Source organism: Eretmochelys imbricata, chromosome 13 (genome assembly GCF_965152235.1).
Source record: "Eretmochelys imbricata isolate rEreImb1 chromosome 13, rEreImb1.hap1, whole genome shotgun sequence".
In the NCBI taxonomy this organism is placed as follows: Eukaryota; Metazoa; Chordata; order Testudines; family Cheloniidae; genus Eretmochelys; species Eretmochelys imbricata.
The window spans coordinates 10191110-10252057 of record NC_135584.1 but is presented as its reverse complement, the minus strand read 5'-3'; the positions used below and the strand labels follow the sequence as shown (position 1 = coordinate 10252057).

General features: G+C 45.1%; 1 protein-coding gene across 1 annotated transcript; it reads left to right on the top strand.

Moving 5' to 3' along the window:
• The first annotated feature begins 646 nt into the window (after positions 1-646).
• CDH26 (cadherin 26) lies at positions 647-30217 on the top strand. The gene is made up of 17 exons (XM_077832491.1): positions 647-769; positions 7045-7122; positions 7762-7884; positions 9201-9362; positions 11566-11713; positions 13683-13849; positions 14023-14151; positions 18046-18231; positions 18418-18686; positions 19564-19706; positions 21148-21381; positions 22054-22269; positions 25669-25799; positions 27730-27798; positions 28427-28480; positions 29201-29287; positions 30026-30217. The coding sequence occupies exons 1-17, from the start codon at positions 647-649 to the stop codon at positions 30215-30217; spliced, it is 2511 nt and encodes an 836-aa protein (XP_077688617.1).
• The last annotated feature ends 30731 nt before the right edge of the window (positions 30218-60948 follow it).

Here is a 60948-nt window from a genome sequence, read left to right as displayed (position 1 = left end):
TTGAAGTGTTCTCCGACTGGTTTATGAATGTTATAATTCTTGACATCTGATTTGTGTCCATTTAAGTGTCGGTGTAACCCCCATTTATTTTCTAATTTCATGGTGTAATTACAGCTGCTGTTTCTACTTGCTCTGAGTTGATATGGAAACTTTCCCAGACAAGGTGTCAGTATAGAGCCTTGAGTGACTGCAAAGTAGTAATTGTTATTTCATCACACTAGAGTGAGTGCAGGAAGTTAAAAGCCATGTCTGGTAGCTGTTTTGATGCTGGTGTAGAAGGCTTCATTAAGGGCAGACATTCCTGCATATACACACATCTCTCTCTCCCCCCATTAATTAGGGCAGACATTCCTGCATGTACACATACCCCCCACAGTTAGAAGCTCCTAGCCAATCCATATTGAGTTCTGTTGGGGTACAAAACTGGTGAACAGTTTGAGCACCAGACAGATCCAGTCCAGCTCTGCAGGGAGAAGATAGAGCTGCCAAGGGTAACCCAGACCGAATCTGTGGGTTGGATGTCAGTGCAACTAGAGCCCTGCTTGGATACACAATTGATATCCTTGGGTGCAGATAGCCATGGATATAAAGCAGATATCTGCAGAGCTGCAGGGTTCTAGCGACAACGAGAGAGACCAGCAGGGCCATGGCCAGCGACCAGGCCAGGAACCATAGCAGTGAAAGCAGAAGTATGTTGGGCTGCCACTTGCAGAAGCCAGTACCCAGCTCGGTCAGCTCCTCCAGTGTGCCTGTCCCTTTTAAAATTACTGTGAGTGAATGTCTATTTGCATTGTAATGGATTTTCCAGAAGAGCAATTTGCTAAACAGTATTTAAGGTTCAAATCCTCATCTTTGAAGTCAAGGAAGCCCTGTTGCATAGCCATGCAGGATCTGGGCTTGATTCTCTAGAGGGGGCAAGGTTTTTCCCTTTTTCTTCCCCTTGTAAGATTTTGTGAGAAACGATTGAATAGCTGTGTTACCTGAATATTTAAGAAATGGAGAGCTCTGCCAAATAACAGGACACAGCACTGGTGCTTACTGCAGAGCAAACTGATTGTTAAAGATGGCTCCTGCTGAGGATGGGATCTGGAAGTGCTTCTCACAGCTTATCAGAAAATGTTTGGCAAATCTGTGGTGTGAAATCTATTAAATGCCACCCTACTCTGCGAGAGTGTCTGGAGTGGGTGGTAGTGAGGAATAATAATACAGATATATTCAGCAAACAGAGCAGAATTTCTAAGTCTTCTCTCAGAAGGAGCAGATACAGTAAGTCTGAGGGAAATGTTTACAGAGAAGGAAAGGCAGAAATTAAAGACCTGAGTCAGTTAGGGCTTGGCTACACTTGCAAGTGAGAGTACGTTAAATCAGCTCCAGGAGCCATAACTCCTGAGGTGTCCACACTGGCAAGGCACTTAGAACGCCTGGATTCTGCAGCTGGAGCGCTCCTGGTAATCCACCTCCATGAGAAACAGAATGCTGTATATCTGCAAGTGTAGCCATAGCCTGAGTCTGTGTTGTAGAGTGAAAGGAAGGGTGTGGCTGGAACGATTATGGCTTTACCAGGCACAGATTGAGTTAAGGCCATATTCTGTTCCTGCTTGCTGAGCACCTGAAGCCAGCACTTCTCAGGATTTGGTCCTGTTGAAACGGCAGAGAATGACTTGCCTGCGACATACACTGGAAGAGAGAGACAAATCAGCATGGTACGAAGTGGCTGTAGCTAAAAATAATGGGATGAAATGAAGAGGAGGGTAACCAGGGGAGCACATAGCTGAGCTGAACTTTACAAGATTGTGGAATAACTTCCCATGGAAAATGGTGAAAGCCCCATCCAGTTGGCCATATTGTTCAATCAGTTAATGAACAGCAATTGATATTAATAATGCATAGCACAATCCCGCTAGCCCTGGGAGACACTTAAAATTAGCATGTGAAGCATTAGAATGTATACATTGGGGACCAATCCGGCATTCTCCCCGGGGGATAGACTAGATGACCTGATAACATGCCATGAAAGGGGGAACAATATTTCTCTGACAGGCAGTTCACACCTTTGTATGGTGTTTAAGAGTGTGGACCGTGGAGTAATTTGGTTAATTTCAGTTGCAATAAAGCAGACCTTTGTGCGGATTGTGCTTAATGCCCTTTATAATAAAAACTTGGTCTTCCATGGAAAAGCTTGTTTGTGTTTGCAGATAACTAGTTCTACAGATTCCAGAGTAGCAGCCGTGTTAGTCTGTATTCGCAAAAAGAAAAGGAGTACTTGTGGCACCTTAGAGACTAACAAATTTATTTGAGCATAAGCTTTTGTGAGCTACAGCTCACTTCATCGGATGCATAATATACTATTCTAAATAATGTACTTTCATATACTATTCTGATGTTCCCCTCTGGTGTTATCTGGACTGGTGATCTGCTAGGTCACTCCAATCCTTGACATTGGGAGCCAGCCTTACCCTGCTCTGCTGTGAGAACCCGCATTCCTGGGCTGTTCACACACAGCCTCTGGCACGTAAGCTGCTCCCAGCTACTTGCAACTGAATGACACTAGCCAATATCTCTGGTCCCAGACACAACCCTAGGAACCTCCGTCTTGCAGTGTCCAGTTATGCCAGCTGGACGCTGCAAGCTTATATGAGTTCATCAATTTAACAAAGAAATTGATACCTACCAGGCTTGTTATCCCAAGGGGAGCCTCTGACATGCTTTAAACCAAACACACTGCTTCAGGTAGAACAAACAAACGAATGTATTAACTATAAAGATTATAAGTCAAAGCATACCAAGTCAGATTTGGTCAAAAGAAATGAAGGGTTCTGTTATTTGTTCAGATGCAGAACTCTGCCGGCTACCAACTGGGACAGTTTCCTTAATCCCTGCCCCTCCTGCCCCTGCGCCTGAGGGCATGTTGCCTTCTGCTGGAAAGGAGCTAGTCTCAGCCCCTCCCATACTTGAACAGGTGCCACAAGGAAAATAGCAGAACACCACTGGCCATCACTTACAACCTCCAGCTAAAACCTCTCCAGCACATTATCAACGATCTACAACCTATCCTGGAAAACTAGCCCTCACTCTCCCAGACCTTTGGAGACAGGCCAGTCCTCGCTTACAAACAGCCCCCCAACCTGAAGCAAATACTCACCAGAAACTACCCACCACACCACAGAAACACTAACCTAGGAACCAATCCCTGTAGCAAACCTCATTGCCTACTTTATCCCCATATCTACTCTAGCGACACCATCTGAGGACCCAACCACATCAGCCACACCATCAGAGGCTCATTCACCTGCACATCTACTAATGTTATATATGCCATCATGTGCCAGCAATGCCCCTCTTCCATGTGCATTGGCCAAACCGGACAGTCCCTACGAAAAAGAATAAATACACACAAATCGGACATCAGGAATGGTAACATACAAAAGCCAGTGGGAGAACACTTCAATCTTCCTGGACATTCTATAACAGATTTGAAAGTAGCTATACTTGAACAAAAAAACCTTCAGAAACAGACTTCAAAGAGAAACAGCAGAACTAAAATTCATTTGCAAATTTAACACCATTAATTTGGGCTTGAATAGGGATTGGGAGTGGCTGGCTCATTACACAAGCAGCTTTGCCTCTCCTGGAATTGACACCTCCTCATCTATTGTTGGGAGTGGACTACATCCATCCTGATCAAATTGGCCCTGTCAACACCGGTTCTCCACTTGTGAGGTAACTCCTTTCTCTTCATGTGTCAGTATATTTATGACTGCGTCTGTAATTTTCACTCCATGCATCTGAAGAAGTGGGGTTTGTACCCACAAAAGCCTATGCTCAAATAATCTGTTAGTCTGTATCCACAAAAACAACAAGGAGTCCGGTGGCACCTTAAAGACTAACATGGCTACCCCCTGATACTTGCTTCCCTGTGTTACAGAGTCACAGGAATCCTCACTCACCTCAGTGGTTTCTGAGATCCCCTGCCCCTTCTCTGGGCTCTCCTCTGGGACACATTTCTTTATGCTCCCTAGAGCGGGGTTAATCTCTGGTTCAGCTGCAACCTGCTGGCAGCTAACAACCTGGACAGTTCTCTCCCTGGCAGGCATAACACCCCCATCCCTTCCTGATGTGGTGTTGCCTCCAGTTGCAGTGCAGAAGTTGGTCTCAACCACCCTCCCAGCTGGAAGCACACTGCTTCCCTGTGTTATAGAGTCCTAGGAATCCTCACCCACCCAAGGTTTCTGAGATTCCTTGCCCCTTCTCTGGGCTCTCCCCTGGGACACATTTCTCTCTCTCCTTTTCTTCCATAGCCCTTCTGTGTGCAGCCTCTTCTTCTTTGAGCCTCATTTCTGCCTGCCACATTTGAAACTCGCGTGCCTTTGCCGTCTCTTCTGCCTCTAGTCTGGCCAGCTCTAGTTTTGTAGCAGCCTCACTGGTAGCCATTTTTCTGCTTTCTTGTGCTTATTTCCTTCACCGGAAATAAACAGAAAATAATAAAACTGTGACCTCCTCCTGACTGTTCTTAGCCACTGCACTTAAGACTCACTTAAAATCACAAATATCAGTGCTTAAAGCATGAACTTCACTTGGAGTAACAAGCCATACATACACCCTGCTTGCTGAGCCACTGTGACTTCCCCTCTGGTGTCATCTGGATGGGTGATCTGCTAGGTCATTCCAATCCTTGACTCTGGGAGCCAGCCTTACCCTGCTCTGCTGTGAGAACCCGCATTCCTGGGCTGTTCACACACAGCCTCTGGCATGTAAGCTGCTCCCAGCTACTTGCAACCGAATGACACTAGCCAATATCTCTAGACCCAGACACAACCCTAGGAACCTCAGTCTTGAAGTGTCCAGTTATGCCAGCTGGACGCTGCAAGCTTATATGAGTTCATCAGTTTAACAAAGAAATTGATACCTACCAGGCTTGTTATCCTATGGGGAGCCTCTGACATGCTTCAAACCAAATGCACGGCTTCAGGTAGAATAAACAAACAAATTTATTAACTATAAAGATAGATTTTAAGTGATTATAAGTCAAAGCATAACAAGTCAGATTTGATCAAATGAAATACAAGCAAAACGCATTCTGAGCTGATCTTAACCCTTTCAATGCCCTTACAAACTTAGATGCTTCTCACCACAGGCTGGCTGGTTGCTCTTCAGTCAGGCTGTCCCCTTTGATCAGCACTTCAGTCGTTTGATGTGATGTCTGTAGATGTAGGTGGAAGAGACAGAGAGAGCATGGCAAATGTCTCTCCCATTTATCATGTCCTTTCTTCTCTCTTGGCTTTGCCCCCCCGCTCCCTTCAGAGTCAGGTGAGCATTACCTCATCGCAGTTCCAAACTGACCAAAGGAAGGGAGGTGACTCTCTCGAGAATCTAAGGGCTTGTCTACACCATTGTAGCTTTTGGCGTCAAGGCAGTGTTGACACAGCCTTGTAGCTAAAAGTCAGCATGGGTAAATGCTCTTTGTTGGTACTTCGTCGGCACTTTTGCCAACAAAATATTTCCAGCCCTGCGAGCTGTGTTAGCTTTGTTAGCAGGAGAGAGCTCCTGCCAACAAAGCTGCATTCACACGGTCACCTGTGTCAGCAAAACTTTTGTCTTTCGCAGGGAGGGCTTTTTTTAAGTACCTGTGAAAGACAAAAGTTTTGTCAATAACTTTGCAGTGTAGACATACCCTAACAGATTCTTTTGTTGCTGTCTAGGCCAGCATTTTTTGTTCCTGTGAGGCTGGGCTGGGTTTGCCCCATACCTGCCCAGATAAGATGTGAACTGCCTCTCTGCTCTTGGAGAGTTTTTGTCTGGGCTTGTTTTGAGCCATAAGGATACATTTTCAGCCTCATAACTATATACATGAAATTATAACCCATAACATAACTATAACATCACTGTAACGACAATGCTCAGTACATCTTGAGGCTTCTGAAGACACCCAACATGACACTTTGCATTGGATACCACTCAGTCATTTTACAAGAATGAACATGGGGGTGCTGGGCGTTCCCCCGAGGTACAGAGTGTCACAACTCTAGAGACAGAAAGCTCTCAAAAGGATGGGCTTTCTTTTCTGGTCATAAACTGCACTCACAACACTTAATCCACAATTACATTGTAGTTGCAAATCAAGTAGTTTAGTGGCCTTGACTGCCTCTGCAAATAATTTTGCAGGCACAGAATTAAAAATTCCAGTTTTGTGGGTACAGATTACATCTGGAAAATGGAGCCTAAGTCTCAGCTTTGTTGAAAACATACCCCCACTTGTGAGCTCAACATTGAAAATGCCACAGCTGTGAAACTTGTTTTGTGGAACTGCTTTCCTTTAAATTGCAAAGGAGCCCAAGGGAGTTAGAAAGCTATTGAAATTCCAGGGGAGTTGGGGTCATGACTCCCTTAGTCTCCATTGAAAATCTCAACTGCAGACCAAATAGAGTGGGATTTTCAAAATTGTTCAGGGCTGGTGTGGTTCTTCTCCCAACAATACTGACATCAGTGGGAAGAGAGTTGAACCACCCCTGAGTGCTTTTGAAAATCCCACCTAATAAGTCCTTGTTTTAGGACCTAACACTTTAAGCCATAAAAGTCAACAAGCTCACTCTTTAAGCAAAGAAATAATTGACCACTTGCTTGCGTAAGAGTACCCTGTCCTATGGCAATTATCCTTTTAGGTTAAGTACTGGTATATTGTAGGACTGCGTATCAAAATATTAGTATTTCCTAGTCTTCATTTGGATTTGAAAAAAAACACACATTTATGGGGTCAGGTGTGAAGCAACATTACTACAAGAAGATAAACAAATTTATGATACTAGCAACTTTTAGTAAGCTCTGGAGAGTAAAGAAACAGAATCCACTATAAATCAAACTCTGTTTTATACTTCACAATTTGGGAAATGCTTGATCAGAACTCCTCTTAGAGTCAGATGTCTTTTGGTTCCTTTTTCTGTCTGAAAAGGCAATGTACTTTCTGTTGGGTAAGTACAATATTACATAAGTCTCACAGACATTTTATAATTAGCCATCTTCCTAATTAAAACCATTTTGTTTTATAAGGTTACTGCTGCTGGCAACACCTCTCATGAAAAGGACAGTGTCAGTCTAATAAAGACCATCCACAAGACAAGCAGCAAGGTTTGTTAATCTACTAATTTACTTAATAAATAATGTATTTACAATTGGGAGTAGAGTGTAAATTTTTAGGATTTGCAATGCTAGTCTTGGGCTTGCAAGAAATCAACATGATGTGAAAAGACAGGGAAGAATTAGTTGCATTATTAAAAGGCCAGGTCACACTCTTTGGTGAACTCTTTATGCTTGAGAAGTTGAAGGGAAGAATGGCCTATTTGCAAAAGTTTTCCATCAGGTACCTGCCCCCTTTGTATCTAAGTGCCGAATTTGTTCTTATGGCTGCGCCTGTTAGTATGCAGTGATGCAAGTAGAAATCATTTCTTGCCAATACTGCACTTATGGGAGGGACACAAAGGGGCGCACATGACCTCCCCACGTGAGCCTCTATGTGACTCCTCCCAGCCTGGGGCCCCCACCCTCTCTCTGTCCCCTCTGACACCCCCCTTACCTGTCTAAAATTTTACAACTGCATCTGTTAAACAGTTCTGTTGAAAACTTTAATGATTTTAAAATATTAGGTTTATACTCCGACTTCTTACATTTATAAAATAGTTTAATCATAAAAACAAAATCTGCAATTCACAATCTATTGAGAGAGTCATCTCCCACTTTTGTGACCTGAATACATTGTTATACCAACAGGGGCTGGATCTTTATCCATCAGACAATCTTCGTCCTCTACGGCGTACAAAAAGGAGATGGATTATAACCACCTTTGAACTTGAAGAGGAGGACAAAGAACCATTCCCCAAACTTGTTGGAGAGGTAAAACAAAAGCTCTTAGCAAGGATATTCCTACTTTCCTCTATAGAATACATTCCATTGGAGATTGGGGCCTCCAATGTAATGGAGTGGAGAGGCTGCCACTCTTCCACTGTGGAGCATGATTGGTCCTCATTCGAGAGACTGGTACCTTCCTTCCACACCACATAAGATAGAAACATAAGAATTGCCACAGCAGGTTGGACGAGTGGTCCATCTAGGCCAGTATTCCTTCCCTGACAGTGATCATCCCCAGCTGCTTCAGAGGAAGAGAAGAAACCCATGGACAACTCAGGAAAAAGTATCCATAGGAGTTGTTTCTTATAACTTATGAGTTAGCGTTAGGTACATTAGAGTTTACATGGAGGAGAAAGTCCAATAGAAAACTAAAGTCTTTGTCTGTTCCTTATTTGATTAACATTTTGGTCTTTTTTAAAAAAAATTGTTTCTAATTCATGATAGGACATTGCCTCTCATTCCATGGCTACTTAGTCTCCTTAATAGCCTTTTGAAGGGATTTTGTCAAAGACTCTTTGAACGTCCAACTGGTTCTCCTTTATCTGCTTTTTTTTTTCTTTCTGGACACACTAAAAGAATTGTGGTAGAGAGGTTTGATATTCCTTTACAGAAGCAGTGCTGGTTTGTCCCTGTTGTATCATGTTCATCTAGGCATTTTTTATAGTATTCATCTATTTTTAATTGTATTTTCAACAAGAGTACTTGATAATGAAGTAAGGTTCACTAGTCTGTAATTCTCAGGTTCTCAGAGTGATCGTATCTTAAAGATAGGCATAACTTTTTGCTGTCCTCAGTATCTGCTTTTACAGTTGCTGCTTTTGATGAGTGATAATAGATTTTTGGTAACAGCTCATACCCTTTGTTCTTCAGTTCCTTCAGAACACTTGCGTCCAAGTTAACTGGGTCTGGGGATTTGTTGTTCTTTAATTTATGAGTTTGTCCTTGCTCTTAATATATTAGGGTCCAATCCAACTGGCTTTCTATTAATTTCAATAGGATTTGGATCAAACCCTTAATTACAAAGACTCCATAATTACTTTGAAGATCTCCCACTTCTGGTAAAAATTGCTTCTTTTCAAAAATTGGCATCACTATTTGAATTAACATAGTAGCTAGAAACATCCAATGATATTTACTCTCCCAGAGTGTAGAGTCATATAACCATGACTACAGAAATGTACCAGATCAATATGTTGTCCTGAACTTTTAGCAGTGTTTCTTTAAAACCTTTGAATCCTGGTGCTGAAACTTAATCCTTATGATACAGTTAGCATTTCACTAATACTCCATTTCTTTTATAGCTGTTCAACAATGTGTCTCATAATATGTCCATACGATATTTAATCAGTGGACCTGGTGTAAATGAATCTCCTGAGGTTGGGTTGTTTTCTATAGGAGACGATGCCAAAGGACATGTGTACGTACATCGTACCATTGACAGAGAGAACACCCCCTATTTTAAGGTAAATAGAATTTAGAAGAACACTTAAGCATATGGCAACTCTAAATTACTCTCCTAGTGCTAAATGTTTCATGTGAAGGCAAAAATCCAGGAGTAAATTCAAGTCTGTATTCGTCTGTTACTTTCTAGCTTAACTCTTATGATAATAAATATCATAAGAGTTACCATAAATATGTCAATAAATATCTGCATGGCCAATGATCTCCATAAAATTGCTTAAATTATCTAAACATTGATCAGTGTCATTGTCTAGCCTTTGTGTCATGCTTGAAGTTCTGCAAACCCAGAATTTTACTCCTTGCATAGCTACAGTGACATTGCTATGAAGCAGCATAAGCAGTTCTAAGGAAGCATGGCTGAACAAACATCCTGAAGTCTAAGGTTCTTGTTGTACACCTCATGATAAATTGCAATTCTAGCAGCAAAGTATGAGTTGTAAAACCATAAACTATTGGCCTGTAGCACAATCCTATTGCACTGTTACTGTTTCTGGAAGCAAATTTTTGCTGATGTATAAAGGAAGTCAGTGATGAGCTGCCAAAATCTTAACAACCGGTTCCCTCTTCACCCCTCAAGGGGCTCGTGGCTCAACCCCGCCCCCTGGGACTCCTGCCCCATCCAACCCCCCGAGTTCCTTGACGCCCCCCATCCCGGGACCCCTGCCCCATCTACCCCCCCTCTTGTCCCCTGACTGCCCCCAGAACTGGGCAGGAGGGTCTCGTGGGCCACCGTAGTGGGTGCCCACCCTGCCCCTAAGATCCAGGGACCTGCCGGGGGCGAGGTGGGGAGTCCCAGGAAGCATCCGTCAGGTACCTCTGGCTCCTAGGGGTGGGGTAGCATAGCTGGGGGGGAGCAGGGGGAGCAGCTGCTCCCCCGACTGATCACATCAAAAGTGGCACCTTAGGCACTGACTCTGTGGGTGCTCTGGGGCTGGAGCACCCACGGGGAAAATCTGGTGGGTGCAGAGCCCCCACTGGCAGCTCTCTGCCCCATGCCTGGCCCCTGCTAACCTCTGCTCCGCCTTCTCCACCTCCCCTGAACGCGCCGCCCTGCTCTGCTTCTTCACTCCCCCGGCTTCCTGCAAAAAAGCTGTTCGCGTGGGAAGCCGGGGAGGGCTGAGATGCCAGTGTTGCGCTCAGGTCCAGGGTGGCAGAGGTGAGCTGGGGCGGGGAGCGGTTCCCCTGTGTGCCCCCCCTTTCCTGGTTACCTGCTGCAGTGCAGGCGGCCCTCCTCGCACCCCCCGCCCCAGCTCACCTCTGCTCTGCCTCCGCCTCCCTGGGCCTGAGCGTGAAGCCGCCACTTGCTTCTCAGCCCTCCCAGGCTTCCCGCGCGAACAGCTGATTCGCGGGAAGCTGTGGGGGTGGAGAAGCGGGGCAGCGCTTTCAGGGGAGCAGGCGGAGGTGAGCTGGGGCCGGGCGTGGGGTGGGGAGCTGCTGGTGGGTGCTCTGCACCCAACAAATTTTCTCCATGGGTGCTCCAGCCCTGGACCACCCACAGAGTCGGTGCCTAAGGTGCCACTTTTGGCCGGTTGTTAAATTTAGAAGCCCTTTTAGAACTGGTTGTCCCGGGCTTCTAAATTTAACAACCAGTTCCAGGGAACTGGTGCAAACCGGCTCCAGCTCACCACTGAAGGAAGTATTGATACTGGTCAACAGAAAATTCCTTCTCCACTTGTATGCAGATGTCAGAGCTCAGTGTTTAGGTACCATAACCAAAGGATGGCCTCTGTATGCAGGGAGGCTAGGCATTGTGAACCACCCTCCAGATGTAGAGTTGGGCCCTCTTCTACCACATGAGTTATTGTCTGGAGTGCTGCCCCACAAGCACAGTGTGGAGAGGAACCCAGGCCAAGCTGGTGCATAGTTGTAGCAACTCTGAATGGGCCAGAAAGAAGCCTGCCAAGCCTGGTCCACAATCTACACCATTTCTAACATTCATAAACCAGTTGGAGAACACTTCAATCTCTCTGGTCACTCAATGTCTGATCTCAAAGTGACTATCCTTCAACAAAAAAACTTCGAAAACAGACTCCAATGAGAGACTGCTGAATTGGAATTAAATTTGCAAATTGGATACAATTAACTTAGGCTTGAATAGAGACTGGGAATGGTTGATTCATTATAAAAAGCAACCTATTTCCCCTTGTTTATTCCTGTGCAATTCTGATGGCTAACTTTGTTTCTGTATTGATATCCATTACTCAGATACGTTTTGATGTTGCACATAGAGTGACTGGGAAGATAGTGGACAGATCTTTAATTTTCATTATTAAGATTAAAGACATTAATGATAATGCACCCAAGTTTCCCAAGGAGGAATTTAACATTACTATAAAAGAAAACCACAATACAGGTAAGTGCTATCTAAAGAAGCAATTTTTAGTGGCTTGTGGGTTTTTTTCCTCATCTATAGTTTTTATTCCAATATACATTGGTTTAGGGATCGAAGGAACAATTTTCCATTTCTGTTGGAATCATAAGTAATGTACAGACAGGTCCAAATTCTGTAAGCACCTAATAACAGGTACCTACAGACTATCATTATCACATTGCCTTCAGTACCATGGTACATGCTGTTGTTTTCAGGCTTGGGCCCTATAGTAATCCCTTTGCTACTATCACCTCTGATTGCAGTATGGCAATCGGATTTAAGTCTTACCTAAAGGAAGAATTGGTCTGAAATCAGTTTCTTGTAAAGAATGCAGCAAAAAAGGGAATGCAGTTTGGGGAGTCATTTTTATCATGCAGCTTAAATGGTGTTGCAAAGCTTGAGGCTTAAAGTCAGCTATTTTCCTAGACCAGAGAAGGTTCATAATGAAAGCCCTGCATGAAGTGTCTTAGTTTCCATCTGAGAAGCTATAATGCCAAAGTTATTGTCTACATTAACTTTAAATACACAATGGTAGCACGTTATACATAAACATCAAATATCTTTAGCAAAACCTCCAGAGTCCTTGGGTCTGGTACCTTTTTATCAGTCAAAACTTGCACAAAATTGTAGAGAACTTAAAGAGATGGGAAGTAGACAGGGCCAGCTCCAACCTGGAAATAAAAATCCCAGGTCGTACACTGCTGATGTCAATGGCAAAATTCACATTGATTAGTGGGAACAGGTTTAGATCCTTTGTACATAATTCCAATATCCCTTATCTCCATATGTAACACAGTCATTTTCAGCAGTAGAGCTTTCAGTGTTCCTGGCAGGCATTTAGTGGGCTAACTTCTGCTGCAGGACTTGGAAGCTGATAGGGCCCTTCTCCTTACAGGAGGTGCTGAGCATGTTGGAGGATTGGACCCTTTCATCCTTACAGATAAGAACATAAAAGCTGCCATACTGGGTGATATGATGGTCCATCTTGCCCAGTATCATTTCTCTGATAGTGGCCTGTACCAGAGCTTCAGGGGCAATGAAGAGAACAGGATAATTATGGAGTGATCCATCCTGTCTTTCATTCTTGGATTTGGGTAGTCAGAAATTTAAGGTCATCTTGAGTATGGGGTTACATCTCTGACCATCTTGCCAAATAGCCATTGACGGACATATCCTCCATGAACTTATGCAGTTCTTTTTGAACCATGTTATACTCTTGGCTATCAGAACATCCCATGGCAATGAGTTCCACTGGTTAGTTGTGCATTATGTGAAGAAGTACTTCCTCTTGTTTGCATTAAATCTGCTGCTTATTAACTTTATCAGGTGACCCCTGGTTTTTGTGTTGTTTGAAAGGATAAATAACACTTCTCTATTCACTCCTTCCACGCCATTTCTGATTTTATAGATCTCTATCATCCTCCCTCAGTCATCTCTTTTCAAAGCTAAGCAGCCCTAATATTTGTAGTTTTTTCCTTGCATGGAAGCCATCTCTGAACCTTTTCCAGTTCCACTAATGAACCAGATGATAAACAAAAAACGGAATGGGGTGTGCTTGGAAAGAACAGTGATGTGAACACACAGTGTGAGGCTGGCTATCAGCACTGCTAGGTTAGAAACTAGTGAATGTTTTGTAAAGAAATACAGAAATTCAATAAATATCTTTATAGTATAGATCTCTCCTTCAAATTTGTGTCCCTAAATGAGCTAGAGTAATTATAACAGCGGGAGAGGAGGCAGGAGCTGCAGAGGGAGAGAAACATAAGTGGCAAACCTCAGTCCAAATGTGGAGAGAATTTGTGGAGGCACAGAGGAGTCTAGTGGATATGCAAAAGGCCTGGGGTTATGAGGGGAGAGGGGAAGTAGTAGAGAGGGATAAAGGTCATTAGGTCCAAGCACATCCCTGTCAGTAGTGAGCTCGTGTAATAAATGCTTCAATTCGTCATCCTAGATGAGCCAGTTTTCCAAGTGACAGCCCTTGACAAAGATGAAGAAGACACGGCTAATTCTCGGGTGACCTATTCCCTTACTACACAGACACCCAATCTGAAAGAGCCCAGATTTAACATCGATCCTACCAGTGGTTTGATAGTGATTTCAGGATGCTTGGATTATCAGGTGAAGTACATAATATGATATATACTTGCCATGTGTAAATTTAGGTTCATATAGGAATCTGTGGAGTAGGGAGAGATTCACAAGTATAAATAGTTTAAAGGATCAATTTTGTAGCAATGACCAGACACTTTTTCCTAACCTATATTTTGGAAGTTAATTAACTTGTTTTTCAGACTGCCAGCTCTTTCAAACTTCTGATCAAAGCCAGAGACCATGGTACCCCACAAATGTCATCTCCTGCAACAGTTAACATTGCCATTGAAGATACAAACAACCACCTGCCTGTATTTACCAAGGAAAATGTAAGGAAAAAGGGCAGCTACTTTACTGAACCATTCCAAGATGAAGAAATTTCAATCCTGCCAGGTGCCGAATACGCTTAATGGCAAATTAAGAGTGCTTGGCACCTTGCAAGATCAAGCTGAAGTATATATGGATGTGGGTTATTAACACAACAGCACTAAGATTTGGGGGTTGTGATGGATACTCAGCTGAACATGAGTTCCTAGTGCGACACTGTGGCCAAAAAAGCTAATGACATGCATAAACAGGGGAATCTCGAGTTGGAGTAGAGAGATTATTTTGCCTCTATATTTGGTAATGTGTTACTGCTGCTGGAATACTGTATCCAGTTCTGGTGCCCACAGTTCAAAAAGGATGTTGATAGATTGGAGTGGGTTCAGAGAAGAGCCATGACTATGATTAAAAGCTTAGAAAACCAGCCTTTAGTGATAGACTTAAGGAGCTCAATCTATTTGGCTTATCAAAGAGAAGGTTAAGGGGTGATTTGATTACATTCTATAAGTATCTATCTGAGGTAACACGTATATAATAATGGAGTCTTTAGTCTAGCAGAGAAAGGGATGATACGGCTGGAAGTTAAAGCTAGATAAATGCAGACTGGAAATAAGGCATACATTTTTATTGATGAGAGTAACTAAGCATTGGAACAATTCACACCATTACTGACAATTTTTAAATCAAGATCAGATGTTTTTCTAAAAGATCTGCTCTAGGAATTATTTTGGGCCTGTTATATAGGAGGTCAGATTAGATGATCAGAATGGTCCCTTCTGGCCTCGGCATCTATGAATGGCAATAGAAATCTCATAAGTGTTGACAGGAAGACAATTGACAGGATGTCATCAATTTCAGTGGATTCCCGTGTACTGATATTGGCTCCTCTAAAAGTTTTTGTGCCATTTCTGTAATTAGGTGCTATTAAAACAGCATTTACATGTTGTAGAAAAGTGGACTCACTGCTGTCACGCCCTCTTTTGGCTGGGCATGGCATAGCGGGCTCTCCTCATCTGGTACCCCTTACCAACAGCCTCTCCGACCCTGCAGCAGTCTGAGTCTTCTTGTGACTCAACCCTCTGGCCAGGCCACATTTAGTCCCATGCCTTCTGGGGTAACAGAAAGTCTGATAAACAACGGAGCGGCAGCCTCAAGCCAAGTCTCCGTCCCAAGTCCTAACAAAGTAGTCCTTCCACACGTGGTCTCCAGGACCTTTTCTGGGGGCCAGTGTGAAACCAAGACCCTCCTTCTTCTCTGGGTTCAAGTCTAGGGACCCTGAAGAAAGCAGCCAAGCTCCATCTACTCAGATTCCTTGCTGCTTCCCCAGGACCACTTCCAATCTTAGCCTGTCCACAGACTTTTCCCACCAGCCCCTTCCTGCGCTCACTGTGCACTTGCATGCCTCTCAGGCACCCGCTTCTTTCAGGGCTGTGGCTTGTAGGATTCTTCCCTGGAGTTCTTCACCAAATCCCAAACCAAAAGTACATTCTGACTCACTTCCATCCCTCCCAGGCTTGAACGTTAGTCCTTCACAGGTCTTCCCTGGTACTCTACTTTTCAGCTGAACACTGACACCCCAGCGCTGCCTCCCAGGAATCTTGCCTCCATTTTGAGATGCACCACACAAACTAACTCCCCTCCTGCAGCTTTTCCCAATTCTCCTCTCTCCTGACTTCTATCAAACCATTCTCAGAGAGCAGGAACTCCCAGCCTCCTCTCTCCTGGCTCTCTCTCTGAGTTTTCTCAGTCCTGACTCTTTTCCAGGTGGATCTGCTAATTGACCTACTTAGCACCCCTCTTGGTTCCAGCTCCCAGGCTCTTGTTAATCCACTCAGTGCCAGTGTGGGGTTTACATTCTCAAATGCATGTTATAGAGTCAATTAATTTTAATATAGCCAAGAACCGGAAATGTTGATTGTGAACTGCTTACATAAAACAATTCTGGTTGTGATCCATAATGCCTTGTACCCCTGGCTACTTATGAACCCTCTGTATATCCCATTGTGGTAGTTAAGTTTTGCCTAGTTGTTTCTACTGTCAGTTCAGAGGATAAAACTCTCTCTAGTACCAGCAGCAGGGTGCTCTCAGCTTGCTATGACAGTGGGGCCAATGAACCAAGCTTGCCTAAAGGAAAGTGACTGTTAAAAGGGCTATGGATTAATGAACAATTACCTTAGAATTCTGGAAAAGAGCTCAAACTTATGGCCAGAGTTAGTCTGAGGAAGATCTGATGTGTGATGAGAACCTTGTTTGTGAACTGGACGTGTTGATATGTATCTAGGCTGGTTTCTGAGTAAAGATTATTTTAGGTAGACGTAGTTCCTGGAAGACTCTGGAAGGACCATAGTGCACAGCCTAGCCTGAGGGCTTTATAAAAAACCCAGAGTGATTTTGAGGAGAGTGGGGCCAGTTTGGGTGCTTATTGTTTTGTTTCAGAATCAGGATCTTCCCTTTCCTTTGTTTTTTTTTTTTTCTTTCTTTCTGCTGAGTTATGAGTTTTACCAGGCTGATTACAACCTACTGGCATGCAGGCTCAATGTTATTTGTGTTTAACAATGCATCCTCCACTGTTGTGGATCTGGAAAGCATCAAATGCGTTCTCTGCTGGACCTGAGGCTGGGAGAGAGGCTACCTTGTCCAAGAACTAAGGAAGTCCAGAATTCTTCTCCTGAAGCAGGCTTCCTGCCCTCTAAGGGACCAGAAATTCTCTCTGCTTGAGAAGAAGCCATGACTTTAGTCTGAGCTGACAGTAATTATAGCCACCCACCTACCACCCAATCTCCAACCAGCACGCTCTTTCCATTTCCCCTCTGCTGTCTCCTCCTTTGTTGTTTGGTTTTGGGGAAAGAAATCTGAAAAGTTTATGAGTCAGCTGAGGATTTTAGGGTTCTAGTCCAGTTAATAAGAAAAGGTTAAAACTGGTTTTGTAACTTGCCTGTTCTAGTGAATGAAAGTGGGAGGCTTGACAGGGTATGTGTGGGTATTAAGAAGTTAAGGTGCAGACCAGGAGAAAAGGGTCTTATGTTGCTGCACTGGCCACAAAGTGCACAAAAGAAACATCTGACTAAGACTTAGCCATGGCAGACCTCTGCCTATGTAATTCACTCTCCCAGGATTGTTTGCTAGAGTTTGAAAGCTTCAGGGCATAGAGCAAAAATGCACCTGTTCCAGCAGGTTTCTGCGTGAGGTTTGGGCTTTGTGGGGGTAAAACATGCTGGTTAAGTTCTATGGTCCTTTGTAGCCATTGTGATTTGTTCACTCCAAATGGGTAACAGGGTTTGTATTTATGTGTGGTTTCAAATGGTATGAGAGGCACTGTGGGGTACATGGGGGTGGAGAAGCTGCAATGGTCTCTGGCAATGGATGGTGCTTTAGATAAGCTCCAGGATACAAGTGTAGATTCTACCACCCTTAGTCACATTGAGTAGGACCTTGTTTCATGAGTAGTTTAATTGATATAAGTGAGTCAGCTTGCAGAGTAAAATGCTATTTTGTGTGAGTAAGGGAGGCATCATTGAGCCCTAAACAAAAAATTAAAATTACCAGCAGAAGATACAGAATCTGATGGAAGTAACTATTATCATGGAGATATTTACACTGTGCAGAATTATGTCCCCACCCAGATCTTCAGAGATTACTCAACCTCAGGCCATATCCACAGAGCCGCTGCCATCCTGGGGAATGGGGTCCTGGAGGAAGCTGTAGGAGAGACCCTAGTTTTGCGTCTACACTAGAGCTGCACTGCCAGGGAGTAGGACCCTAAAGCTAGGCAGAGGAACAAGGCCTCTGTGAAGTGGATCTTCAGGGCTTGGAAGTGTGATGGGAACCTGGATTGATGGACTAGTTCAATGTGATGATTCCTGGTTAGACATTGCTGAGACAATCCTCTTTTTTTTCAGTATTGGCTGCAAATTGCAGAAGGCAAAGTAGGGACAGGAGTGTTAAGGCTCCAGGTGGAAGATCAAGATTCCCCAAACACACCTGCTTGGAGAGCAAAGTACAAAATAGTGAAAGGCAATGAAAAGGAACAGTTCATCATTGAGACTGATCCTGAAACAAATGAGGGCATTTTAAGTCTCATTAAGGTAATGTTACTGAAGCCATGGATTTGTTACAATATGGCATTTTGGAGCATGTACAGATTGATTGCAGTGTTAGTAGTTGGAGCTGCTTGTAATTTGGGATCAGTTACTGCTCTCACTTTTCGAGAGATGATCTTTCCACAGGAAAAGCCATAATTTCTAATGGAAGCTTCTCTTTGGGGTTTGCAGCCTGTGGACTATGAAGGTGACTCAGAGAAGAGACTTGTCATTTCTGTTGAAAACGAAGAACCTTTATCTTCGTGTCATAAAGGAAAACCGAGGAGCCCTCCTGTAGTCCCCATTAGTGCATCTGTGGCTGTGAAAGTCCTAGACACAAATGATGCTCCTGAATTTCACCCTCCCATGCTTGCTTTTCAAAAAGAAGAAGGCGTGAAGCCTGGGACAAGGCTTGGAGTATATTCTGCTGTAGATCCAGATGTGGTGCCAAATAAGATAAAGTGAGTGGAGACACTATAAATTCTGAGCTGGGGAAATTGTTAAGGAACATAAAGGAAAGAGCTTTTTAACTTTAACAAAGAAATCTCTACTTAGTGCAGCTGTTCTAAACTGTATATTGGATCACTAGACTGACTGGATACAGCCAACCCTCCAGACTTAGGGCTTGTCTACACGACCCACTGGATCGGCGGGCAGTGATCGATCCAGCGGGGGTAGATTTATCGCATCTAGTATAGATGCGATAAATTGATCACTGAGTGCTCTCCTGTCGACTCGGGTACTCCACCAGAACGAGGAGTGCAAGCGGAGTCGACGGGAGAGCGAGTGAAGACACTGCGGTAAGTAGATCTACGTACGTTGACTTCAGCTACACTATTCAAGTAGCTGAAGTTGCGTATCTTAGATCGATCGCGCACGGTAGTGTAGACAAGTCCTTAGGAAATATCTAGTTCTGCTTTTGGAAAAGTAAAAATAATGATTCAAATCATACAGTGCTTGCTTGGTCAAAACTCCCATTGACTTCCTCACAATTGAACTGGAATGGAGACTAAACTATCGTCTCACCCTTAACAGTGGTCCCTCCAGGCTCTAGGTGAGGCATATTAGCACTGGTGTGGGGAATCTTGCATTGCCACCAGCTACACTGCAAATGTTTTGGCTGATAAAAAAAATTGAGTCCCTAGTGAAGCCACCCCACCTCATCACTTTTCATCAACAAGAAACATTAAACAAACAAACAAACAAAAAAGTAAAGTCCCAGAGTGGAAATATCTGAGGCTTAAAAAGATACCAGGAGATGTAATGGAGCTTGTATTTGAGTGCCTAAGACATTTAAATAATTGTGTGGCCTTGGGTTTTTTGTCTTGTTTTGTTCAGATACAAACTAGTTCATGATCCGTCAGGGTGGGTGACTGTTGATGAGAACTCTGGCATTGTTACTGCTGTGAAAGAACTTGATCGGGAATCCTCCTATGTGAACAACAGTGTTTACCTCATCATTGTTCATGCCATAGATGATGGTGAGTTTCTGCTCAGATGGTAGCAAATGAGACAGTTTCTGAGTATGTGCTGTGAGTGTTAGCATCACTGTAGAGAGAGAAAAATAGTCCCCGTAGAGGAAGAGTGGGGATACTCAAGTCAGTTGCACAGTGATAAGGTCTTCAGTTGTTGATATGTGTCTGAAAGGGCTTGTCTACACTGGCAATTAACAACCCCAGCGTAAACAGTGCCCCAGCGCTGGGAGCTACGCCCCTCATCGAGGTGGGTTTTTTAGAGCGCTGGGAGAGCTCTCTCCCAGCGCTGCACCGCGACCACACCAGGCATGTTAAAACGCTGCCGGGGCAGGGCTTTAGTGTTGCCAGTGTAGACTAGCCCTAAGTCTGTCTTTTCAGGACTCCCTGCTTGTTTTGTATCCAGAATGCTGCTCATTTGCATATTTGTTCGGAGGATCAGATTTTCAGTGACTCCTGTCAAATTCTCCACGCACATGTGTGAAGGATAAAGGCACAACTACCATCACAATATGGCAAATAAACATTCAAAGAAAAGAAATTTCCCAACACCCTCCCGCTTAAACCCTTCCTGCTCTAAAATGAGCTCCACTCTGTCTCCTAATCAGTGCCTCAAGTGAGCACCTGGGAAAACAGGTCAGACTTGTATTGTGCCCTAAAGTTCACCAGATCCGAGCTCTAAAGGACCAAGGGAACGTGACAAGTGGAGGCCCCCCCCAGTGAGAACGGCCCGCTTCTAGCCTCGCTTAGCAGACAAGGTTGCTGTCAGCTCAGGCACCTCAGATGATTGCAACTGTGTTGGGATCTTACAGGGGGAGAGGTGGGGCATTGCAGGTCTCAATCGACACCTCTGATTTCACCCAGACACTAATCGGCTGCAGTACAGGTGATGGATTACAGGGTAGGGCAGTGCTACAATCCCTCATGTAGTGATGGGAATGCAGGCACAGAGATGGACTGACTTGTCCAAGCTCACACAAGAAATCTATGGCAGAGCAGGTGTCCTAAGTACTGCACCCTCCACCTTCCTTTTGTACTTCCTTCTGTAATCTCGTAACTGGGGCAGGAGATTGGGGGAATGAGAGAGAGGATATGTTCTTGTCCTGACTGTGACCTTGCTGTGTGCCTTTGGAAATGCATCTAACTCCTTGGTATCTCCCCTAAGAAGAAGAGAGGAAGATGATATGTATCTACTTGACAGAAGTATCAAGGGTTAATTGATTATTCCTGGCGAATTGATTATTACTAATAAAGCATATTCTCAGGTCAAAGACACACTATGAAATGACTGACCATGAATCTGAGTGGAGGATCAGTACAGAAAATCCTAATGTCCTTACATCTTGCTAATGTATTTACTTATACAGGGACTAATAGGAAATGAATTGGGCGGGGGAATCGTGTCAGACTCTTGCCAATATCTTGGCCAAGCTCTGTGTTCTCCACCTAGGCGTCCCGCCGAAGACGGGCACTGGCACCATTCTGCTCTATCTGTCTGACACCAATGACCGCAAGCCAACATTAGTTACACGTTCCTTGGAAGTTTGTGACAAAGCAAGACTGACTCCTCTCATCGTAAAGGCGGAGGATAACGACTCCCATCCGTTTTCTGGTCCTTTTACATTTAAACTCGCTGATGACTCAAAAAATATAAAGCAAAACTGGAGATTAGGAAAGAGTTTTGGTAAGTTCTTCCTCCAACACACCCTGTGAAACCCCTGCTCACTTCGTCAGCCTGTCACCATTTAACACAGGCATAGTCATATTTACCATCTGTTATTTATTCTCACTTCAGTGTTTTCAGTTCTGCACTCCTGCCTCGGAATAGATTCAGAGTAAGTCCACTCTCACTTCAGTGGAGTCACTGGAGTAAACTGAGGTCAGAATCTGTCTTTTAATACAATTGTCCATGATTATAGGCTCAATAGGATTTTGTACCATTCAACTTCCTGCTTTGAGGCCTCTAAAATCTCACATATGGCAAGAAACAGTTTTCTGCTGGGATCATTGACACCGTCACTGTGGAGCTGAGAGCATTACACATATTGGAAAGTGGTCTCCTATTTTACTGGACAGCGTTATCAGGTACAGGCAGGCACTAAAGTGCTGGCACATGCAGTTATCCTCTTTGTGCTCGCTGTCTGGGTAGCGGTGTGTGCAAATTAAACACCAAATAGTGAACCTGACCTCACTGACATTCTGTCCCTTTGTGCTTCCAATCAATTTCCCCACTCAGTTTGTGTAATTCAGAAGGGCTCAAAATGGAAAAAAGCCACTCCTCCATCAACACTGTGCTTTCAGGCTGTTTATTGCTTTTTTACGTAAGGCTCAGGAGTTCTTGCCTTTCTTCTTTTAGGTGACTCAGTTGAACTTTTAATGTTGAGAAGCCTCCCACGTGGCAAGTATTTGGTGCCTCTCCTAATTCTGGACAGGCAGGGATTCTCTATGAAGCAGAATCTGTCTGTGAGGCTCTGCCATTGCCCAGATGGACGTGTATGTGAAGAACCGAACTCCGTGTCAGTGAGTCTTGGCGCCATTGCTGTGATTTTGGCAGCTCTCCTGTTATTTCTAGGCAAGATACCTCCTAAAATTTACCCCTCACTTACTCATCACCTGGGTATAAGATCTCATGGGAGCTGCAACCTATTAATATGTGGCATATTGCACCTGCCTTTAAAAGAAACAAGTGGCAGTAAAATGGCCATTTGACTCTCTCAACATGTGTGAGTGCTGTAGTGGTGGAACTAAATAACTGCTCTTTTGTGTCACCACTATTCAGTGGTCTTATTACATTCTGGAGCCACCTTCGCCTTGCAGTGGGAACCATAGCTGTGCTCGTGTAACGACCACTGCGGTCTTCATCTCCAGCAACCAAGAGAACAGTCTGCTAAATGATTTGGCAGAAATGCCATGATGTGCAGCACAATGGCAGATGATATCCAGTGCTGACAAATGAAGGGTAATGGACGTTGGAAGGGGTTATTTAAATGACTCATATGCACGGTGGGGGGGGCACTCTAAATTAACTGTAGCGTCTTAGGAAAAGGACCTGGGCTTTATTGTGGAGAGCTCAATGGAAACCTGGGTCAGCATGCAGGCATGATCGGAAAAGCAAACAATATTCGGCTGTATGAAGAGTTGGTTAGAGAGTAACACAGTCAGTTCTACAATGGCATCACACAGGGAGCTTGGACACTTTCATCTGGAATAGTGCGTTCATCTCAAAAGTATAATGAAAACAGAAAGGGTCCAGAGATGAGCAGTGGAAATGAACAGTCCTGGAAAGTCTTCCATCTGAGGAGAGAGTGAAAAGCTCAGGGCTGCGTATTTTAGAGAGGAGATGAGATGAAGGTGGAGTGTGAAATGTATGTCACATGCTCCTGCTGACTCTTTCTCATATTAGTATGAGGGGACATCCAACGAAATGGAAAGGCAGGACACTTGAAATGGATAAAAGGGAATTCTCTCTTTTACAGCATGTAGTTAACCTCTGGAACTCACTGCCACTGATGTCGTTGAGGCCAAGAAGAGTTCTGTAGGGAGAGTGAAAGTTTCAGTAGAATATAGGCACCTATAAGGATAGTGAGAAGATTCCTGGATGAAGTTAAAATGTATAAGGATAAAACTTTTGGCATTAGCCAAGCCCTAACTAATTGGGAATAGATATGCAGTGTTGTTGTAGCCCTGTCAGTCCCAGGATATTAGAGAGAAAACACGGATGAGGTAATATCTCTTGTTGGGCCAACTTCTGTTGGTGAAAAAGCCGAACTTTTGACCTTACACAGAACTTTTGTTGCGGTCTAGGAAACATACGGAATGTCACAGCTAAGTACAAGGTGGAACAGATTGTTTAGCCTAAGTTAACACAGATTTCAAGGGACCTCCCATCACAGGGGGAAAGGAAAAGTGGGGGAAACTGGGAGTGGGGTAGGTTTTGTTGGTGGGTTAGAGATTGTTTTAATAAACCATACATCCAGTGTCTCTGTTCAATCCATGATTTTTAGTGTCTAGCAAAGTTATGAATTAAAGCTCCCGGGCTTGTCTTTAGATGGTGTTGTGCAGGTTTTCTTCGCAGATGAGGACTGAGAAGTCAGGTATAGCGTGATCACTTTGTGAAAGTAACCCCTTTTTTTTGGGCATAAGCTTTCGTGGGCTAAAACCCACTTCATCGGATGAAGTGGGTTTTAGCCCACGAAAGCTTATGCCCAAATTTTGTTAGTCTCTAAGGTGCCACAAGTACCCTTCATTTTTTTTTGCTGACACAGACTAACACGGCTACCACTCTGAAATTTGTGAAAAGTGTTATTACTGAGCATTTTAGTGCACTGAATGAGGTATACGACATATTATGATATCAGTAGAGGTAGGGGTTGATTATTGCAGCAGCGGAGATATGTCTGTGGGTTTTGCATCTGTTCTGACAGGGTCTGGTGCAGCTGTGAGTTGGTGTGTCCTAGTCTGTGGGGATCTTTCTTCTGATGATGAGCTTGGAGAGGCTGGGGGATTGTTTGAAGGCCAGAAGAGGGCTTTCAGGAAAGATTTAATTCAGGATGGGGTCCTACTGAGTATGGGTTGTAGTTATTTGATGCCTCTAATGGGTTCCAGTATGGGTGGTAGGTGACAGGAAGGGTTGTGCGGTCAGAGGGTGTTTTATTTCTGTATTGAAGCAGGTTCTTTCTGGGCGGGTTCAAGGATGTGATCCTCCTCTCTGGTGGAGTGTTCTTGTTTGGTGAAGGCAGTTTTCAGTGCGTTAAGGTGTATATCCTGGACTTTCTCCTTGGAGCATATTCTGTAGTATCTGAGTGCCTGGCTGTAGATAACAGCTTTCTTGGTGTATTTGAGGTATCTGTGGATTTCTTGTACATAGTTGTCTGTAGGGTTCCATTGCTGAAACTGACTCTGGTGTCCAGGAAGTTGATGCTAGTGCGGGAGTGTTGCAAAGAAAGTATAATGGACAGATGCTGGCTGTTGAAGTTGTGGTGGAAATCTATGAGCAAGTTTAAGTCATCTATACAGAGGATGAAAATATTATAGACATATCTTAGGTTTATCAGTGGTTTTCTGATGCATTTGTCCAGAAACTCTTCTTCAAGTGGCCCATGAAGAGGATGGCATATTGGGGAGCCATCCTAGTACCCACGGCTGTTCCCATGGTTTGGGTAAAACATTTGTTGTTGAATGTAAAGTTGCTATGGGTCAGGATGAAATGGATGAGTTTGGCGATGGGTTCAGGTTGGAGATCTGAGTGTTGTCCAGTGGCAGCGATGCTGTCATTGTGGGGGATGTTGGTGTACAAGGAAGTGACATCCATGGTGGCAAAAATGGGGTCCTGAGGGAAATTGTTAATGTTGTGGAGTTTGTGGGTTGGTTGTGTCCTGGAGGAAGTCTTTTTGTGTGGTGACTTGGTTTGAAGATGGTTTCTAGGAGTCTCAATATTCCTTCACTGAGAGTACTGTTGCCAGATATGATGGGTCGGCCTGGGTTCCCTTGTCTGTGTACCTTGGGAAGCATGCAGAAGGTCCCAGTGGTGGGTTCTCTGGGGATGGGTTTGTAGAGTTTCTCTTGAAGTTGTTTGGGAAAAGGATTTGATGATATCCGTAAATTTCTGGGTAAACTGTGGTGTGGGGTCTTCTTTGAGTTCTTCATAGTAGGTGCTGTTGGAGAGTTGATTAGACAGAAATTTCCCATAGCGGCAGGTTACTCCACAATTGCCTGTTGTGGGGTTTCTTGCACCTTCCTTTGAAACATCTGGAGCTGACCATTGTCAGTGACAGGATGTTGAGCTAGCTGGACCCCTGGTCTAGTCCAGTCTGATGTTTTCTATGTCACCATTCATTCATTCATGTTTCAGAATAAAAAAGATCTGAAATCTGATCTCTATATTCATAGAGCTCAGTGAGGTGCCTGTGGGGCTGCTTTGAAAGGCTGTGAGGTGTCAGTGGCAATTCTGGTCATTCTTTTCCTGTTTCAGTGGCAGGCTGTCTTCTGCTGCAGTGTTCACGTGGGTCTGAAAGCAGGAAAAGCCAAGCCAATCTCCCTTTTGAAGAAGGCAACCAGACTTTAATCAAGTACAATGAAGAGAGTGAAAACTTTTTGTCTCAGGTGAGCAACTGAGCATGTATCCACCTTCCTATTGTGAGCATCCTGCCAACTCGATACCTGTCTGCCCAGATTATCAACCACCTGGTCTTATCACTCATGTCACCTGTCACTTGGTGTTGAGCAGAACACTCCTCCCTTTCTCAGCAGAATGTGGCAGGAAAATGACCATCAGTATTACCATGGAGTCATAGACAGTCCCCATAGAGTCTCCAGTCTATCTTGCCACCCAGACAAACTGGACTTTGTGATTAAAAGGTCACAAATCAAAAATACACCACATCAGGTTGCTCCCAGTCCCAAGAGACCAGTCACTTACCCCATATCAATAGGTACTCCAGATCATACACCAAAGACAACACTGGCAGCCAATTCTATAGTAAACTAACCACACCGCCAGTTTCCCAAAAGTCTTCTCAGGATACCCAGATTGTCTCATAGAATTATAGAATATCAGGGTTGAAAGGGACCTCAGGAAGTCATCTAGTCCAGTGGTTCTCAAAGCCGGTCCGCCGCTTGTTCAGGGAAAGCCCCTGGCAAGCCGGACTGGTTTGTTTACCTGCCGCGTCCGCAGGTTAGGCCGATCGCGGCTCCCACTGGCCACGATTCACCGCTCCAGGCCAATGGGGGCTGCGGGAAGGGCGGCCAGCTCTTCCCTTGGCCTGCACCGCTTCCCACAGCCTCCATTGGTCTGGAGCGGTGAACCGCAGCCAGTGGGAGCCGCGATCGGCCGAACCTGCAGACACGGCAGGTAAACAAACCAGTCCGGCTTGCCAGGGGCTTTCCCTGAACAAGCGGCGGACCGGCTTTGGGAACCACTGATCTAGTCCAACCCCCTGCTCAAAGCAGGACCACTCCGCAACTAAATCATCCCAGCTAGGGCTTTGTCAAGCCTGACCTTAAAAACCTCTAAGGAAGGAGATTCTGCCACCTCCCTAGGTAACCCATTCCAGTGCTTCACCACCCTCCTAGTGAAAAAGTTTTTCCTAATATCCAACTTAAACCTCCCCCATTGCAACTTAAGACCATTACTCCTTGTTCTGTCATCTGCCACCACTGAGAACAGTCTAGATCCATCCTCTTTGGAACTCCCTTTCAGGTAGTTGAAAGCAGCTATCAAATCCCCCCTCATTCTTCTCTTCTGCAGACTAAATAATCCCAGTTCCCTCAGCCTCTCCTCATTAGTCTGTGGCGATCTCTGCTTTGCATCTGGTACACTTCTCTGTACTCCAGAGATCAAGGATCTTTTCTTGAATCCATCTTTAATAGCTTCTCCTGACACAAAACAAGCTGACAGTGTCTCTACCCATTTGGGCTTTTCCTCTGACAGTGAGTAAGGAATGAATTTTGAGTCATTGACCTCCAGTCATCACATACTATGGCCACTTGCTTTGAAATTAGCACTTTTCTGTTAAAGTCCTTCATTAGCATTCCACAAGGCTTCTTTGAAGGGTTATTTAGTTACAGGGGTATTTACAATGTAAATGTTTGCTATTACATTATAACAGACTACAGATAAGTTAAAAAAAATGCATGTAACATCCCATTTTCATAATGCTTAAACACCAAATACATTCTTATACATTTAACAATTACTTTGATCAGTACTAATACACAAGTGAATTGACGTGGGGCTTTGGCATGAGCTGGCACCTGGTCTGCCAACGTCACAGATGTGCCTAACACGCGGCCTATGACATGAACCACAGTGAAAAGAATAACTTAAGACAGCCCCTATTTGAAAATAATAAACCTTTAACTAAAATGAGATTGCACTGCCATTCGAAGCACTGTGCTTAGTCACTGATCATTGTCTGAGGCTGACGTTTCTCAAGATTAGTCTCCATTCAGAATAAAACTATTTCCCCTTACAAGATTCTTACCTGTCCAGCCGGATAGTTTAGCAATGTGAGATTGTTGTTTGTCATTGTAGGATGTAAATGTAATGGCACCATCTCCCTCCCTTACATCCAGTCGAGGACACTGTGACCAAGGTCTATGTGTAAGTACACTCTACAAACTAGCATAGAGTATTTTGTGTGTGTGTGGGTGTTGGGTGGGCGGGGGGGATGAGAGGTTAACTGTGGTGGGTTTTATTAACCCAGGGATCTCAAACTCGAATCACCAGGAGGGCCACATGAGGACTAGTACACTGGCCTGAGGGCCGCATCACTGACACCCCCCGCCCCCGCTGCCCCCGGCCCCATCCCCATTCCACCCCTTCCATGAGGATCCACCCCTGCACCACCTCTTCCCACTCCTTCCCCATCCCCATTCTAGCCCCTTCCCGAAGTCCCCACCCCAACTCCACCCCCTCCCTGCCCCTATTCCAACCCCTTCCCCAAATCTCCACCCCTGCCCTGCCTCTTCTCCGCATCCTCCCCTGAGCACACAGCTCCCTGCTCCTCCCCCCTCCCTCCTGGAAAGCACTAAGTGCCGCCAAACAGCTGTTTGGCAGTGGGAAGTGCCTGGAGACAGGCAGAGGAGCGGGGACGCAGTGCGCTGGAGGGAGGGAGACCGGGGGAAGCTTGGTGGCCTGCAGGAAATAACCGCGTGTTTGAGACCCCTGTATTTACCCCTAATAACTTTCCTGGAATCATGCAACAGTTCCCTGTTTTTAATTTTTAAAGGGTGCCAGCACAATGGTCCAGTCCAGACCAGTAAGCGGCAACCACAGTTCCCATGTAAGTAGAATGTCTTTCACTGTGTTATGCTCACTAATGGGCTCCACAAACTATCTCTGTCTGGGGACAGGTTAAAAAAAATGCAAAGCATAACGCCTTTATTTGGATAGCATAACCCTGAGTTGGTAAACTTCACTTAAAACACTAGGCCTTTGTGAGTAAGGACTACTTGTGTGAGTAAATATTGGCAGGATCAGGTCCTGCCTTTGGTGTCTTTAACTAAAAGGAATGCAGTGAATTCTTTTGATTCACCATGTTTATGATAGTCATCCCAAAGGACCAACCAAGACTGGGGCCCCATCGTGCTTGGTGCTGTACAAACACAGTGTAGCACATGGTGCCTGCCCAGATGAGCTTGCAATCTAAATAGACAAGACACGTGTAACGCCGACAGACCCCTGTCATCAGCAGGCAAGATCGAACCGGGGACCTCTGGAGTTTAGTACATGAGCCTCTACTGCATGAGCTAAAAGCCAACTGCCTGTTAGCTAAGGCTGTAGAGCAGACTCATTTTTACCCCTCTCTGTCGAAGTGGTCTTGGTGCCACTAGATGGGACAGGACACCACACCTAGGAGGTGTGTGGGTTACACATGCACAGGAGAAATGGCTATACCATACAGTGAGTGCCGAGGAATTTGTTCAGACCAGAATGACACTTGTAAAATCTTGATGCAGGGGCTATGGCCTTGCCGAGGTCCAAGGGTTTGTCTCTCTTTCAGGGGGTCCAGTATTCGAGGCACGTGGAAACACTCCACAGAAGACCCCGCAATGAGATGGTACGAATAGCGGGTGACATGTTGAATCAGGTAGGGAATGGCTGGTTTGGAACGCCGTGGTATTGTCCGTGGGTCCTGGCTGTGGAGCACGGGCTGCCGTGGGAACTTTCCACTTTGGCTGCAGCCTCTCGTAGGAGACACACACCTGCCAGGAATGGCAAAAGGGGCTAGGGTGTGTAAAACGGGCATTAACTCGCAGCAGAATCCAAACCCCTGGCTAAGAGCAAGGTACAGAAGTGGGGGGAGTGTGAGGAGGGGCCACTTACAACACTCTCTGAGCCTTTGCTGAAGAGTTCGTGTCTCCAGCACTTCTTGCTGTGCCATTCTGGTCACCTACAAGTTACCTGGACACTTGTCTGTCTGTCACATGTGCACCTTTTCCTTTCGGGACAGGCACTGGGCACTGCAGTGCTTCCCATTGCAGGTGCATAGGTAAAGCCAGGTTCCTTGCTCTTTCCGTTCTGTACTGGCGGGGGGACTTGTAATTTTTCATGCTTTTTGTATTTCTTATGATAGCTTCCCTGTGCTATTCTATTGCAGCGCTGCTCCCAGGGTGCTCTTTGGCATAGCCGATGTGCCTGTCTGCAAACTGTGCCTTAAAGGGGCTGGCTGGTTGGGTGGGAGTGACGAGTATTTCTTATAGTATCACCATGGGACTTCTTGCTGACCTGCTACTTATGATGAATCCCACTGGTTTCCAAAGGGGTGTGAAAGACGGAGTCTCCAAGGAGATTTTGTTTTCTTATGTGTTCCCTTTCCCTTCCTCAGAGGCTCTATCACCTCAGCAACCTGGAGGAGAACATGGTCATGTACCAACCTCACATATATGCCGAGGAGGGAAAGCTAGAGATAAGCGGCTCCTTCAGTTCCCTGCTCACTGTTGACGATGAACTGCCCAAGGACTTCTTGGACACCCTGGGACCAAAGTTTGCTGCTTTGGATGAAATCTGCCGGAAATGATTTCAGTCGCAGCCAGTATCATAGGAACAATGGAATGGTGGGGACCTTTTTCCTCCTGCCCCCATGAGATACAGAAAGACCTGTCATTATTGTCAGCCTTCCATTGTTTTGCCAGCACTGAATATTGTGTCTTCATCTTCTGTGTGGAGGGGCTAGGGCAGCCCATGAATTGGAATGTCGGAGGAAACCAGGTCACCAATTGTTTGGGCCCTGTATCATTCTTGAGTCCTGCAGGTATCTGCTCTCACCCCTCAGAGAGCTAGAGATTGAAATAATCTAGAAATAGGAAGGTGTTTTAAAATCCATGGTGTTTGACGCCCATGTAGGGCTGTAGAAGTGGACGAAAAGCCACCATCCTGATGATATTTACAGTAGATCTGCTGGGAGTTCAGATCACAAAGCAAGCACAAATTCTGGTAAATGCTAGGTTTTTGATTAATAAGAAAGCAAAGGTTGTTTCCAGCTAGTCCTGAATTTGTGAGGCAGCTGGCTCATCTTCCACCCACAGATGCTGGCTCGCACCCATTTTGTGTGGGCAAAGCCTGTCTTTGTTAATTCAAAATAGGCATCAGTTCATTTCTGTGTGTCCAGGCCTGTTGCATAAGCAAGCATGCAGAATCTGGAGGTGGGCCCTGAAAGTTTCCCCTGTATGGCTAGAGAGGAGCAAAGTCCTAGCAGTGGCTCAGTACCTGGGGTGGTTTGCTTTGGCAGAGCAAATAGACGGAAGTGCCCACAAGGTTCCCAACCAGAGCATGCTAACTGAGTAACTTTCTGGCTGCACTGTTCCAGGGACATGCTGAGCTCTTCGCTGGGGCAGATGCATGCTGGTGAAATGGGAATCTTGGTACATGCATAAGATGATCTGAGGGTGCGGGAGAAAGGTCTCTCAAAGATTGCAGTACAAATACATCCGTTCAGTGAAATGCTAGTTTGTCAGAGTGTAATGGACTGACCAGTGTGTGGGAGACCCACTTGAACGTACATACATGTGTTGCCTCCAGGGTCTGGAGACTCACAGGGGATATATCAGCAGCCAGTCAGGGGAGTAGGGGATTCTCCGTCAGCTCCTGTCGGATAGCCTGTATGTTGGGAGCAGGAGGAACAAAGCTCTGATCTGTGCTGCTTGGTGCAGCATAGCTGGTGGTTGCTTGCTGCGGGTATGTGACTTGTTACAATCTGACAACAGTGAGCGCAGAACTTAGTCTTGTTATGGACAGACGAGCACAGCGTCTTGTCCTGTCTGAACAAGGATCTGCCGGGGTGGGGAACATGTAACTCTTTTGGGGCAGGTGACTTTCTGAGTCTGGAAGTGGATTTTAATTGACACTAGTGAGTTTGTTAATGACTTAGATGTTTTCTTTTGTACATATACTTTGGGGAGTCTTGTTGGGAGATAACCTCATATGTTCACACACACACACACGTATGTATACACATATATAAATATGTTGTAATACGTTATAGGCTATTTGAGGCTTTGTGTGAGTGAAGTGCGCTTGACATGAGTACGTGAGTTGTGTGCTGGCAACAGAAGCAAGGATTTAAGGTTGTGAGCGGCCAAGGACTGTTCATGTGAAACAATTTGTTGTGTCCAGGGGAAAGATAAAGAATCAGCAGAAAAGGGAATAACAGTGGTGGTGTTGTCATAGCAATGTATCCGTTAGAGCCGTGGACAAAAATTGGGGGAAATGAAACACCTTGGATTATGCCCAGGACGGAGTTGTGGGTGAAAGGCCCAGTGAACAGAAACAAAGGGCTGTTGACATGACGGAATGGACTATACATCTATATACATCTGTAACTTGGAGTCAGACATTGATCCAGAGCCCTAATTTTGAAGAGGTGTGCTAGCCTGCTCCCCATGCCTTGATTGATTGGAGCGGACCTCAACTGGCCATTGGGACTTGGTTCTAATCTTCAGACTCTGGTGCAGTATGTTTAGGGTGTGAATGTGGAGTGAGTGAGATTTATATTGTAACCAATAAAAGTATTTAGAGTATTATATACGAACACTGTGTCCAGTATCTGCCTGCTCCCCTATCCTGTAGAGAGGCCTCTATCAGAGCCTAACAGTCTGAATCGGGCTTTTTATGTATCTAAAATAAACATATGCTCCTGCTCGTGCGCGACCCCTGACCTCCTCTCACAAGTGCCCCCATGTGGAATTCTCTTCTGCTTGATACCCACCCAGGTCCACCTTTGTTACACTTCAGGGCATGACTCAACCCTTTATGTTCCTGTTCACATTGTCCTGTGTCTTTATGCTGTTTACTCTAGGTCCGACTGTCCTGCACACCTGCTAGAGAGGGTGCAGAGGGGCCACACAATAGGGACTCAACATCTCACTTCCATTTTGCCAGGGGTTGGCATCTTCTGTTTACAAATCTGTTTCTCAAATTCCCATCCGGTTTTAGAACCAGGTGACAGTGGAGAGGACTTGAAGTGAACACCATATGCTAGCACACCTCTGTGTCGCTTTGCAGAGACTCAATTTCTACCAAACGTGGGCACATCACTAAATGAAACAGCCACAGAACATAATGGCTGGCTACTTTGCTATAGGGCTTTTACACACACCCATTTCTGTGTTCTTGATTTAAGCTTTTCTATCCTCTTATCTAGTCTCATGAGTCAGAGATAATGGCTCAGTGGTGTTGTGTCTCATTCAGAGCTTCAGTCAGCAGCAACACTAAGTGCTAAAAAATAAAACACTATGTCATGGTAGTATGTTACCCCTATAAATCCCAGGCCTCTTGTTGATGTTCCCACACTCACTGCTTGCACCTCTGCAGCAAGAGAGATCATCTGTTATCTGGAAAACCCATCTTTATAGTGAGAAACAAAAGGAGCGCAAACTAGTTACCCTATTTAAAGAGAGCATAATCAATGACTTGATCACAGTCAGGCATTATCTGACACCAAAGAACCTTTTTAATCTGGCAGACAAAGGCAAAAGAAGAGCCAGGGGCTGGAAGTCAAAGGCAGCAGAAGTCAGACGGGGAATAAGACACCGTTTTGAACAGCGAAGGTAACTAACCATTGGATCTAGTAGCCAGGGATGTGATAAATGCTCCATTAGTGGGAGTTTTTAATTCAAGAGTGAATGCCTTTCTAAAACTCTACACTCTAGTTCAATCACAAGTGATTGACGAGATGCAGGAATCACTGGTGAAATTCTGTGGCCTGTGCTATACAGGAGGTCAATTTAGAGGATCATAATGGTCTCTTCTTGCCTTGAAGTGTATGACTATCTAAGAGGCAACGTACTTCTACTGCTACTACAATTACAATTAATTTTATCCGATGCCTTTGCAGCATCTTTGAAAAATTATTTGAAAGGTTTGTAGCATCTGTGCCATATAGTATCAAATTGTAACATATTAATACGTAAAAAGAAAAGGAGGACTTGTGGCACCTTAGAGACTAACCAATTTATTTGAGCATGAGCTTTCGTGAGCTACAGCTCACTTCATCGGATGCATACCGTGGAAACTGCAGCAGACATTATATACACACAGAGATCATGAAACAATACCTCCTCCCACCCCACTGTCCTGCTGGTAATAGCTTATCTAAAGTGATCATCAAGTTGGGCCATTTCCAGCACAAACCCAGGAACTTATCCTTGCAACAAAGCCCGTTGCCAACTGTGCCCACATATCTATTCAGGGGACACCATCACAGGGCATAATAACATCAGCCACACTATCAGAGGCTCATTCACCTGCACATCCACCAATGTGATATATGCCATCATGTGCCAGCAATGCCTCTCTGCCATTTACATTGGTCAAACTGGACAGTCTCTATGTAAAAGAATAAATGGACACAAATCAGATGTCAAGAATGATAACATTCATAAACCAGTCGGAGAACACTTCAATCTCTCTGGTCACGCAATCACAGACATGAAGGTCGCTATCTTAAAACAAAAAAACTTCAAATCCAGACTCCAGCAAGAAACTGCTGAATTGGAATTCATTAACAAATTGGATACTATTAATTTAGGCTTAAATAGAGACTGGGAGTGGCTAAGTCATTATGCAAGGTAGCCTATTTCCCCTTGTTTTTTCCTACCCCCCCCAGACGTTCTGATTAAACTTGGATTTAAACTTGGAGAGTGGTCAGTTTGGATGAGCTATTGCCAGCAGGAGAGTGAGTTTGTGTGTGTGTGTGTGTGTGTGTCCCCGGGAAAAAGGGGGGGGGGGTGAGAAAGCCTGGATTTGTGCTGGACATGGCCCACCTTGATTACCATGCACATTGTAGGGAGAGTGGTCACTTTGGATGAGCTATTACCAGCAGGATAGTGAGTTTGTGTGTGTGGTTTTTGGAGGGGGGTGAGGGGGTGAGAGAACCTGGATTTGTGCAGGAAATGGCCCACCTTGATTATCATGCACATTGTGAAGAGAAAAGGAGTCCTTGTGGCACCTTAGAGACTAACCAATTTATTTGAGCATGAGCTTTCGTGAGCTACAGCTCACTTCATCAGATGCATACCGTGGAAACTGCAGCAGACTTTATATATACACAGAGAATATGAAACAATACCTCCTCCCACCCCACTGTCCTGCTGGTAATAGCTTATCTAAAGTGAGCATCAGGTTAGGCCATTTCCAGCACAAATCCAGGTTTTCTCACCCTCCACCCCCCCACACAAATTCACTCTCCTGCTGGTGATAGCCCATCCAAAGGGCCTAACTTCATTATCATGCACATTGTGTAAAGAGTTGTCACTTTGGATGGGCTATCACCAGCAGGAGAGTGAATTTGTGTGGGGGGGTGGAGGGTGAGAAAACCTGGATTTGTGCTGGAAATGGCCTAACCTGATGCTCACTTTAGATAAGCTATTACCAGCAGGACAGTGGGGTGGGAGGAGGTATTGTTTCATATTCTCTGTGTATATATAAAGTCTGCTGCAGTTTCCACGGTATGCATCTGATGAAGTGAGCTGTAGCTCACGAAAGCTCATGCTCAAATAAATTGGTTAGTCTCTAAGGTGCCACAAGGACTCCTTTTCTTTTTGCGAATACAGACTAACACGGCTGTTACTCTGAAACCTGTCATTGTGAAGAGAGTTGTCACTTTGGATGGGCTATTACCAGCAGGAGAGTGAGTTTGTGTGTGGGGGGCTGGAGGGTGAGAAAACCTGGATTTGTGCTGGAAATGGCCCAACTTGATGATCACTTTAGATAAGCTATTACTAGCAGGACAGTGGGGTGGGAGGAGGTATTGTTTCATGATCTCTGTGTGTATATAATGTCTGCTGCAGTTTCCACGGTATGCATCCGATGAAGTGAGCTGTAGCTCACGAAAGCTCATGCTCAAATAAATTGGTTAGTCTCTAAGGTGCCACAAGTACTCCTTTTCTTTTTGCGAATACAGACTAACACGGCTGTTACTCTGAAACATATTAATACGTAGAGCTCTGAAAATCTGCAGATATCCACTTTATATCCACTGACCATGTTTGCAGATCGTTGATGGATGCAGATCCAAATTTTGTATCTAGAGCCCTGCAAAACTGTGGATAGCTGCTTTATATCCATGGATATCCATAGACCACGTCTGTGGATAGGATGCAGATACAAATTTTGTATCCATGCAGGACTCTATTAATGTGCACTTTCTGCATTGTGATGTCACAGCTATGCTGCCACCTGGTGGTTGTCCATGTTGTTACACTTTTGTGAATGTAACGCTCTTAGTAAAAAGTGACTTGCTAAAGCTGCAAAAAGAAAAGGGGTACTTGTGGCACCTTAGAGACTAACAAATTTATGTGAGCATAAGCTTTCGTGAGCTACAGCTCACTTCATCGGATGCATGTAGTGGAAAATACAGTGGGGGGATTTATATACACAGAGAACATGAAACAATGGGTGTTACCATACACACTGTAACGAGAGTGATCAGGTAAGGTGAGCTATTACCAACAGGAGAGCGGGAGTGGGGGGAGCCTTTTGTAGTGATAATCAAGGCAGGCCATTTCCAGGGTCTCTAAGGTGCCACAAGTACTCCTTTTCTTTTTGCGGATACAGACTAACACGGCTACTACTCTGAAACTTGCTAAAGCTGCTGTTTTCTTAATGCTAAGAACCATGAACAGCAGCAGTGGGCATGACTGTCCGCTTTCTCCAAAACACCTGTTTACACAGAGAGAAACTACATGTTAATTGTGATGGAGAAAAAATGCAATAGGCTTCCTCATGCATCATTGCAAAACTCTTGATACTAATGGGAAAGCAAGAAAAGGATCATGGAGATTTCCTCAGGCTACACTGATAGTATATATTGTATAACCGTGTGCAGTGTACACAGATGCACACACACACACGCACTCTAACATGACAGTGGAGCTGTGTTATGACACTGATGTTCATGAATGAGGAAAGGGAGGATATCTGCAAAAGCTACTCCACAGCCACGAGTGAATGAACATATGCAGAAGATGGAGTCAGCTGTAACCTCACTTCTCTGTTGTGTTCTTTCTTCATGAGAAAAGCAAAATGCTCCATCAGAAGTAGATCTGAAGTCCAGTATCTCAGATCCCGCACTCTCATTTCAGAGTTTACTCCACCTATCAATCCCTTCGCTCAGATGCCATTAATCCGGTATTCAAAGCTGGAAACCTTCAATCCAGTGTGATCAAAGAACTTTCACTGATGGGCAAGGAGCTAAAGTTTTCTAAATGCCTGAGGCAGGATCTGCTAACACAATAAATCATTACTCTGATAATTTGCCTGTAACTAATCATTGCAGCTGGGAGCCTTTAGATCAAGCCCAGTGCTTTAGTCAGCCTCCAGCAAAGTATCAATACCTACGAGGGCTGTTTTATTACAAACTGTTCCCCTGGGAGTGAGATTTGAGTTGGGATGTCTTTTTTCTGTTTAGGGTGCTGAAAACTAAACTAAACTAAAAAAAACAAAACACCCCCCCACACACAATAAAGAAAGGCGTGTGTATGGGCACTATTCACATGTACTGGGTGTGTAGCATACTGTAGTCAGATATAACACACACAGACTCGATGGGCATAAGAGGGGGTCAAACCCACCATCTTTAAGCTAAGAGAAAGTACAGGGCTGTATAAATGACAGGGACCCACCATTACAGGCCATTCACCATCACATGTACTATGCCAACCTTTACCTACTCCATAAAATAATACCAGTGAGTGTTACAGTGCCCCCAGCAAAGGACCTCAAAGCCCTTTACACACGCTAAATCAATTTAACCTTCCAACAACTCAGTGAGCTATGGAAGTAACACCCCTATTACAGAGAATGGAAACTGAGGCAAAAAACAGATCCTTCCTTCGCCAAGGACACAGAACATGCCTGCGTCAAAGCCAGGAATGGAACTTGGCTCCCGCGACCCTCAGTCCTGGGTTTTAAGTACAAGACCTTTCTTTTCCTTTTCACAGTGACTAGAGCAGGTTCCTTGCCTCTAATGCTGCCTCTTACAACCAGACTTTTTATCTGTCTAAGGTACTTACATGGGCTTCATTACTGTGGTGTTCAGGCACCTCACAATCTTTAGTGTACTTATCCGTGCAACACTCCATTGAATTAGGGCAGGGCGGTTATCTCCATGCTACAGGCAGGGAGCTGAGGCCCAAGAGTGAATGGCTTGCCCAAGGCCACAGGTGGAGTCTGCGGCAGAGTGGAGAACTGAGCCCAGATCTCTCACCCAGGAACCAGCACCACAAGACCGTCCTTCCTCTCAGGCCTGCCAGTTTTGTGCAGTTACATGTGCAAAATGGATTCCTACTCTGCTATCATCCATTTCTGATCACAAACTGGATAATTTCACACCTAAATGCATGCTGCTGGCCACACTGGTCCCTGATTTGTGCACATAATTGTGATAGTTACATGTGTAATTTAATCGCATAATTCGATGCTCAATTTATTTGAACATCTGTCAGTGTTCTTCCAAGTGGCTGTCTGCCTCTCACTAGTGACATCCAAGTTTTCATCTAAGGATCTCAAATCACATTACAAACACCTACAAACGCCTCCCGACATTTCAGGGAAAGCAAATGAACACCGTCATCCCAGATACTGAAGCACAGACAGGTGAAGTGTCTTGCCCAAATGCTCATAGAGAGACAATGGCAAAGCTAAAGAGAAGTGGGATTCCCAGTTCGCTGCTCTAACCCCTGGACAACACTCCCTCCCTTATCAGTCAATGTGTGGATTTTGACTGAGCTGGCATTTGCTCTCAAAAGGGAGTCTAAATTATTCCATTAATCTCCTACTGGTCTAAAAACTAGCAACATCTGTTCAAGGCATGAGTGGCTTTTTAGCATAGTTTGGCAGCAGGGGAGCCCAAGCTGATGAGGTCTGTCCTCTCCACTCGATTACTACAATCAAAAAGGATTATTTGGAGGCTTTCGAGCAACATGATGATTAATAACTAGTGAGAAAGAGGCATAAATCAGGGCACATCTCACCCACATGACACATTTACATCCATCACGCTTTTGCAGACAAGACGGCAGGAAGCCAGTCAAGAAATGGCTCTTAATCATGGGAGACCGAGTAAGAATCTAGAGACAGGCATGTCTGGGGGCGGCTGGAGGCAGCACATTTTCTTGTGTCGCTTGCCACTCAATACATGTAGCTCTATTGGAAAGACATCCCCGTCTGTGCCTGTGAGACTGTTCGCACCATCAGCGGCTGTCCTGCTGCCTGTAATGATGATACAGGATCATCAGTCTCCCAAGCGCTGGGTGTGATCTCCTGGTTTTTTGTTTCAAGCTTCCAATCAAAGGCCTTTCTTTCTTTCTTTCTTTCTTTCTTTCTTTCTTTCTTTCTTTCTTTCTTTCTTTCTTTCTTTCTTTCTTTCTTTCTTTCTTTCTTTCTTTCCTTACTTACTTACTTACTTACTTACTTACTTACTTACTTAAGCAAACACTGAAGTCCACCCCCAAGATCTAAAGTTCAAGCCCTTGCTTTCTCATTCCCCATTAAAAGTCAGGGCTCCATATTCAGCAGGTCTCCTTTAACTGTGCCTAAAAAATTTTTTGGCCCAGACATTTACATACACAAAACTCACATTTGTAAAAGCCCAAAGACAGGATTTTTATTGCACATCTGAACAGAAACAAGCTGGCTGGACTTGTGTTCAGACTCCTTTGAATGTACTGCAAGAAGTGGGCTAGTGTACATGTGTACCGTGGCCCCATTCAATAGAACCAGAACTGCTCCATGAAGTGTTAGGTATACAAAATGCTCACACACTTGGGTGCATGTTTAACTCCCAGTCTGGTGCCCAATGCAGCAAGATAATCACCAAAGAGTCCCTAGCAGAAGGTTTAGACTGTGAGAAACACTAACAAGAACACTTGCTTCAGAGAGCTAAGCAGACGATAATGAATTAGTGGGTTCAGGAGGGAATTACTGCAATATGGTAGCAATGTGAACTAGTACCCAGAATTTCTGTGTGTTCAGGAACTCAAATTTGCATACAGGAAGGTAGGCCAGTGTGAGCAAAGTGACCCTGGGAACTAAGTTAGCTGCCAAGACTGCACAGGGACTCTGGCAGAGCTGAGAGTGGAGCCCAGCTGTCCTAAGCAGGCATCTCACCCGTTTCCCTAGCGTGAGGCGGAGTGACTGGTAGTGCTGCCCCAAGAGCAAGTGGCATGTGCTACTGAACTTAGAGGAAGTGGAAGAGAAACGAGACTCGATGATGTACTCCTCCTAATTCTGGCCTGCAGGATTGGGACCAAAGCACTGATTGTTCAGCATACACTTCGCCTCTTCCTTGGTGCCCCGTGTCTGAAGGAATGTGTGGGGCCTCTCGGTTGCTCCAGACCTGCTTTAAACTCAGCGCCTTTCGGGGTCATAGTTTTGTAAGTGGTAGCGATGGACTATAGCATTTCAATTACCTGCTACCAGTAAGGGGGTTGGCAAGATGCCTGTGAATCGCCATTATTCCTGGTCCCTGCTATGCTTAAGTCTGTGGGAGTCGCAGCCGCACATGCGTTTATTGTTGCACGGTCTTCATCTGTGTCTTTGTTTTTGCCTCATTTATAAATCTCACTGAAAAGTAAAGCGACATGTAATCAGGCCTGGGGAAATTAACCACCTCAGCGGCCACCCTCTTCCTTCAAATCAGACAATAGAGAGGAGGCTGCAGTTGGTTTGATCTACCCCCTTGTTTAAAAACTGGAGCTGTCAAACTGCACTGAGGTTCTGGATTCCAGCTCTTATGAGGATACATTTTAAAGCTGGAGGGATCTAGAGTAAAATTGTTAAAAGCCCCTGAAGCCCAGATCCTCAGAGGCATTCAGGTGCCTAACTCCCACTAAAATCAATGGGAGTTCAGCTGCTAAGTACTGTTGAGGGTCTGGACTTCGGAACCTAAGCCCCATTTTCAAAAGTGACTTCAGACACTTCAGAAAATGTTCCCGCTAATTGTTGTAGAAGCAGGACCCTTTGTCCAGGCCACTCACAGCACTTGGTCGTCAGAGACGGTCAGTCATATTCACTGCTGTTCACCGAATCAAAGGCAATTGTACATTTCATCCCCCAACAACTCATGTGGTGTTTTGTTGAATGATGACCCCCTAGTAGGGTTGTCACCCAGGGCCTCTCAAGCTGAAAGCAGGAGCCTCTGCTGACAAACGCAAAGGCCTAAAACCCCAGCTCAGCAAAGCACTTAAACATGCACTTAACTTCAATTAAATGGCTCACATGTTTAAAGGCAATAGGACTGTTCATGTGTTTAACACGCTTAAGCAGCTTGCTGAATCAGGGCCTATGCCTAATAGCTAGGAGCAGCAGCTGATCCATAAACCTCTTATATGGTCCTGCCGTTACAGGGGGACAAAGACCTACAAAGTGCTGATGTGAATTCCACATGTTCCACACTGGGCTGCAGGGCAATAATAAGGCTCCTCAGCTCTTCCAAGGGAAAAGCTCCTCCTGTCCGCTCTTCTCCCACAGCCTTGCCTTTCTGTGTGGTGGCACAGACAGGGGATCTCTTAGGACCGTTAAGCTGCTGCTGGAGGAGGACGAAGATTTTCCTCCATCAACTTGGAGTCAGCTGCTCCCCTCTGAAGGAGCCATTTGTCCAAATTAAGAGATTACTACATCAGGAGCCATCCAAAGGACAACTAGATGATAATGACAGGTGGGTTTTTAAGCTGAGGGTGACCCAGGTGTGTGGTGAACTGTAATTAGTTCCCTCAATTAACATCTTGGCTGTTGTCATATTTCACTGTCTTAATAATTAAACACTTAACAACAGAGTGTTGAATTAGGGGTGGCATAAAAAGCACACCTAGGCCTGTGAGGATTTCTCCAAGGGTTTTCTGATAGTAAGAGGCAAACAGACTTTGCAGCGACTGTGCTAGTGGCAAAGATTCACAACTCAGTGCAAAGCCATTTAGCACCTTTAAAGAAACCAGAAATGGCATTTTTTCTTCTTTTTTGCATGTGTGCTGGGGCTGAAAATTGACAATAATGAGAAAGTTATTAAAAATGTGGCTTCCCAGCTTAGCGTGCAATTGCATTCTGATTGCAAAGCTGGCGAGTAAGGGAGTATAGCCCACATACGAGTCACTGGCGTAACATCACTTCTCTGTGCATTTTTTGTCTGATCTTTTTCTTCCCCTTTCCTTTATGCATTTTGAAAATCATTAGTGTCTGACCGAAGCTGGAAATGCCTGGCCGAGGATGTACGAGCTGACAGTCTCCAGTGTCCACAGTTCAAAATGACCCGCCAAACGGGCTCTGGAGGTTTGTTCCCTGATGGGCTGGAGGGGACTTCCTGGTACTACAGCCAGGAACCAACTCGCAGAGAATGCACAGCTGGGAATTTGTCACGCAGACAATAGATAAATGACCTGCTTGGTCACTGTGCCTCGGTCTTACTACCAGTTGGAGAGATGTTTCATCCCACACTGCATCAGGGATCTCTCCTCCCACAAAAGGGGGCAGCCGAGAATAATTAAGCCATGAGGTTGCAGTATTGACCCTCAGCACCCTAGGTGGGATAGGAGAGGACTCCCTACCCCTGGCCTGCTGTGCAACTTCCCACTTCCCTATGCTGACTCTGCTTACTGAAGCGTAGCCCACCGACCTTGATCACAGTGATACAGGGGGCACATCCTCCTTGTTCCAAAGTAAACGGTTATCAATGCTCCAAAATGCCTGCTGTCGTTATTTAACCGTATCCTAACACCCCCCCCCCCGGTACTGTACCGGGGACTGGGGCATTTCTCAGACTGCTGCTGGCACAGCGAACCACGGCCAGTGGGAGCTGCGATCAGCCGAACCTGCAGACGCTGCAGGTAAACAGACGGTCCCGGCCAGCCAGCAGATTTCCCTGACGGGCCGCGTGCCAAAAGTTGCTGATCCCTGCTATAGAAGAATCATCTCACCCCTACAGAAGTGCAGTCACTTCTGGCTTGCAACATATTCTTACGAGCTGGGTGGAAATTATTGTGATGAGTTGAGTTAAAACCCTAGTGAGATTGGTAGGTGCAAACTCACCTTTCAGTTAAGATCACTGTAAACATGAGCCCTACCTAAGACAAAAGAAGTGTGAGAATCCACCCATGGGGTTTTTTGGCTGAGTATTCTTTTGGGTAGGGGAGTGTGTGTGTGTGTAGAGAGAGATCACACAGAAACTAAGATCAGAGAGGAACAGGCTAAGTGAGACAGACAACCTAAAGGAGCAGCTGAAAGCATGGTAGCTGACTTTGGAAGAAACCTGGAAAGAGGTTTTTGGGTCTGAGGTGCAGGCTGGAATGAGTGCTCTTGGTGCTGTGAGCAAAAGAAGCTGTTTCCTGTCATTTGAGTTCCTCTGTGCTCAGAGACACAGGACTTTGCACCTTCTTTGTAAATAAACAAAACTGCACCAAAGAAAATACCAGACTCCATCAATTTCTACTTCCCATTGGAACAACCTACTGGACCCTGAATTTTTGGCTGTTTAGCCACTTAGGCCAAAAATGGTAATATCATCAACCCTTTATTTCAGCAACACTACACATACATTTAGATCAGGAAGTGAAGTTCAGTATATCCAACTGAAACAGTAGGGGGAAATTTTGATAGGCGGGATGTATTTACCTGACACAGGATTTGGCCAGGGCACTAGGGAGAATACAAAAAAATCCCACTGGATCTTTAATGACCACAAGTAGTCAGGGTCTCAGTTTCACATCTCCTCAGAGGCAGTACCCGCAGCTGCACAGAGACCCCCAACTCTGCGACACACCTAAAATTCCCAGCCGCACATAAAGAACAACTCTGTTCTATAGAGGTTCTTATACCAACCTGACATCTGTTACATGTGGTTTGTTCTTGCTCACCTTCTCTCAAAGGGTAGAACGTCCAGTGATTTGGGATAATCTGGTGTCATATCCGAGAAAATGCCATCAATAAGATATACTGTAAATATTATCAAATTTGCACCATTTCTTAATGGGCAACGATGGGAAACATAGCAAAATTGTTGGACTCATACATTCAGAGCTGTCTTTGTAAAATATGATGATTACAGTATTCATAAATGCTGAATATGATTACATGCTACTAATAATTTTCTAATATTTCATTTGATCATCATGCTTAAAAATAAGGAAGGAAAACTATTTTTGGGATGTGATTTTTAGAAAATTCTTTAACAGCACTGATAAATACTAAAGCTTTGGACTACATAAAGCAGTCAAGTAAGTAACCAGAAGATGGCATCAGTAAACTGGATATGGAGGCTACTCAAGCAAGCAGCAGAAGCAAAGGAAGAATATTCACTGTTACTCAGTTTCAAAACAAACCTCTTTATAAAGAATATTCATTTGGGTAGGGAGGTTGCCTGGTGGGGGGGTTGGTTTTGTTAGGACACAGTCTCTCCTCTCACTGGCATCATCTGAAAAAATGGACCAATTTATAGAATCCAAGGCCAGAAGGGACCATTGTGATCATCTAGTTTGACCTCCTGGATACCACAAGCCATAAGGACTTTCCTGAAATAATTCCTATTTGAACTAGAATGGATCTTTTAGAAAAAACATCCAATCTTGGTCTAAAAATTGCCAGTGATGGAGAATCCACCATAACCCTTGGTAAATTGTTCCAGTGATTAATTAGCCTCACTGTTAAAAATTCGTATCTTAATTAATAGGTGATACAGAGAAGGAAGGTGAGAAGCCCATTATGGTTTATTGGGGGTTTGAGCTGTGTGTTTGGGTTAGAGTTTGTCCTTTACACAAACAATCTTTTTGGTTGTCCAGCTTGTTCATATATTTCTGTTAAGTGGTAAGTTAGAATGACATAAAAATGTCTCCCTCTATTTTCCTTTGAGACAGATGTGCTCAGGTTAGTGGCTTTAATTCTATTTGGTACTTTAAGAAATTTGTTTTTATGACTTTCAAAAATGCAGTGCTTATGGGAAAACAAGCAAATTACTATTTGTGGGTGGAAAAGGGGAACTTACGCTTGCAATTGCCCTGGAGCACACACATGTCCACATGTGGGATTTGAATGTGTCAATATGCAGTGTAAATTCCAGTGATTGGCACTATATAAATATCACAGAGCAACAGAGAAAATAAATGATGCTTAGCACAATACCACAATCGCTGGTACAAAGGTGCAATGGATAAAAGTTCAAGTAGAGGGTGGTTCCCCACCCCTTCATTGTGTGTGTTTAAATTTGCAGTTCACAGCATTAAGTAGCCACATGATGGTGCAACACTGAAACTCAGCACAATCCAAGTATGCTCTAAGTTAGTCTGGACGTTGCCAAGTCAAAATCTGCTGCATGCATAAACTAAGGCTCCACACACGAGCAAACAAATGGGGAAATGCAATTAAACAAACATCCCTTCAGGACTAGGGCTCAAATCCCAGTGAGGCTGTGAGTGAAAATGAGCTTGGTGGTCTCCTCCTTGCCTCAGTTTTCCCACTAGTTTGCAAATTGTCACAGTTCACTGTAATTGGCAGCCTCTGCTTCCAAAAGGCTAAGAGCTGGATTAGCAGGTTTGCTGCGGGTCAGGATTGAGATGCCTGGGCTGAGCTGCGTGGGGAGGTTTGCACACGCCTGGCTTGGGGCCCTCACATTTCTAAACACTGGAGGAGGCAAGAAGGGGAACAAAGCTAGGGATTGGAAAGGATCTACATGCTAAACTGTAGGAGAGGGATGGTATTAAACAAATATCTGATTCTCTCCCAACTTAGTATGAATTAAATATTGGGGGGAAATCCTGCTGTCCTCCCTGCAGCTGTGGAAGGTACTGGATGCAACAGGATTGCTGCTGGGGAAGGAAGATTCAAGGAGCCTGCCCAAGGGGTCCATCCCTGCTTCCCAGCACAGACCACAGACAATGGTCTCCGTAGGGATTCCTTGCTCAGAGGTAGGATGTGGAACTGAGGAGCCAATGGATCCAGTGGAATGTGTGTGTATGGGGAGGGGGCAGCCCTGAAGCTACTTTGCTGCTGTGGGAAGAAGACTGATATTCATGTCACCCCCACCTGGATTTTTCCAACTAGGGCTGCCACCTCTCAGGTACAAAAACCCAGGACCTCCATGATGATCCTGAGCCCCTAAAACCAGACAGCTGACAGTGTGTCCTGAGCCCCCCCCCAGATTCCCCAGGACAGCAACCTCATAAGGAACAATCCTGGTAAAGCCTGGACAGGTGGCAACCCTATTGCCAGCTTGTGGAGTGCCAGACTGAGCCTCTTTGGGGTCCTAGCAAAGGGGTTACAACTGTCATGGCTACCAGAGCCCTCTGACACCATCTCCCAGCAAGCTAAGCATCAGGGATGGAGACAGAATGGACTAGAAACTTCTGCTGAGGTCAACAGGCAGGCTTCTGCATGGGGTGCTCTGGACAAGCTGTTTGCTGGGCACACGATGAGCCAGGGCAGCTCAGCCCCTGGGGTGAGAGAACAGCCTGGCTAAGAGACTGTTTAGTTAAGTTTCAGCTCTGAGTTTGGGAGCTGCGAGAAGCAAAGCAGCTCAGGGAATCTCTGCTTGACTCCCCCTCACCCTGTGTGCAAAGGGGACATCTTTGCATTGCTGTGGGATCCGGTTGCATGGGTCAGGCAGCTCCAGCCCAGCAGAGACCAGTGTCAGAGTGGCAGGGAACCAACCCAGGGCCAGCTACCAAGAGCCAGATGAGACCCCCATAGGACACGAGACCAGGAAGCCAGAAGAGGACCCTGCCCCACCCAGGGGCGGAGACACAGTAAATGGACCCTTCTTGTTTCAGCTGTTCACAGCGCTATGGCACTTGTCTCCAGTGTTCCATTTGCCTGGCACCTTCCAGATGGGACAGGGAGGGGTTGGGAAGAGTTGTGGGGTTGGGAGGTAGGGAATGCATTGATGCTCAGTACCTGTCAGCCCTGACCCTTTTCTTCTCCAGAATCTATGTTCCTGCTCCCGGTAAAGGCCCCTTTATTACACTGTTATTTTGGGTGTCATTCTTTTGCTGGGGTTTGTATTAATGTACTTTGGTGTTTCTTATGCACCGGATTTTATACTTCTTGCCCGTTAGCGGCATTGTGCCGTATCCCAGTACCCCTTGTGTCCCGGGCCCAAGACTTGGGCGGAGGTGCCGGGAGTCAGAAAAATGAAGAACCCAGGACCCAGCCCATGTGAGGAGAGGGGAGAAGCTGCTACACATAGCAAGCACCAGGGAGAAGGCTTGAGCCAGGCCTTGGGGAAGGAGCTACAAACACTCACAGACCTGGCTCCTGCACAGCCCTGGTGAATGTGCTGGGGAGAGGAATTGGGTGGCATTTTGATATCTTTCCCTAGGTCACTTCTATGGCCCTTGTGACCACAGTCTTGGAGTGCCGCACACTTATTAATGGATTTTAGTCTCACAACACCTCAGTGAGGGAGGGCAGTGCAATGTCCCCCATTTTCCTAAGGCACGGGGACTTTGCCCAAGGTCACATAGGAAATCCCTGGCTGAGTGGGGAACTGAACCCAGTCCAATATCCCAACCCCAGGACAGGTACCTTAGAGATAGATTGAAAGGTCCCTGTTGGACCAAGATTGGTAGGATGTCTCTTTAACCTATTTTTCTTTAATGTCTCATTGCAAAGAATAAAAATGTCAGAACAAAGCTCTATCGTATGGAAAGCTATCTGCAAATTAGAAATCTTAAATACGTGTACAGAGTGGAATAAATCAACTACCGCTGCACCTCGCTGACTTGACTGCTACTACTTCGAGCATGAATATGACTTATTGGGACCCTGCTGCAATGTATATGATCTGGGCCAGGACATTTTTGTTTTCTTTTTAAAGAGGTTAGTTATCAGCAACATTTTGACAGTATAAAGGAAAATACCTGTGAAAATACCTCCACAAAATTCCTGTGTTGTTTGCAAGATCATTTACCCTGTCACACAATTTCAGGGTGGGGATTCTTAGTTCAAACAAAATGGGAGACACTTTCAAAAGCATATATGCCAGGGGTGGGCAAACTTTTTGGCCTGAGGGCCACATCGGGGTGCGAAACTGTATGGAGGGCCAGGTAGGGAAGGCTGTGCCTCCCTAAACAGCCTGGCCCCCACCCCTTATCTGCCCCCTCCCACTTTCCGCCCCCTTACTGCCCTCCTTGGAACCCCCGACCCATCCAACCCCGCACTGCTCCTTGTCCCTTGACCGCCCCCTACCCCTATCCAACCCCCCCTGCTCCCTGTCCCCTGACTTCACCGACCCCTATCCACACCTCCACCCCCTGACAGCCCACCCTGGGACTCCCATGCCTATCCAATCCCCCCTTTTCCCCATCCCCTGACTGCCTCCCCAGAACCTCTGCCCCACCCAACCGCCCCCTGATCACACCCCCCCAGAACCTCTGCTCCCTGCTCCCTGTCCCCTGACTGCCCCCTGAGAACCCTGCCCCTTATTCACCCCCCCCCACTCCCTGCCCCCTTACCATGTGGCTCAGAGCAGCAGGAGCTCACAGCCCTGCCGCCCAGCTGGAGCCAGCCATGCCGCCACGCTGCCCGGCAGAAGCGGCGGGCCAGAGTGCTGGTGGTGCGGCGAGGTGAGGCTGCAGGGGAGGGGGGACAGCAGGGGAGGGGCCAGGGGTGAGCCTCCCCAGCCGGGAGCTCAAGGGCCAGGCAGGACAGTCCTGCGGGCCAGACGTGGCCCGCGGGCTGTAGTTTGCCCACCTCTGATATATGCAGTCAGATGCCAAACTCCCAGTGAAAGTCAATGAATTGTAAACGTGCTTATTTAGTATGCTCTTGGGGAGGGGGAATAATCTTTTTGTTCTGTGTTTGTACAGCACCTAGCGCAATGGGGTCTTGGTCCATGACTAGGGCTCCCAGATGCTACCACTTTATAAATAATATTGGGAGTTAGGTGCTTACTTGCCATTGGTGCCTTTGAAAATCTCCCCCAATGTGTTTTGCAGGCAGTATGAGGACGCATACCATGTCCTGTATTGTGTGCTGCCTGCCCTGGACAGTTTCTCTTCATTACCAGAGATGAGAATTTAAAAAAAAAAAAGTTTCCTGCTATATTTGGTCCAAGAAACCCCTGCTGCGATCACGGCTCTCAGAAAAAGAACACAACAACTTTTTCCAGTTCAGCCTGTCATCTTGCCAAGAATGCTGTTTAGATTAATACAAACACCATCAGTCTATTTAATTGAATTGCATTTAGAAGAGACATGGGCGAGAATGAAAAGTGATTTGTGGATGCTGTACCAACAAATGTTCCAGAGAACACATGACACATTTTCACACAACAAAGGAGCGGCGAGGGCAGTATGAGGAACCAGCACGCACACTGTACCTAGGAAAAAAAACAACCTAGAGAAGCGGCTTTTAGTGTAGAAACTAGAGTGTATTCAAGCTCCTGCAAAGTGCTGACACAGGCAGCCGCTGATGGAAATCCAACAGAACCTGTTATCTCCATGTTATAATATTGACAGTGTAAAGGATCTTTTCATTTAGAAATTCATTTTAAAGTGATAGTGACGAGTGAGTCCCTATTTCTGAAATCCATTAGAGCTTGAGAGAATTCCCTTCTTCAGGCCCTGATATGGCTTTTGCTTATGCTAGGAGAAATCTGGAGTGACTCCACTGAAGCCAATGGACTTGGCTGGTACAGATGAGAGGATGATCAGGCCCACAGTTATCTTGGTCACAAAGCAACTTTGAAGGAGTGAACATGCCCATATGCTGAGAGCTGCCAGCGTTACACCAATCGAATCAAATGGTCTCCTTACGGGCAGGGTGATGGGGGACAAAAGGGGTACAAAAGCAGCAAACTTCCTAAGTGATTGCAGGAGCTGGAGGAGGTATGGTTCATGGAATCTGGGCTGAATGAAGCAGGGTCTCTTGGCAATTTCTTACCCACAGGGCCCTTGCAATCTCGCTACAAAAATGGATCTCTTCAAAGCTGTATATTCTAAGGGACCAAACAAGGAATTCTGGAGTTACTCAGACTGTAATGTCTAAGCCCATAATAAATCATAGAGGGCTTGATTGTGCCCTGTAGGCACAGAACCGTGTTGGGGATGGGACAGTGCTGCATTGCTTCGGGGGGAGCCCAGACACACTGGGAGGCAGACTGCCTCCTGGAGCTTCGCAGTGCATACAGGTGAGCACAGACTGTTACATTCCTTTTTAACACCCCTAGCCCCTCTGTGCGGGACTGGCTGGGGTACTAGAAGGGGGAACCATGGCTCCACCTGCTCTTCCTCACCTCATTTGGGCATCCCAGTGGGCAGAATTAGGGATCATTTCTGCCTGGCTTTCACATGGGCAACACAAATGGAAAGGCTCTTCTTCCCCTCCCCTGAATGCTCATACAAGGGCTAGGCCAAAATCTAGGAAATCCAGGCATAAATGACCGCATCTGAATGTACCGGTATAACACACGGCCTGCCTGCGAAGCAGGGTCGCAGAATAGCGCACTGTACAATCAAATGAATGTGTATGTTCAGCTCCTACAGCACAAATGCATAAATCCTTTGCACTATCGTAAAAATGCCAAAAAAATATTTAAAAAAAATCAGGCTGAATGTCTAATAAGCACACATGGCTTGGTTCTGCGCCCCCTTACCGGCCACAAGTAGTCTCACTGATCGCAAGGAGAGTACTCTGAGAGCCAGGTACTACTCAGCAGGAGGAAACGGGACAGGATCACGCCTGTAATAAAGAAATCAGGGAAGGATGGTTCAGCTGTGACGGTGCTAGACTGGGACTTTGGAGACCCGTATTCAATTTTCTGCAGCACCATCAACTTGCTGTGTGGCCCTGGGCAAGTCACTTAGTCTCTCTGAACCTCAGTTCCCCAGCTGAGAAATGAGGGCAGCAGCAGTGTCCTATCTCACAGGGGTCTGGTGAGGTTAACAGGTTAAAGGATGCAAAATGCTCTGATTATACAGCAACAGGAGACATATAAGTATCATAGATAAAAATATAAAGTCTCTCTGAACCGATGCTGTGTTAATGTACTGAATAAATATTGTTCTTAGGTGTTGCAACTGCCAGGTTTATGAGCCAAATGAAAGCAAAGCCCAGGAAGATATTTTTAGTGTGCTGAATAAATATTAAGCAAGATACACATTTTTAAACTTAGCTTATGCCCAAATAAATTTGTTAGTCTCTAAGGCACCACAAAGACTCCTCGTTGTTTTTAAACTAAACACCCAATAGTATACTTTCTACCTTTTTTGTGCAGAAAAAGCTAGTTTCTCTAGGAGAGAGGAAGAGGAGGACTGCACTCTGCTACCAAGTCATAGGAAATACCACAACAAGAACATGACTAGGGCCAAATCCTCCTCACCTTCTCCACGTTAATGGTCTCATTGACTCTAATGGAAAACAGGGGTGGGTGCTCAACACCTCTGAAAAATTCAGGACCTTCATTTAGGTACCCAAGTGGATTTAGGTGGCTAACTGTAGGCACCCACGTTAGAAAATACAGGCCCAAGCACTTGCCGAGCGCCACACACTGGAAGAGTGACAAAGATGGGAACAGAACCCAGGTCGCCCGACTCAAAAACAATCTGATAGCCTTGCTGCTGAACCTCCTGTCCCCGCAATACCTCTGTGGCTAGCACTCAAACATTTGTAGAGCTGTTTTTCTATGTTCGATCTCATGGGATCGAAGATGGTCCTGACCCAAAGCCCACTGAAATTAATGGGCGTCTTTCTAGTGACCTCAATGGAGCAAAGCCCATCAGGCTTATACAGCAGTAGAATTTAAGAGGCTCCAAAAGGAGTTTGCATTGTTTGTACTGGGTCCTGTATGTGTGTTGCTAAAATTACAATTTTTTCCAGGAGATAAGAATTTGGTATTTCACGTTATCCCCCCACATCTACAAAGGTTCCAGCGCCCTTGGCTGGTGCTACTCAGAACTGGACTCTAATGGCCTCCGTGCCCAGGCCCTATCGTGTCAGGTATGTTTTAACCCAGGGGAGAATATTGCTGTTGGGGATTGTGTCTCATACTCACAATGAAGGTTACATTCCACGCACTTTCTGGTTTACTGATCTCCCAGCTGAATACAGGACAGAAAATGAGACTGAGCCTGTTGTAATAGGTGAGAATGTAGAGGCACCGCAGTCAGAATCAAACAGGGCCGCTGAAGGTGGAAAAATACAAAGGAACATGAAGGGAAGGGAAGGGAAGACACAATAGTCTGGCTGGTTACTTGACATCTGAATTACAGCAATTACCCACCTACTCCTTTATCACTTTGCAGCTCCATCCTGCCCTCCTTACACGGGCACAACTCCAAAATGAAATCAGTGGGAGTTTCGCCAGAATAAAGAAAGGGAGGATTAACCCCCTCAGGTGCCAAGGGCCCGCATGTGCTACCAGAAGGCAAATGAGGGACACAAATCCCATTGGCTTGGCTAGAATTGCCAGTGGGCTCACAAGAAGGAGAGGAATGAAATATTTTCATTGCATCTTCCTCATTTATTTTTAATGTATGGGCCTGTGGAGGGGGTTCGTTGGGGTTCATCCCTCTCCAGGGCGGAGGGGAACTACACTGCCACCCTTAGTCCTTGCATGGCCCCTCGGGGAATTGGTCTGGCTGCAGGAGTCCTGGCTCAAGCCATCTGGCAGGGGGCTAATCACACACAGGTAACCATTAGCAGATGATAAGCCCAGGCCCTGGGTCAGGGCAGGGCAGTAAAGAGTCACAGCTCAGGCCCTCAGGCAGGGGCTGAACAGCAGTTTATATAGTCAACAGGCCCAGGCCCTAGGTCAGGGCGGGGCAGCAATGAGTTCAAGGCTCAGGCAAGGGCTGAGCAAACTCAGGTAGATAGCACACCCAGGCTTCAGGCTCCGAGCGGCCTGGGAGAGGGAGAGACTGCCACCCACGCATCAAGGTGTTATCCTTAGGGGCGTCAATCACCATTGGATCCTTGGGGTAGCTGGCGAGGGATAGGCTCAGTGACTCTTCTGGGTAGCAGGCAAGGGGTAGGCTTGGCAACTCTCCCACATGCTGATCTGCATCGAGTATTGGCCAGTCAGGCCAGTCTCCAGGTCCACCGCTGGTTGCTGGAATCTCCCCAGCGGGAGCTGGGACGGAGGCATCTGGCCTCTCAAGTAAGCTCTGGGGGTGGGCTCTTCCTGTCCAGCCTCTGACCATCTGAGGGGCGCGCTTGGAGTGCTCTGGCTCTGCCCACTCTGGTGTCTGGTGGAGCTCGTCCCTCTCCGGGGCACTGGGGAACCACACTGCCTCCCTACAGGGCCATTAAGGCTAACCTGGGACATCAACTGGCTCCAATCCTAACCCTAGCCCAAGCCCACAATCTGGCCCCAAGCCATTCCTTAAAAAAAACCCTGTTGAATTTAATAGAAAAAGGTAGCCATTCTATAGACCCTTTGAATAATCCTGTTTTACCTAATAGCTAATTCTATCCCTGCTATAGAAGTCCATAGATTTCCACAGAATTCCACTTCCTTCCTATAGAAGGAATCCCATTCTCTATTAAATTCTCCAGGTGTTTGGAGTAGTTTCTATGGAATCCTCTCTATTAAATGCTATAGGACTTTTCCATAAGGGATTATTCCCCTAGAACTTTTTCTATCTTTTATCTTTATTTTCAGTCTAAGCATGCCCTGCCTTTGAAGCTGGTCCTGCAGAGGAGGAAAATAAAACATGCTTAGGAGAGAGAGTAAAAGAACAGTGTCCCAGAGCAGGTAAGGAAAGTAAACGCTGCATTTTGCATGGGCTCTTTCGCCATGGTTATGTCGACAGTGTAGTCAGAAGGTGGGATTGCAGCATGTGTAAGCACACCTCAGCTAGCTTTTCATAGAATAGAATATCAGGGTTGGAAGGGACCTCAGGAGGTCATCTATTCCAACCCCCTGCTTAACGCAGGACTAATCCCCAATTTTTGCCCCAGATCCTTAAATGGCCCCCTCAAGGATTGAACTCACAACCCTGGGTTTACCAGGCTAATGCTCAAACCACTGAGCTATCCCTCCCCCCTTGATCTAGTGGCGGCTGCTCCAGTGTGTACCCAGAGTCCTGGGTGGGTGGGGCTAAGTCCTGCATCCACCTGTGCTGCCAGTGTGACTGCTATTGCTACTAATCTAGCCAACCCAAAGCTAGCTTGGGTATGTCTATATGTCCTGCAGTAACACCTCCCCGCTGCACTGTAGACATACCCTGTGAACTCACGCCTACCCTCTGGGGCTGGGACACTGCAAGTAACTTGTGTCATGGGAGGCGAATGGAGAAAGTAGAACGATACTAGATTCTGGTTCTAAGCCCCACCTGTCCCCTTCTGTAACTGACCCAGATTTGAAGTAAGTGTTAAAAACAGCAACTTCTTTATAAAATAGTGGGCGATGAGCTTTTGGCTGTGGATGTGTGTGTGCAGGATCCCTTGAGCCACGTGGCAGGCAGTCGCAAGTATCAGCCCAGACTCATAGACTTTAAGGTCAGAAGGGACCATTGTGATCATCTAGTTTGACCTCTTGCACGTTGCAGGCCACAGAACCTGCACAATCACACTTGTATAGCAAACTGCCTCAGATAAGACCAGACTCCCATCTTGCTTACACCAGTGTAAATCCAGAGTAATCCCACTGACGCAAATGGAGTTACAACAGATAGATTCGTTCGGTGGAATTACCCTGGATTTACACTGGTATAAACAAGATTAGAATCTTGGCACACAATCAAGGCACACAAGAGACCTTCCAATGCTAAATGTGTTTACTATAGTAAACAATGGATATTAACACACAGGGCCGAATATTTCTGTCCTGAGCCCTTACCGAGGCAAATCTCCCATGAAAGTGAGTTTTGCGTGTGTAAAGGGATCAGGATTTGACTCATAAGCAAATAAATAGTATATATTTGTATGTGCTCCTGCCTGGAACCTCTGAGTAAGCCCTGTTGTGCAGAGCACTGAGGAAACACGACATAAGAGGATGTTCCTGCAATAGTCTTCATACCTTTCCTTACCAAGGACTTGTACTATAGCACAGCCATGCTGACCCAACGCGGCACCAAGTAACAGCAGGTTATCATGGCACCTTCCCCTTTATAATTGGAGTTTAGTGCTTTCACACACAAGAGCTCCCAATAGGCATAGCCACATACTTCCACATGTCATCTTTGCCGTAAAGCTGACTTCTTTGCATAAAAATTGATGAGTTGTGATGAATTGTCTATTGCGGTGAAAGAAACAGATATGAGTGACAAAATGGATTCCTTTGGAAGGGATGTGACCTGCAGATGGAGCTCAAACTTTTCAAACCTGGGTACCTAAAGCTGGGTAATTTAGGTGCATAGGTGGAAGAGGCTTTTAAAGGTTCTGAGTGCTTTTTTCAGCTGCCCCTGACACCAAGTTTCCAACCTGGGAAAAGGTCTCGGGTTCATGGCAAAATTTCCCATAAAGATTTTTTTTAAACTTTACTGGGAGCTGCAGGTAGCTCAGCACCTAAGAAAATCAGACCTCACAAGATGCCTGCATGTGGATTTCAGAACTCAATTTTAACCAAAATTTTGTTCTGCATACTACACCTAAGCAAAAAAAGTGACATCAACAATTAACATGAGACACAAACTGAGTAGAAAGGAATGAGAAAACCAGACCTGAGGAAGAACTCTGTGTAGCTCGAAAGCTTCTTTCTTGCACCAGCAGAAGTTGGTTCAATAAATTATATTACCTCCCCAACCTTGTCTCTCTAATATCCTGAGACCAACATGGCTATAAAAGCACTGCGAAAAATAATTAGGCACATACTTATTATTCTTAGAACCCTTTTCAGAAGCATCTTAGAGCTCATAAGCGAAAGTCTAGTGAAGAGATACAATATTGGGAGAAAAAAATTCTGTTTGGATTTGAAAATGAGGATTGAGTCTGACAACTGGATTATTTTGAGTAGAGAATTCCAAGAGAGGCTAAACCAACAAAAACTCTATAACTCAAACATAGACATTAATTCTGAGCCTGTTTACTGCCCAATCATTTAGAATAAAATAATCTTCCTTCTAATACCCAATAAAAAGGAGGGTGGGCGTGGAAATCCAAAGATCACTTTTACTACCCAATGAATAACATCAATGCTAGTGTAAAACAGTAAGTGCTTGTTCTTCCATCGTTACTCACATTGGTACTTCCTGCTGAGGTTACTCGAGTAAGGCTGTCATAAATATAAAGGGAAGGGTAAACACCTTTAAATCCCTCCTGGCCAGAGGAAAAAACCCTTTCACCTGTAAAGGGTTAAGAAGCCAGAATAACCTTGCTGGCACCTGACCAAAATGACCAATGAGGAGACAAGATACTTTCAAAGCTGGGGTGTGTGTGTGGGGGAAACAAAGGTTCTCTCTGTCTGAGTGATGCTTTTGCCGGGAACAGAAAAGGAATAGAGTCTTAGAACTTCGGAAGTAATCTAGCTAGATATGCGTTAGATTCTGTTTTGTTTAAATTGCTGATAAAATAAGTTGTGCTGAATGGAATGTATATTCCTGTTTTTGTGTCTTTTTGTAACTTAAGATTTTGCCTAGAGGGATTCTCTATGTTTTGAATCTGAGTACCCTGTTAGGTATTTACCATCCTGATTTTACAGAGGTGATTCTTTTATTTTTATTCTTCAATTAAAATTCTTCTTTTAAGAACCTGATTGCCTTTTCATTGGTCTTAAGATCCAAGGGTTTGGGTCTGTGTTCACCTATGCAAATTGGTGAGGATTTTTATCAAGCCTTCCCCAGGAAAGGGGGTGTAGGGTTTGGGAGGATTTTGGGGGGAAAGATGTTTCCAAACAGGCTCTTTCCCGGTTATATATTTGTTAGACGCTTGGTGGTGGCAGCAATAAAGTCCAAGGGCAAAAGGTAAATAGTTTGTACCTTGGGGAAGTTTTAACCTAAGCTGGTAAAAATAAGCTTAGGGGGTTTTCATGCAGGTCCCCACATCTATACCCTAGAGTTCAGAGTGGGGAAGGAACCTTGACAAAGGCACTGCTCAATGTAAGAGTGGCAGGACTGGACCTTAAATAAATAGAAAGTCATAAATCAGATTAGTTTCATGCTTACATGATGTTTTCCCAACCTCTGTTTCTTAATGTACATCCAGGGTTTGATGGAAACACTACCACTATATTCTAATGGGTATAAGGAGGTATTTCCAAGAACTCCCCTAACTTCCAGTATTGTCAACAGGAGCTACCCACCCACGAGGCTACAGTTTCTGCTAGTGTAAACTCATGCAGCTCCATTAACTGAGACAGAGAATTTGGCCCATCAAATGCAGAACAGATCCTTGTGGCAGCTGTAAAAAAACTAGCCTTTCCCTCTTTCAAAGTCTCTTATCGAAGTCTGACTATTCTGTGCTTTCAGATCCGAAAGGCCTACTGTCAAGAAACTAAGGCTAGAATTCACAAAGGCACCTAAGAGAATTAGGCATCCAAATGACATTGAACTTCACGGGCAGTTGGGTTCCCAAACCCTATAAATCCCTCTTGAAAATCTTAGCCTTAAATAGAGAATCTAGCCTACCATCAGGAACATCTATTGGACGCTCTCCCATGAAAGTATGAATCCATCCTAAATCCTTATGCTCACAAGCTATTGATTACACAGTGAAGAAAACTGATCCTATCATGTTAGCTCCTAACTTGCCAACTCTTTTGACGCTGAACTGTGCCCACTCACTAACTTCACTGTTTGGCCTCGAAGGGCCTGAATCAAAGCCCACTGACGTAAATGGGAATCTTCATTTTGACTTCAGACCAGTGAAGGTACATAATCCTTCAGGGAATCTGTGCCCTATTGTTTGGTCTTGCTAATTAGTCCTTTGTCTAGTAGACTGTTTCTGAGTGTTCTTTATCACCTTGGAAAACACACCCATCTCCTAAACATATGAGATATACTGAGAAAAATAAATTTGCTGGATCCTTCCTGTCTTGAATATTCTGGTTTTAACCAAACTTCAGCACTTCTACGTTGTGATTAGGTTTCACATCATTTCTATCCTTATCCCCCTCCATTACCTGAGTCAGGTATATCCCTTTTTCTTAGACAGCAAAATCATAGACTTTAAGGTCAGAAGGGACCATTGTAATCATCTAGTCTGACCTCCTGCACAACACAGGCCACGGAATCTCACCCACCAACTCCTGTAATAAACCCCTAACTTATGTCTGAGCTATTGAAGTCCTCAAATCGTGGTTTAAAGACTTCAAGGTGCAGAGAATCCTCCAGCAAGTGATCTGTGCCCCACACTGCAGAGGAAGGCAAAAAACCCCCAGGGCCTCTGTCAATCTGCCCTGGGGGAAAATTCCTTCCCGACCCCAAATATAGCAAGCAGCTAAACCCTGAGCATGTGGGCAAGACTCACCAGCCAGACACCCAGGAAAGAATTCTCTGAAGTAACTCAGATCCACCCCATCTAACATCCCATCACAGGCCATTGGGCATATCTACTGCTAGTAGTCAAAGATCAATTCATTGCCAGAATTAGGCTATCCCATCATATCATCTCCTCCATAAACTTATCAAGCTTTTTCTTGAAGACAGATATGTCTTTTGCCCCCACTGCTTCTCTTGGAAGGCTGTTCCAGAACTTCACTCCTCTGATGGTTAGAAACCTTCATCTAATTTCAAGTCTGAACTTCCTAATGGCCAGTTTATATCCATTTGTTCTTGTGTCCACATTGGTACTGAGCTTAAATAATTCTTCTCCTTCCGTGGTATTTATCCCTCTGATATATTTATAGATAGCAATCATATCTCCTCTCAGCCTTCTTTTGGTTAGGCTAAACAAACCAAGCTCTTTGAGTCTCCTTTCATAAGATAGGTTTTCCATTCCTTGGATCATCCTAGTAGCCCTTCTCTGTACCTGTTCCAATTTGAATTCATCCTTCTTAAACATAGCATACATGTATATATTCACACAAATAATTAATTGCATGCTAAAAAAAACCTAACAACACAATCCAGTCATTCCAGAGCAATCTCTTGGGGAACAGTTTGTCAAGGAAGCATCTCAATACTGTCACTTGATACAGCAGTGTCCTTTCCAAGGACTCAGGATGCTAGCCCTGTCTGTGTATGTTAAAGTACCTTAGATGCCATATTTCATCCAGCCACCTTCACTACAAGATGTCCAAGAGACTTTCCTCTTACATTTTCTATTCACCTCTCACTCACTGTCCACTTCACAGCTCGTTGCACCCCCACGCCACATCTGTGCTCACAGTTCTCTGACTGGCGCTGGCAACAGATCAGAGTTTTGACTGGTGTCCCTAAATTCTCTCTTTCCTGTCTCTTTTCTTTGGAGTTGTTACTATCTAGTCATTTCTGATTTCTCCATGTGCAACGTTCTCTCAACACTCCCATCCTTTTGTTTCTTGTATTTTTCAGGCCCCATATCCATGGAGCCTGTAGCAAAGAGCAGGGCCATGGCAGACTGTTCCAAAGAGAATGCCGGAAGGCATTAGGGAACAACCCTTAGGCTTTCCTGAGCCCTTGAACGACAATTACAACCAGCCCTGACATGACCATGCAGAGGGAGTGATGTTAGAATTATGACTTCCTCCTGTACCCCTGAGTGGGCATGTAAGGGCCACCCAGTTTAGATCTCTATCTTTTTCTCAACAAGAACAGGAGGACTTGTGGCACCTTAGAGACTAACCAATTTATTTGAGCATAAGCTTTCGTGAGCTACAGCTCACTTCATCTATAGCTCACGAAAGCTTATGCTCAAATAAATCGGTTAGTCTCTAAGGTGCCACAAGTACTCCTTTTCTTTTTGCGAATACAGACTAACACGGCTGTTACTCTGAAACCCATTTTTCTCAACAGTTTATTGCAAGGACTGTGGCAATATACACCTCAAAGGCAAGCATTAAGACTTCAGCTGTAAGGAAATTCCATTTTGTATTATTGCTGTGTATTCTCTTTGTTTGGGTTTACTGATATAAAGGTGGAGAAAATGAAATTAAAAACAGCTCTACAATTCCAAGACAGTGAGTGTACAGTAGGGGGCACTCATTCTCTTGAGGATACAGGAAATGCCAGTGCTCTTTTTAATTAGAAGAAGGCAGCCCGTCTTTTTCTCTTGCAAAATTAACAGCTCAGAATAGGTAAATCACCAACTCTGGATCAGTTTCATTAACATCCTGTCAACGTGAGCAGTCAGCTCTATTGAGCTATATCCATATGCACATCTCTGAAATATCTGCCTTCAAACTGGGCACTGTGAAAAGAGGAATCAGATTGTCTGGCTGAGGGTCTGTGCAGGGATCCATTACAACTGCACAGATCCTGGCTTATTGGTCAAATTGCTATAAACTTATTAAGTGAACGTATTGTTGATGCTTTGTCACTGCTCAGACCTTAAAGCTATCCGCTACCATTGCGTTCTCTTTATCAAAGGTACTTTAGTAACTTTACATGGTACTGGACTACAAAAGAAGAAAAGCCCCTTCCTTGTTCAATATACAGTGGTTGCCTTTAGGTCATCAACATGTAACAACACATTATTTGTTGGGAATTTACAAAGCCAGCATTTATACAATCCGAGTTTGAGATGCTGAAGTGTCTCCTAGCCTAAGTCAAAGGAAGTACTATGGTATCTTAGATATCACTGTGTGGTATCTATTTCACCTTGCAGAATTGTCAGGAAAGTGTGCCAGCCCAGGAACAAATTCTAGTCACTTACACTTAGCATGACCTTAAAGGAAAGACTAAAGAGATTTCAGTTGACAGGATAAATGTTTATCTCCTTTAATATCTCCATATCTCTGTGGTCAAGTGGTGTGTGGAATTATTTTGTTACAAAGCTGTGGCAGATGTAGACTTTATAAAGTTATTTACAGTAATAGTGGAAAAGAAAAGTACCATTTTGCCAGTCACTGGTGTCTCTGAGGAAATGGTGGTAAAACCGGCAGGAACAGGCCCATTTAAGAACAGTAGGGGGCACTCATTCTCTTGAGGATACAGGAAATGCCAGTCCTTTTTTTAATTAGAAGAAGGCAGCCTGTCTTTTTCTCTTGCAAAATTAACAGCTCAGAATAGGCAAAGTAATGACTGAAAGTAATGGGAGGTTCCCCCCCCCCCAAATCATTAGATGTAAAGGGCGGGATTTTAAAAAGCACTCAGGTGGCCGGGCACTGTGCTCATTGACATCAGTGGGTTCTGAATGAGACCAATGGTAAATCCCACCCATAATGGCTGGACAGGATTGCCTAAGGGCTAATTGCACCGAAAGTGGATCAGCAAAATTATATGTGTTGCCTCTCCCTTGAGATGTGGCTCAAGCCTC

Excerpts from the sequence above, each read along its gene's own strand:
- CDH26 (XM_077832491.1), top strand. The coding sequence starts at position 647 with ATGGCCAGCGACCAGGCCAGGAACCATAGCAGTGAAAGCAGAAGTATG. Across the intron at positions 9,363-11,565 it reads AGAACACCCCCTATTTTAAG|ATACGTTTTGATGTTGCACA; the intron begins GTAAATAGAATT and ends TCCATTACTCAG. Across the intron at positions 14,152-18,045 it reads CTGTATTTACCAAGGAAAAT|TATTGGCTGCAAATTGCAGA; the intron begins GTAAGGAAAAAG and ends CTTTTTTTTCAG.